General features: G+C 60.7%; 4 protein-coding genes across 15 annotated transcripts; 2 read left to right on the top strand and 2 right to left on the bottom strand.

Annotated features, from left to right (window-relative positions):
- The first annotated feature begins 10,860 nt into the window (after nucleotides 1-10,860).
- On the top strand, nucleotides 10,861-14,230 carry LOC112296737 (protein C19orf12 homolog). Its single transcript, XM_024551509.3, has 3 exons — nucleotides 10,861-11,014; nucleotides 11,704-11,884; nucleotides 13,808-14,230. The coding sequence occupies exons 2-3, from the start codon at nucleotides 11,725-11,727 to the stop codon at nucleotides 14,071-14,073; spliced, it is 426 nt and encodes a 141-aa protein (XP_024407277.2). The 5' UTR covers nucleotides 10,861-11,014; nucleotides 11,704-11,724; the 3' UTR covers nucleotides 14,074-14,230.
- Nucleotides 14,231-27,203: 12,973 nt separating this feature from the next.
- LOC112296784 (protein C19orf12 homolog) lies at nucleotides 27,204-30,857 on the top strand. 4 transcript variants are annotated; one of them, XM_053914804.1, is made up of 3 exons: nucleotides 27,204-27,309; nucleotides 28,342-28,522; nucleotides 29,246-30,857. In XM_053914804.1, exons 2-3 carry the CDS (start codon nucleotides 28,363-28,365, stop codon nucleotides 29,509-29,511), a joined length of 426 nt encoding a protein of 141 aa, XP_053770779.1. In that variant the 5' UTR covers nucleotides 27,204-27,309; nucleotides 28,342-28,362; the 3' UTR covers nucleotides 29,512-30,857. The 4 variants fall into 4 exon arrangements, with proteins under 4 accessions (XP_053770779.1, XP_053770780.1, XP_024407332.1 ...); XM_053914805.2 differs by lacking the exon at nucleotides 27,204-27,309 and adding an exon at nucleotides 27,367-27,457; XM_024551564.3 differs by lacking the exon at nucleotides 27,204-27,309 and adding an exon at nucleotides 27,467-27,621.
- Nucleotides 30,858-34,532: 3,675 nt separating this feature from the next.
- On the bottom strand, nucleotides 34,533-46,900 carry PLEKHF1 (pleckstrin homology and FYVE domain containing 1). 8 transcript variants are annotated; one of them, XM_071219979.1, is made up of 4 exons: nucleotides 43,668-44,892; nucleotides 37,514-39,301; nucleotides 35,351-36,766; nucleotides 34,533-35,095 (listed from the first exon to the last, which is right to left on the bottom strand). In XM_071219979.1, the coding sequence occupies exons 1-2, from the start codon at nucleotides 43,791-43,793 to the stop codon at nucleotides 38,453-38,455; spliced, it is 975 nt and encodes a 324-aa protein (XP_071076080.1). In that variant the 5' UTR covers nucleotides 43,794-44,892; the 3' UTR covers nucleotides 34,533-35,095; nucleotides 35,351-36,766; nucleotides 37,514-38,452. The 8 variants fall into 8 exon arrangements, with proteins under 8 accessions (XP_071076080.1, XP_053770776.1, XP_053770777.1 ...); XM_053914801.2 differs by lacking the exon at nucleotides 43,668-44,892 and adding exons at nucleotides 40,857-40,988; nucleotides 41,666-41,940 and having other exon boundaries at nucleotides 34,533-36,766; XM_053914802.1 differs by lacking the exon at nucleotides 43,668-44,892 and adding an exon at nucleotides 46,631-46,900 and having other exon boundaries at nucleotides 34,533-36,766.
- A 7,646-nt stretch (nucleotides 46,901-54,546) lies between these two features.
- POP4 (POP4 homolog, ribonuclease P/MRP subunit) lies at nucleotides 54,547-62,202 on the bottom strand. 2 transcript variants are annotated; one of them, XM_024551465.4, is made up of 7 exons: nucleotides 61,999-62,202; nucleotides 60,325-60,377; nucleotides 58,677-58,900; nucleotides 57,081-57,158; nucleotides 56,864-56,925; nucleotides 55,558-55,659; nucleotides 54,547-55,024 (listed from the first exon to the last, which is right to left on the bottom strand). In XM_024551465.4, the coding sequence occupies exons 1-7, from the start codon at nucleotides 62,003-62,005 to the stop codon at nucleotides 54,888-54,890; spliced, it is 663 nt and encodes a 220-aa protein (XP_024407233.2). In that variant the 5' UTR covers nucleotides 62,006-62,202; the 3' UTR covers nucleotides 54,547-54,887. The 2 variants fall into 2 exon arrangements, with proteins under 2 accessions (XP_024407233.2, XP_045044368.2); XM_045188433.2 differs by lacking the exon at nucleotides 61,999-62,202 and adding an exon at nucleotides 61,851-61,992.
- Nucleotides 62,203-67,264: the final 5,062 nt, after the last annotated feature.

The following is a 67,264-nucleotide window of genomic DNA, read 5'->3' on the forward strand; positions in this document are numbered from 1 at the left end:
CCCCTCAGAGCTGCTGCAAGGACCACCTGCTCCCCAGGTTCCTCCTGCTGAGCTTTGCGAGCTGCCCACCCTCTTTTTGGAACCCCTAACCTGCCCAAGCCCTCAGACACACACTCTTTGAGGGGATTGCTCCTCCCTCACCGCAGCCCAGGGTCTGACAGAGGCCTCCCACTGACCCCTGGGCACACGACTGACCCTAAGACTGAGTTCTGGGCTATTGAGACACAGCAGCTGCGCAGAGACACGGCCCTTAGATGGAAGTGAGGGTGTGAGGGCCCCAGGCCCTTGTGCAGCGGCCGACCTTTGGAGATTTAGGGACAGACTGGGCAGCCTGGCCCCAGAGGCTGGGCCCTGGCCCAGATATCACTCTGCTGCCGAGGTCCTGTCCCCCGACTCCGGCGGGGCTGACAGCCCTGACAGTGCCCCAGGAAAGGGGGGTGCAAAGAAGCAGAAGAGGGGGCCGCAGAGGCACAGCCCGCTGCAGCCCCAGCTCCCTCTGCTCCCCTTCCGACAGGCGCAGGACAGGAGCGAACCATGGGCAAATGCCTACAGAATCTTCTTGGGAAGTCGGGACTGGCTGCCACCTTTCTGGCCCCATCACCCAAGGCCCTGGCCACAGCCAGGCGTGCTGGCCTGGCCGAGCTGGGCTAGGCTGTGGCTGTGGGCCTGTGAGGCTGGCCCTGGGGAGGTGGGGCCGCCCCCTGCCAGCCTCCTGACGTGGTGCTCCGGGGGCCAGTGGGTCCTCAGCCTCTCTACTTCCCTATCTGCTTTTGGGGGGGGGGGGCACTGCAAGAGCAGCTGCCCTGGGTCCTGTGGACATGGTGAGGCCCGTGCTGGGCACCTGGGCAGGACGGAGAAGCAGGCGGTGCCGAGGCTCAGGCCCTCCAGAGCCGGGTCAGGGCGGTCTCCCCGATGCTCCTGCAAGTCACTCCCCTCTGCAGGCCTCAGGGTCCACTAACAACGGGCCAGCGAGGTTTCCTCCCGCTGAACTGCGAGTGGTGCCCACTCCTATCTGTCCTCTCCTTCGGGAGGCAGGGGCCCCTCTTACAGTTTCCTGCCTGTTCACATCTGATGACCCCTCCTCTCTACCAACCCAGCACCCCCAGGCAGACAGCTAGGGCCAGAGCTACTGGCCAGGAAGCCCCTCCAGAGGAGCGTTAGAGGCCCTGAAACTGGGCACCAGCTCTGGACCTGGGAGCCATTGGAGAACACGGTGACATCTCTTCCTGCCTCTGCTGCAGAAGCCGCCGGCCCCGCCCCTGCGGCCTGAATTAGATGGAGCCTTAGGAAATTACAGGCTGAGCAGTATGCGGAGAAGTGTCTGATTGTGTCTACAATGCGGCAGATGGCTCCATCGCCTCCCAGGGTGTCAGAACTCAGCTCTGGGTCCCGGGAGCCTGGAGGGGCCCTGCCTGCCTGTGTCTGAGAGGGCTGCCTAGGGAGGCTGGGACCACCGGGACTTCCCGGAAGACACCCTTGTCCTGTGCCCGCCTCCTGCCCCTGGAGTGCCACTCTCCAGCCAGGCGAACCTGCATCTGCCTCGCAGACGCAGCACACCTGGCTACCAGAGGGGCTCTGAGGAAGTGAGCCCCCTCCCGGGCATCCCGCTCGGGCCTGGAAGGCCCACGGGCAGTAATGGGCTGAAACCTGTGTGTGGGTGAATTAGGTCCCCTGCAGTGGGACAGAGGGTGGGCGGGGGGAGAGAGGGGATGCTGGTGCTGGTGTGACGCTCCTTCTAAGAACACCAGTTGCTGCTGGGGAGGGGCACCCTGACCCAGTATAATCTTGGCTTCGCTTGGGGACATTGGCAAAGACCCTGCTCCCGAATAAGGTCACAGTCATAGGTGTTGGGGTCAGGGCTTCGGCACATCTTTCTGGGGACACAATTCCATCCCCCACATCTCCAGTCCAGAAGCCTTCCCTGCGGTCTGGGGAGGAAGTGGGGTCGGCCTCGAGTTTACCAAGTCACACCATGACAGTATGGGCGTCTCAGCCTAATGGCGCCGGGACCACTGACACTGGAAATGCAGGCACCTGGGAGGCAGCGTGGAGGAGCCCTGTCCCTGCGGGCGAGGGCCCCGAGGACGGGCACGGTGCTGGGGCGCCCCTGAGCAGCAGCAGGGGAGGTGACACCCCAGCCTGGAGAGGTGACGACAGCAACATGCAGGACTCGGGGGACATTTCCTGCAGGCACACCCACATGTGTGGGGGCCAGGACAGATGTCCCCAGTCACCAGCCTTGGGATAAGGGCCTTCAGCCTCACCCAGGACTTCTTCATGTTGCAAGGTGGAGAACATCTCCATAAAAACTTCCCACCGGCACTGGCCCAGGCGACTCCCAGCTCGGGCTCCTTCCTCCTTTGTCCTCTGGACGGAGGTCCAGATACAGCCCTGGGGCCAGGCCCCCTCTGTGCAGTCCTGGCCACAGAGCACGGGGTGAACGAGAGTGGTGGGGGCTCTGGGGGCACCTGTTTTTCTCAGTGGCCCCGGTGCCTGCTGGGAGCAGAGGGGGAGCCCAGGTTGCGGGAGGCACCCCCAGTATCACTGCTTCTGCGTTAGCTGCCAGGGGTGGGGGGGCAGATGCCTGCGAAGATGGGGGTCTGTTACTGTGAACAGCGGGTGACCGGATCAAGTTGGCTTGGAAGCCGTCACAGATTTGCTGGTCTTGATGCTTTGGTGGAAGAGGCTGCTTTTAAACCGCCCAGCAAAGCTGCTAAACGCCCCCTTCATTGTGGGAAAGGGGAGCCTAGTCTGTTAGCTGTGTGGCGGTTGTCCCAGCACGTCCTGGACGGGACACCTCGGCAAACGGGGTCGAGGGGCTGGCTTCCCAACTGGACTGTGAGTCCCTGCAGATGGGGTGGTGGGCTGGGGCAGGGGGTGCCCAGGCCAGGCCCAGGCCGACTGCTCCACTCTCCAAACCGTGCCCTCCTGGGTTCGGGGGTGGCTTCCTGACACAGGTCTGCCTGCCTGGATCGCTGCCCGTCAGTCAAGGATGCCACCTCTTCCCAGAGGTGCCAGGAACCTCGTGCCGGGTTCCCTGGGGAGCAGCCCCCCCCCACGCACAGGTGGCCTGGCAGGGCTCCATCCATCACCCATCAGCATAAAACTGGACGCTGCCATCGCCCTCATCACTGACAAGTGCCGAGGGTCTCGGAGCCCAGGGCCACACACAGGGACATGTGCATTTCACATCACAGTGCAGTGCCCCCGGACCCGGGCCCAGACGACTGCCGGTGTCGCTCTGCGAGACGGTTGGTTATGAACAAACAGGAGAGCCACCTTGCGATGGGCGTGTCCTTCTCCACCTGCACCAGCCACCCCTCCCCCCACCCCCCCCCCCCCGTGGGTCAGCAGAGGGCTGTGGGGGTGGGGGGCTCCTCCCCAGCAGCACAGAGCACATATTTCCTCGCAAGTCCCTCACTGGTTCTGCGGCCACCCCGTGCTGCCATCTAGGTCACTGGGAACTCTTCACCGTGACCAGGGGGCAGCAGCGAAGGCCGGCCAGGGTGGCCCAGGTCTCTGAGGTTACTGCCAGGCCAAGCCCCTGGTTCCCAGGTGTAAATGTGCCACCAAGGACATCAAAGAGGCTCAGTTCACACTCCCGCCCCGTGGGCGTGTTCTCCCCCACCCTCTCCACTTTTACACCCTTTTTTCTCACCCAGTATTTGCACAATAATTTGTGTGCCCACCTCATGCCTCCTTGGGGCTCTCTGCTGGGTTCAGGGGCTGGCAGCTGCCTGAGGGGTCAGTGCAGAGGCCAGGCTGGGGTCAGGGCCACTCCCCGAGGAGAGGGCCTGTGGGCAGAAGACAACCTCTGGCCAAGGGAGCAGTCTGGCCTGTGCTATGCAGGGGTGGGCCAGGGTGGTGGTGGTGGGGGGGGGCTGGGACCTGCTGAGAAGTCAGGGCTGAGCGAGCAAGGGCGAAGGGAGGCCATGGCCCTATGGGGCCTTGCAGGCCGCGCTGAGGCCACAGGGCCCCCTAAAGAGCCTGGGCCAACAGGGTCAGTGCTCATACAGCCACTCGCCACCAAGTGCACTGCTGGTCGTGCCCCCACGCATTTTTTGAGGCTGCCTAACAAACTGGGGTCTCAGAACAACGGACCCGTGTTCTCCAGGGTCTGGAGGCTGGATGCTGGGGATCAGGGTCCCCGCAGGGCAGCGCTCCACTGAGGGCTCCAGGGGAGGGTCCAGCCCCGCCTCTGCCTCTGTCCTCAAGTGGTTGTCCCCTGCCTGCAGCCTGTCCTCTGCCTCTTAAGGGGACAGGTATCATTGGCTTTAGGGTCCACCAGGCTAATCCGGGAGCATTGCCCCCAGTCGAGAGCCTTCTCGACTTAGTCACATCTGCCCAGGCCCTTTGTACAGACAAGGTCACAGGGTCTGGAACAGGGTCCTGTCCTTAGTAGGGGCACCGCCATTCAGTCCCCTGCAGGGCCGATAGGCAGGGACACCACATGCTTGGGCCAAGCGGGGCCAGAGCACCGGGAAGCGGCAGGCCAGCCCTTGCCCCCGAGCACTCCCAGTCCAGGGGGCTCGTGGCCAGGTGGCCCTGGCTCCGGCATGCCATTGTCCAGACCAGGAGCACACCAGGTCTTTAGCTGTGACCTCCCATTCTCCACACGTGGTCTGAGAGCCTTTTTCAAGTTCTGCGTGGACCAGCTCTGCCTCCCGAGTGCCCGGGCTGCGCTTCTGTTCTGACGTCACAGTCCCCCCTCACACTGCTCGGGCTCAGCTCCCACGGAGCACCACCCTGGGGACCTCCAACCCTGCCAACCCTGCCAGAGGGTCTTGTCCTTTCCATTTCTCAGCCATCACAGTGGACGCTCAGAGGGGGTATCCCTTGTCCCAGGCCAGGTCAGGCGGAGCTGGCGTTTGAAATTCAGCCACTGGGGATTCCTTGGCCACTTTCTTCCTGGGTTAAGTGCTTGGTCTGCACCCTAATCCACCTCCTTTCAGCCCTGGGATCCGCAGCCTTCTGCTCACCCTGTCTGAGCCTCAGTTTGCCCATCTGCCGTGTGGGGCAAATGCACCTCACCCCACCTCCCCTTAGAGTGCTCCTTGGGGCCTGAGAAAGCACCCTGAAACTAGCCCTGCATGGTGCCCAGAGAGGGAGGCACCCTTGGCCCTCATTTAGGGTGAGTCCATTCCTGCTGTGCCTGTCACAAACCCAGGAGACCTGGCAGGGCCCCAGCGCTAGTTCCTCACCCTCCCTTCCTAAGTTTCTCGAGCATCCGGCACGCAGGGGACACGCTGCGTTTTCCAAAGGAAACTTTTCTCTGGGCCACGGAAGCTTTAAAACCACCAGACGAAGCAGAGAAGGTGTTGGACCGGTCCTCCGAGCGTCCCCGCGCCCCTGCGTCGGAGCATCACGTGTGAGGATGAGCGTGTGTTGGTTTCCTCATCCTGCCGCTAAGAGCAGCAGGTAGCAAAATGTTGACTTCGATGTGTCAGTAAAACATCATGCATTCGAATCCTGGCTTTTCCTGCCATCTGCAGCATTTGACACTGTTTTTCGTACCAGCTTATTACATGTCTTGTGCAAACATACTTCTGGGTGTCTCTGTTGATTTATGCTATAGTTGCTCTGGTATTTGTGTTAAAATAGCATTTTAAAACTCTAAAATATTGCTATTTATTCCATCCTTGATTCTTTGCCACTTGACAAGCTCGGGAGCAGCGTATGTCTCCCCAGGACCAAGTTTCTGAGTGTGGTTCTCTGGGGCTGGGGCCGGGATGGGAGCTGCAGGCTGGGACCAGGTGCCCCGGGGTGGCACGGGACAGGGTCTGGCTGGGCACTTCTAAGGCACCAGACTCACCAGCACCTTGGGAGGACCTGCAGATTGTTTGAGGTTATTATTAGCCCCCAGTGGAGGAAAACAAAGACAAAATGGTGAGTCTTCATACAGCTAGATTTGCTCAATGGAAAGACCTCTAATTCTGGCGTTCTTCCCTTTTTAATCTCAAACTTTGCGTTCTTGGGTGGCTGAAGGGGACCGTGGATGATAGGACTTTTTATTCTAGGTCAGCTTTCCTTGGAAACATAAGTTCTCCAGTTGGGTTTTGTGGGGGAGGGGTATTTTAACTGGCCTGCAAAATCCACAAATCTGGGGCACGCTTGTGCAAAGCTGGGGGTGCTGGGCTCCTCTGCTGATCCGAGCCCACCCCCTGCAGAGGCAGGGGCTGGGGTGAGACCTGGGACAAGGGTCCTCACCGTGGCGGGGGCAGGGAGTGGGGGGCAGGAGGTTGCTCTGTGGCAGTGCAGGGCGCCGGCAGCCGGCTGGCGTGCGGATGAGGCCTTCTGCCACTCCACAGAAATCTGTGTGCACCGCCGCAGATGGGAGAATGAGCCAATATTCAAATTGGAGGCTGTTTTGCTAACACGTTAAAGATTAACGTGCTTTTACTGGCTGCCGCATACTGTGGCAAGATGAGTTTTCTTTCTAAAAAAGAACAAGGAGAAAGAGAAGCCGCCTGTTCAGGGCCGGTGCGGGGGCGGGCGGGCGGAGGGTGCTGGGCAGCCCCTCCAGGCCTCCTCGCGTCCCTGCCAGGGCCTGAGGGGGCCCGGGGCTCTGCGACGCAGCCCCGGTTCCAACGCCCTTGCCCTTAGCTCGGAGAGACTCAGCCCACCTCCGCACCTCCGCACCTCCGCCCAGCCTGTGCCCCTTCCTGTTGGCTGGTCGGTTCTTGTCCCCTTTTTTAAAGACTCAGCCCACCTTGGCCCCGTGATTCAGTTGGTTGGAGCACCAACCGACACACCAAAAGGTTGCGGGTTCTGCCCCTGGTCAAGGCGCATACCTAAGTTGGGGGTTTGCCCCTTGCTCGGGGTGCATGCGGGAGGGAACCGATCAATGTGTCTGTCTGTCTGTCTGTCTCTCTCTCACATCAGTGCTTCTCTTTCTCTCTTATCTCTCTCTCTCTCTCTCTCTCTCTCTCCCCTTCTCCTGTCTCTAAAATTGATTAAGAACATGTCCTCTTCCAGTGAGGATTAAAAAAAAGACTCGGCCCACCCTGGCTGGGGAGCTTCAGAGCTTCGTCCCGATACACCAAGGCTGTGGCCGCAGTTTGATCCCGGGTCAGGGCACACACAGGAATCTACCGAGGAACGGAACGCATCAGTAAGTGGAGCTCCGCCCAAATGCAAATATGTATATATATATGCCCATGTATAATGAGGAGGAGGAGCTAAGATGTACCACGTGCTGACATCGGGCCCAGCACTTCCCTGGGCAGCCCTGCCAATGCCCCAGAGAGCCACTCCAATTGTCCCCATTTCACAGAAGGGTAAACTGAGGCACGGAGAGATTAAGTAACCCTCCTGAGATCACGCAGCTGGGAAGGGGGTTTGAGCGCAGGCAGAGGGGCTCCTACGACAAAGCTCGGCCCCTCCCCATCCCCGCTCTCCAGCCAACAAGCCCCTCCCTTCCCTGGGCTACAGCACGCACAGCTTGTACCCAGGAGCAGAGCAGGGGTTCTGTGGGGCTTTGTGGGTTGAAATGGGCTCTCTGAGGGGTCTAATTACACTTCCTGCAGAACGAGGCACCAGGTTGGGACGTGGTCAGGGAAGTTGAGCCCCTAACAGGACTGGCTGCAGAAAGCCTGATGAGCAGAACTCACAGCCCCCCCGCGCGGGGTGAAGGGGGACTGCCCCAGATCCCGGGTCCCGGTTTCTTCTTGAAGATGCTGCGGGCAGGTTCCCGAGCAGCCTCTGGGCCTGGCGCCCTCTGATGGTCGGTGGCAGTAGTGCAGCCAGCCTCAGCCTTGGGTGGAAGGGGCTGGGAGAGGGAAGACCTGGGACGGGCACCTGGTGAAGAAGAGCCTTCTGGAAGGGCTGGGCGGCGAGGTGGGCACGTGCCCTTAGTCATGGCTACCCAGGGCTGCCCACGGAAGACTGCCATCCCCGGCGAGCTCCCCCCCCCCCCGTGCCCCCTGAGGGCCAGTGGCGTCCCCCAACACAGGCCGGGCTGGGATGCGGACCCCGAGGGTGGCTTTCTAGTTTACTGACGCTGACCCAGGGCCATTCCCCGAGATTCCAGCGCCCGGTATCAGCGAAAGCCCTCCACACCCACGCCCTGGAGGCAGCCAGCAGGGGGAGGGCGCCAGGCTGGCGAGGGGAACTGGCCTATCTGGCCCAGCTGGGTCCCCCCCACGCCCTGCAGCACGCCTTATGCAAATGGAGCCTCGATTTCCTTATCTGTGAACTGGGCACAGTGATGACCTCAGAGGTTGGGGACACAGGTTCCAGGGGGCCCCTGTCCCCCGGGTGATCCTGACCACGTGCCAGGCTGGTCGGGAAAGGAGGGACTTCGCCTGTGGACACAGGGGCACAGAAGGGGCCCCACAAAGGAAGGACTCCTCTGGAGGCAGCCTGGGAGCCCACTGCGCCCCCTCTCCCTCACCCGCCCATGACGGCCAGCACGGGCGGGTCCAGCAAGTGCCTGCTGAGTGCACAGTGACTCTCAAGAATCACCCAGCCATGCACCTGCCCACAGGGCCCCTGTGGGCCACCCCCCACCCCCCCTCCAGGTCTCCGGCGGTCCCCTGGGGCAAGAGTGCAGCCAGCAGGGGTTGTGTCCTTGCTGCCTGAGAAAGTGTTTCCTCTGTGAGCCCAGCTCAAAACGCTTCCATGAAACGACAGCCGCCTTGGTGGGGGGGACCTGGATGCCAGGTTGTACTAGGCAAACCTCGGGCTCTGGAGTTCTGCCTGGCAGCCAGGGGCCGCTCCACCCTCCCCTCTCGCACTTCTGCAAGAGGACCCCCATGTGTGTCCAAGGCTGACCCTTGGCCCCACAGATACGGCCTCTGCTGTCCCCCGGCTTCTCTACCTGGGCACCACTGAGCCCAAGCACCTCATGTGCCCCTGCTGTGGGGCCACCCTGCACAGCAGGGTGCCAGCTCCCTGCACCTGCAGCCTCTACCCTCAAGTGCTGCTCCCCCAGCTGTGAAAACCAAACACGTCTCCAGGCAACACCAAGTGTGCCCCCAGGGGAAGAGTCACTCCCCCACCCCACTGAGGACCACTGACCTAGGGGTCCATGTCCTGAGACCTGCTCAGGTCCCAAAACGGGTCCTTGCACAGCCCCAGCCGCCCCAGCCACGTGGGCTGGCCCCTCCAGGCCCCTGTCAGTAGGAGGGACTGGGCCCTCTGCTCCTGTCAGGATTCAGAGCCCAGGGCAGCAGCACCCTGGACTCCGCCCTCACCCCACGCCCAGTTGGCCCCTGCACCTGTGGACGTTGATTCTTCATCTCGCTGGGACCCGTCCCAGGAGCCCGGCCAGCCCACCCTCTCTGCCTTCCGACTCTGGGCCCCTCAGGTCCCTCGGGGCTGCGGCTGCTCCTCCTCCGCCTGCCAGCCCTGAGCTCTGGTTCAGACCCTGGCCAGGGGGGCTCCTCTGGCCCCTGGGTCAGGGCCTGGGTGGGCAGGGACAGGTTTCAGACCCCCAGGAGCCGGGCCTGCAGGGCAGGTGTGAACCCAGGGACCAAGGCCGAGGCCCCCACTGGCGAACTGGGGAGCCACACACACAGTGCTGTGGGAAGCGGGTTTCGCTTCGATGTGACATTTGTTGGTTTTTCTTTTCAATGTTCAAGCTGTCAAAAAGCATGTTTGCCGAGCCGGGATGTTTGTTTTGGGTTGTTCTCTGGAACGAGATGGAAGGCGGCAGAAATAGCCGTTCTTCGCAGCCAGGATGGTGGGCGGCAAGTGGCGCGGTGGCCACAGCTCGCAGGGACAGCAAACACCAGGCTTGAGGGGCCCGGTGCCCAGAGCATGCCGCCCGTCACCCCACTCGGCCCTGAACCTGTCCTTGAACAGCGCCTCACGACCAGGACCCCTGCTGCTCCCTGCCATCCTCCCTGCCACTCTGTGCGGGGCAGCGACATGACTGGGGAGCAGGCCACCGACGGTGCTGGACATGGGGGAACAGACGCACGAGGCCAGGCTCCCTGTGACTAGGACGAGGCCATCTCAGCAGGCGCAGGGGCTGCGGGGGGGAGTGCTCGGAGCAGAGACAGCTGGTGGCCACGTCTGCTCATCAGGTCCCTGGCCACGGGCTGTGGGGCTCAGGATGCACTGCCTTGTGCCTGGCCTGGGGTCCCCAACTCCCGCTGGGAGTGTCACGACCCCCCTCCGAGGGGCAACAGGAGGCAGGTGTAGTCTGCCCTGCTCTTCAAGGACAGGCGGTGGAGGTGGGCAGACCAAGGACCCCTGACCCACAGGGACACAGCATCTGGGCCGGGACCCTGTGCTACAGGGGAGCCAAAACGCTGAGGGGTGGTTGGTGTGAGCCTCCTGGGGGGGTGACCCAACGCTGGATTCTTTGTCCCGGCCACTGGGACATTCCCGGGTGTGTGTGCCAACTTCCCACAGTGAGGTCCCCAAGCCCCTTCCTGCTTCACTGCTGGCTGAGTCCACAGGAGCTGCAGTGCCGCCTGTGCCCTCCTGCGGGGAGTGGCTGGTCCCAAGGTCGGCAGGGGGGCGGGGGGTGGCAGGCTCTGAGCCCGGGATCCCCCAGCTCTCCCAGCAGCACAGGGCATTCTGGAACCTGACTGTGCGGATGGGGAAGGTCCACAGAGCAGGTCCGAGAACTCACAGCTTGCTGCCGGGGCTCGGAGGGGCTGGTGTGGACAAAATACCCTCATCCAGCCAAGACACTGACCAGCAGGGTCAGATCGCAGCGTCCGCTTTGCTCCCCAAGGGACTGTTGGCAGGGGTCAGCCCTGAATGAAGGGGACAGGGGTGAGGGGGTAGCTTGGCTCCAGCTGAAGGGGGAAGAGGCTCCTCTGTGCCCTTACTTCCCAGCATGGCCAGGTGGGGGCACTCCACCCCATGACCCTAGGCAGAACCTGCCTGAGCCACCCGCCCTCCCCTCGCCTGTCATTTCCCTCCCCTGGCCTGTCATTTCCGGAGTTTCGCCTCGCATTTCCTGGGGTCAGGGGTAGCAGCAAATCGTCCCCCACCCCAGAGAGTTCCTCTAATTTCATCGTTCCAAAGGTCGATTCCTCCTCCTGCTGTCCACCCACAGGTATGCTAGACCTTGGAATTGTTTGGTGTCTTGCATTCTCTGTTTCATCTTTCCGCCTCATCCGTCCTGCGAGTACCAGTGGGTGGGTGGCTTTCGGAGGCCAGGGGTGGGGGTCAGTGGCAGGATGCTGACGGAGAGCCACCGTGTATGAGGGTCTGCAGGGTCCCCGCTCTCCAGGCACTTGGCACTGTTCCCCTCACCCCTCCAGAATCCAGCCTGCGGGGGGAATCCACCCCACAGGCCAGGATCTGCCACCCTGCTCCGGGTCCCAGTGCCAGCCAGGCGGGTGTGAGGCCTGCGTCGCGGTGGCCGAGTCCTGTGTCCCCCTCTCTGGCTTGTCCAGAGCCCAGATGTCCTGACACCCAAGAGGACACCGGCCGGGACACTCCGCACTCAGCCAGGCTTTGCCTCATTGTACTGCACGCAGGCACGTCCTCCTCTGTCCCCGGTCAGAAGTCATCCAAAAGCACAGAAGAGTTCCCATCCGCTCCGCTGCTTCTATTTGCTTATGAACTAACCGCAGCCCTGCTTTCTCGGTGACAGAGAACTTGTCACGTGAGCGGGTGCTGTCCCTCACACACACAGTGGAGCTACAGGGCTCTCCCCAAAATGCGGACCCGTCCCCATAACTCTAGGGAGAGTCACCTGTGGGTGGAAACACTAAAGCTCTTGAAACTCTCCCCGGCAAGGCTGTCTCCGAGGCCGCCAAGATGCCCGTCGCGGTGAAAGATGTCGTGAGATTGCTGTGCTCCATCTCTGACCAGAAGAAGATGCGGGTGCCTGTCCAGCCCTCTAACAAGAGCGCCCAGCTGCTTGTAACTGGGGCCGTGGTTGGCAGCTTCCTTGGTGGCTCGCCGGGACTAATCTTTGGTAAGTGCCAGTGCCTCGCAGGGGCAGCCAGCCTGGGGCTGTGGGACAAAGGCCTCAGGTCCACAGAGTCCTCACAGCAGTCCGCGTCCTGCGTGAGGGGAAGTGGTGTTGAGGTCGCCTCTGTGACATGATCTGTGTTACAAACCGCGTCCTGGGAAACACCGGCCTTGGGCACCGGTGTCCTGCAGGCTGAGACCTCAGGGTGGCCCTGGTGGCCCCTTCCCCCGTCATCATTACAGGTCACCTCAGGAGGCACCCACTAGGGGCACGGTTCACATGAGCTGTTCAGAGAGGGTGTCCCCGCTCCCATCCAACAGTCCAGGGCAGGAGAAGCAGCCAAACACCGCCCATGGTGCCTGTCACCTGTCCTCGTTTCACCACCTGCTCCCACCTGGGAACTGGGGTCGGGCAGCCTGGGCCAGTTGCAGGGCCTGACGGAGCTCAGTCCGGAGGGATCCTTTCCAGATGCTGGGGAGGTGACCCCTCTCAGACCAGGGGCTCCCCTTGCCGGGCTCGCCGGCCAGGCTTCCTGCACTGCTGTCCCTGCGGTGGCAGGATAGACATCCTGAGACATGCCATCGAGCTGAGGCCCCAGTGGGGGGAAAGCAGCGTGTGGCAGCCCCAGACCTCCCACCTGTGCATTTTCTTTCCTGTCTGAGTCAGCGAGTCCCGCCGACTGCAGCCACCAGGCGGTGGCAGGTGAGGGAGGCCACACGGCCACGCCTCCCGCCTCAGTGGTCGTGTCTGCGTCTGTCCCCCGCTCTGAGGTGCTCAGGGGAGGTCGGCTGGCTCCACCTGCCAGGTAGCCACGCCCTGACGTCCTTTGGGGCGCACCTCTGCCAGACTGAGTGGAGCTGGTGGAGAACCGGGTCCGCAGGAGAACCGGGCATTGGCAGCCCACTGCCCCAGTCCCGGGTGGGAGCCTCAGTTTCCCAGGAAACAGAGGAATTTCTCTCTGTAGAGAGTGGGTAGGTGGCTGGCCACTGTTCCTGGTGACTCTTTGCATTAAGTGCTGCCCTAGGTCACAGGCCGGTGTTCTCACACAGGCTTAGAGCAGAGGAGACAGCTCCTTTGTGCTCCGCCTGTGGCATGGGGAGACTCTGGTGACACGGCACTAATGGCTTTCCTCTGCAGGTGGCTCCTTTCCTTCCAGGCCGCGGGCAGCCTGTCCCCGGGCAGTGTGCCTCCTCCCGGGCGGGGGGCTGTCCCCCATGCCTCCTGAGAGGGTTCTCTCTGGCCTGGCCGCATTCCTTTAGAGAAACTTTTTATTCTTGAAGGGTGTCAGAGAAACAGGGAAATTATAAAGATGGAGGACGGAAATCCCGTACCCCCAGTTTCAGCCCCTCGACACTCCTGACTAGGTGACAGGCACATCTGTCACAGCTGGAAGCCAGCGCTGCCCCCTTACGAGTCGCTCCTCTCCAGACTCATTTTACTGTTTGACCAGCTTTCGCATCACTGATCCTTTCCTGCCCCGGCATCCCACTCATGCTACCACGTGGCATTTGACATCACGTGTCCTTGTTCCCCGGGTCAGGGACCGTCTCTCAGACCTCACTGGCATTCCCGGCCGTGAGAGGGTGGCGGGGTGGCGGTCGGGGGCTCTGTGGATGCCGCGCTACCCAGGGGGTGGCTGCTGCCTCCGTCCTGACAGCCGGGGCTACAGGCCTTTGGCAGCACCCTGCAGAGGTGAGCTCCCCGCCCACGGCTCTGCATCAGGGGCACAGACATCCCCAGCACCTCGCCATGACTTCACCTCGGTCACCTGCTTCAGGGCGTGTGTGCCAGGGGTCCCCAGCATGACGATGGTGCCACATCACCTGTACTCTGTCAAAGAGAGTCACTATGTCCAGCTGGGCCCCCACTCCCGAGGACATCGTTTATAAACAGGGCCCAACTCCCTGAGCCTTCCTTGTCTCCTAGGCGGCGTCCTCGGGGGGCTCTTAGGGGCTGGGATGAAGGATGAGCCCTTCAAGCCCGTCTACAAGATCCTGCTGGAGCTGTCGCATGCCCGGCAGCAGAAGCTGTTCGATAAAGTCAAGGCCGTCATCTGGAACCTGGACTGGATGGACAACGTGGAGCTGATGGACCTGGTCATGCGCAGTGAGAGACTTCAGCGGCAGCTGGAGGACGTTCTGGTGGATTTCATCAAGGCGGAGCTGAAGACCGACGTGCAGTTTGGCATCTAGACCCTCGGGACCGGGGGTCCCCAGGAGTTCTGGGGGCTGGGGTGCCCACAGCACCACATGTCACCTTAAACCCGCGCCCTCCACCCCTTTTCACCTCGTGGCGCACGCAAGCGCCTCACACCAGAAAATGAATTGTACTTCTTGCTGATGAACAAAATACGTGTGGTTTTGATTCGTTCACACCAGAGGCCACTGTGGTGCAGGCTGTTGTCATTTTTTTATTTCGCCATCTAAGGGCAAAGAGGTCGGTGCCCCTGACTAACAGGTCGGGGGTCACCATGTTTTGAAAATTCTCATGGCACAGCGGGTGAGACTCTGCCTTCCCGGGCCGGGAGCCTCCTGCAGGGGAGGCTGGGCTGTGCGGGATTCTGGTTGGACACTACCAATGGGGGCGTCCTGTGGCGTGGCCGCGTGGGGGCTGTTTTGTGAGCCCACCCTCCTGCCCTGGGGTCTGGAGGGAGGTCAAGGTGTCCAGCTGCTCATCCGTGAAGGTGACCTCTGACCCAGGCACGTGTGTAGCAGGGCTGGGTGCCCCTCCAGGCCTGGGGTGGTGGGACCTGGTAGCCAGCCCTGCTGGAACCACGGGGACCCCCTGAGTGAGCCCCTCCCCCAGTCCCTTCTGAGAGGCCTCCAGGAGGGAAACGCCGAGGGCACCCTGCCCTTCTCCGCCCGCCAGGGCCCTACTGTCCCATCCGGTTCTGCTTTTCCAGCTCACTGCTTGCAGTAGAAGGCGCCATTGCTCTTTCTAAAGGCGTGGGGTCACACACCATCTCCAGGAAGTGTGCACCCTAATGTTCCCACACGCTGGGTCCCCACACTTAGAACCCCGGGGGCACTGTCCCCAAATGAGACACACTTTGTGCACAGTCTGTCTCCCCGCAGTCTGTTCAGCGTCCCTAACACGGGGAGTTGGCCCCTCCCAAAGGTGGGGGCAACGGGCACTGAGGGGGTCGGCGACTTCCGTAAAGAAAGGTATTTATATTTAGAGAGGGCTAAGGGACGGAGGAAGAGGAAGGGAAACATCCATGTGAAGGACAGACATGGAGCTGCTGCCTCTCGTACGTGTCCCGAATGGAGACTGAACCCGCAACACGGGCACGTGCCCTGTCCAGGAACCGAACCCGTGACCTCTGGGTTCCGCACACAACTCTGAGCCCCTCCCTGCCCCCCCCCCCCCGACGAGGGCTCTGACACATGGTCTTTGGGGTCCATCCCTCAAACTGAAACAGCTGGGTACGAAGCGGCAGCATTTTTTAAGGCTGTAGTTTCATTTGGCCCAGGTTCCTTCCCGAGCAGCACGGCTGCCCCGTCGGTGTGCGGCACCCAGAAGCAGGCCATGGCCCTGCCTGACTCAGGGTGCGGGGAGGAGGGCGGAGCTTCTGTTCCACGCCACTGTCGGAGCTGAGCGTGGATGCGGCTCCTGGGTCCCAGCCACTCTCTGGACTCGGGGTTCTGCCTGGAGACGCTGGGACGAGTGGAACTGGAAACCGGGAGAGGGACGTCTGTGGGCCGCTGCTGACGTGGGCGCAGCACACCGCGGCACTCGCTAGAGGCTGGCACTGGGTGTCGGGGGGTGTGACGCCACGGCCCACGGCTGCATGTGGCCTCTGTGACAGCCCAGCACCTCCCAGGGTGTCTCTGCACCTGCTGGGCAGGGGGCGGGCTGGCGGGGTGGATGTGGGATTCCACAGCCAAGCCTCAGGAATGGTGGGCAGGGCTGGGGCCCCTCACCTGCCCAGGTAAACTCCGCCCACCTCCACTGGCCAGACTACTGGTGAATCTGGCCTCTTCCGCACTCTCAGCGGTCCCACACCACACGCGTAACTTGCAGAGTCGACAGAAAGGCATTAGATTTCCTCCCAAACGCCCATCTGCCTGGCCGTTTATCCACTTCGAAGTGAAATCCAGAACACGAGGGCGCCCGAGGCCAATCCAGTGTCCCCGTCTTCCGAAATGGGTCTGCGGACGCTTTATCTCATGCCATCACCACATCCTCTGTTCCCAACCTTTGAACCCGATGCCTTTCTTATGCATAACGACACACACCTAGGGGAGACCCGCGTGGGCCTGTAAACCCACACCTTTGCAGGGTTTGCCCTCGGACACTGGTGGCAGAAACAGGTGGAGAGGAAATTTATTTATTTCATAGGCTCATTCTTTCCACTGGTCTGATAATTCCTGTTCACACTGTAGTCTGGGTGGAGGAGGGGGTCTTACCAATTTACCTGGTTAATTTCTAAGGCAGATATTTGTGTAAAAGCTCCCTCCAGGAATGGGGTTGAATGTGACGTCTGGGCTCTGCGGGGTCCCTCCCGACTGTCCCTCAGGGGCTCCGCGTGGCGCTCACGGAAGCCAGCACGGCCTCTCAGGGGCAGCAGAGGGAGGACACCCCGGAAGACGCACAGGGACAAAACTTCCCTAAATGCCAAAGTAAAGGGGCACGAGCCACAGAACTGAAGGGAGTGGAAAAGGAAGGGAGGGAGGGGGGAAAAGAGAGGAAAGAGGAAGAAAGGAAGGAAGGAAAGAGGAGGGAGGAAGGGAGGGAGGGAGGAAGGGAGGAAGGGAGGGAAGGAGGGAGGGAGGAGGGAAGGGAGGAAAAGAACTTCAGTAATACCCGTGGACGTTCGGCAAGCTGAGGATGAGGGAGTCTGCCCCCCCCCCGCCCCCCGGGCCGGTGGAAACTCCCACTTTTGTGCATCTTTTCTGTGGCCCCTGATGGTGTTGGAGGGAAAGCAGACAGGCCCAGCTGGCGCAGGCGAGGGAGAGAAATGCTGAATTTTTAGCAGCTCAGGTTTATTTTTAGTTATTTAAGGGTATCTTTAGCTTCCCAGTAAATGAGTCCATCAGAAGGCCGTATATGAAATATTCAGAACGTAAAAATTTGGAACAGAAATCTGAGGCCCCCTGTCCCAGCTGGGCAGTGCAGTCCCCGCCCCCTGTCCAGGCCCCACGCACCCACCGGGGCAGATGGGGCCCTAGGCTTGCGGCTGGCGGAGCTCGGTCACCTGCCCTTTGTCTCTCTGTGCCTGAGGGGCAGTGACCAAGGCCCGGAGTCAGGAGAGCAGTGACCTTCCAGGAGCCAGGAGCCTTGGAGATAGCCCGAGTGCAGGAGTGTGAGGCTTGCAAGTGGGCGTGAACTTTGGTGTCAAAAGCACAGCAAGCAGCCGCTGGATGGGCGCCAGGGGCCCAGACGGGGCTCTCGACTCCCAGGCCTTTCCTGCCTGCTGGCTCGAGTCTTAGAAATCCGCCTCCAGGGCTGCACTAGGTTCTGGTGGAACCCCAGAGGTGGGGACTCTTCATTTTCCAAAGACAAGTCCCAATGTCTGTATCTCTATCTGTCCATCTATCCGTCCATCCATCCCGCATCCACATACCTACCCATCCATCCATCCATGATGCATTTTTCTATGTATCTGTCTGTCTGTCTGTCTATGCCATCTCTCTAATATCTACCAAACCACCGTATCTTATTCTCCTCCATTCCTGTACTGTTACCCGAATTACCGTCTGTATCTCGGCGGCCGCCTCTCTCAAGCAGGAAGCTTGCTCTGTGGCTCCTGCTGAGATCAGTGTGTGTGGGGGGGGCCGGCTGGTGCCTATGGCGGGAGCCCCACCGGCATGAGGGGAATGGAGACGAACGTTCAGGACTCACATAACGGTGTGGACCAGAAGGAAGAAAGAAACATCCAACCAGAACAGAATGAAGAAACAAGAATTCAAAAAAATGAGGAGAGGCTTAGGAACCTCCAGGACATCTTTAAACATTCCAACATCCGAATTATAGGGGTGCCAGAAGAAGAGGAAGAGCAAGAAATTGAAAAATTATTTGAAAAAATAATGAAGAACTTCCCTAATCTGGTAAAGGAAATAGACTTCCAGGAAGTCCAGGAAGCTCAGAGAGTCCCAAAGAAGCTGGACCCAAGGAGGAACACACCAAGGCACATCACAATTACATTAGCCAAGATTAAAAGAAGGAGAGAATCTTAGAAGCAGCAAGAGAAAAGAAGACAGTTACCTACAAAGGAGTTCCCATTAGACTATCAGCTGATTTCTCAAAAGAGACCTTACAGGCAAGAAGGGGCTGGAAAGAAGTATTCCAAGTCATGAAAGGCAAGGGCCTACATCCAAGATTGCTCTATCCAGCAAAGCTTTCATTTAGAATGGAAGGGCAGATAAAGTGCTTCCCAGATAAGGTCAAGTTAAAGGAGTTCATCATCACCAAGCCCTTATTATGTGAAATGTTAAAGGGATTTATCTAAGAAAAAGAAAAAAATATGAACAGCAAAATGACAGCAAACTCACAGTTATTAACAACCACACCTAAAACAAAAACAAAAGAAAACGAAGCAAACAACTAGAACAGGAACGGAACCACAGAAATGGAGCTCACATGGAGGGTTACCAAGAGGGGAGTGGGAGGGGGAGGGAGGGGAAGGTACAGAGAATAAGTAGCATAGATGGTAGGTAGAAAATAGGGGGAGGGTAAGAACAGTATAGGAAATGTAGAAGCCAAAGGACTTATATGTACGACCCATGGACAGGAACTAAATGGGGGAATGTGGGTGGGAGGGGAATAAAGGGGGGAAATGGGACAACTGTAATAGCATAACCAATAAAATATATTAAAAATTAAAATACTAATAATAAAATTTGTTTCCATCACAGTTGCCTAATTCTTTCATTTCCTGGGCCTCAGAGCTGCAGCTGTTCGGGCCCCCTCTGCCTTGATGGCTTCCCACACCTGCCTCTGCTCTCCCCTGTCCCCCCCAATGGAGCAGGGCTCCTGCCTAGCATCTACCCAGGGTCCTGGAAGAGCACCCAGCCTTCCTGGGGGAGGCCCCCTTTCTCCCCTCCCACCTCGCCCTTTGGGTGGGTCCACTGGTCATTCCACCGGGGGAGGGAAGGCCCCGGGACTAGAGCTGGTGCCATCCTGGGTGCTGGGGGCTTGAGCGGGGGCCAGAGTGCCATGAAGATGGCACCAGGGCATGACGCCCTGGACCGAGCGGGCACAAAGCAGGCCCAGGACAAGCGGGCCAGTCCTGACAGCCAGTGGACTTTGTCCTCAGCCCGCACTCCGGGAGCCAGCCCCGTGTTCTGTGCAGACGTCCTCAGCTGTGGACACAGAGCTCAGGGTGCCAGGCTGGCCATTCCTCAGGGAGGAGACACCCCTCCTCCACAGATGTGCGGTGACTTTCAGTGCCTGAGAACTCTGGTGGCCTTGGTCACATACCCATGGGGCCCTGCCAGACCCGGGACACGGCTGTGAGGTGTCCTGAGATCCACAGAGGTGCCAAGGTCCACAGTCCAGAGAGCCCGACGGTGGAAAGGGGGTGCGGGGCTGGCGTGAGGAGGTGCTGGGGAGGCTGGAAACTGGCTGAGCCTCCCCATCCGCACCACACTGATGTGCCGGCCAGGCCATCACAGGGGCCTGCGAGAGGCCAGGGGACAGAGAGGCCAACAATAGGGCGGCCGCTGCTGCGTCCCTCTGCCCCGAGAGCAGCGGGGATGCCTTTGTGTGGCACGAGCCTGTCCTCGAGCACTGCAGAGGGCAGAGGGCAAGCTCTCTAAGCTGCAAACCTGTCACTCATAAGAGGCTGGCAAACATTTTCGGATTAAGCGAGGTGCCCAGCTCCGGAACGCGTGTGAATCTGCCACATGCTGTGCCCCCTCCTCTGGCCTTGTTCTGCCGCAGGAGGCCCCCTTCGCCCCCTGGACTGGGTCGTGCACCCTATCCTTGCACCCTTGCAGCCTGGAGGGCCAGGAACACCCTGTGCCCGGGACTCTCAGCAACGAGGGGCAGGCGGGACTTTCCGAGGGGCTTCCATCTCCTGCCCAGAAGTCCCCACAGGCTTGAGCTGCCTGCGGTGGCCTTGTCAGTGACCCACCGGCCTTGACAGCGTGTCCTGGTGCTTTTTCTCTCCCCTGTCACTGTCTCTGGTTCCTGAGACCGCCTTGCAAATGAGCTGCCTCGGCCCCAGTTTCCCCCAGGCTCAGCGTAGGGGGAAGACCCAGGTTATGCTGGTGTCCCCAGACCCCGACCTCCCTGAAAAACAGGCGAGTGAGGTGTCTGCCCGTGTCAGCCCCAAAAGGGCACAAAGCATGTAAGACATATGGTGTCACTCCTGCAGACCTGGGTTCCGGAGCCTGCGGCCAGTCCCGGGACCCTATGCCATCACAGGGGACGGCCACAGAATAATGGTATCAGAGCAGGCCCAGCGAAGCCGTGGGTGATTCCCAAGGGGCAGCGCTGACCAGGTGGGACACTTAGATTGTTCCATGAAAAACGCAGAGCTCTGCCCCAGAACGGTCCGGGATTCCCTGACCTCTAGCACCCCCTAGTGTTAGCTTCCGTGCACGTCCGGAGCGCGCCGACAAGCCTGAAATTCCGCAGGGTGGGGAACACCAGGGTCAGAGCTACTCGGTCCCCGGAGCGCTCCAGGGAGACGTCTTCGTCAGGCGCTGGCAGGAGAAATCTGTGCCCCCTGTGAGCCTGGAATAGAGCCCCACGTTTGACGCCTCGCAGGGCCTCCATCGAGTGACTGCGGAGCGAGACACGAGCTGTCCGTCCACCTGGCTCCTAGATAAAAGGCTCCAGCCCACCCCCCCCCCGCCCCGCCCCGGCGGCGACACCCCATGATCCCTGCGTGGGAGAGGACGCGGTTTTGAGTGGAATTTTGAAAGGAACGCAGTGAGGGCAAAATTTGGATTCGAAGTGATGGGAATAATAATAAAAAAAAAAAAGGTGTGAATTGAGCACCAGACTGCAGAAGATGAAAGAATTTGTTCTGTTTCTGTCGGAGGCGTTGCAAATCACGCCAGAACGGCCTCTGCACGTCCCCTCGGCCGCCTGGCCCCAGCGCCCGCCTGTCGGAGAAGCCCTCTTTCGGAGCAGGCAGCCTCAGAGAGCCGCCCCTGACCGCCCCGCGGCGAGGACGACTGGCCGTCCTGTGACCCAGTGGTGCGTCCCACACCGACAGACCTGGAAAGAGACTCCTCCAGATCGGTGCGTTTCCTGCAGATGGCGTTCTCTCTGCCTTAGACACGCCTGTGTATCTCTGTGTGGCAAGAATGGAAAGCCCTGGCACGGCTCACCTCCGCGGGCGCTCTGGTGACGCCCCCAGCTGTGGGCGGCTACTGTCCCACGTTTCCCAGTCTGGAAACCTGTCTGGTGTGCAAAGGCCAACTGGGCCTCAGGCTGGACCTCCTGTCCGAGACTGGAGGCTCGCCCGCCCCCCGAGGGGTCCTCCCTAAACCATCGTGCTGGACGCACGACCTAGGATGTGACAGGCCGGGGCTCTGAGGCCAGTGCGTCAACCAAGAACAACTCCAGCCCCCACGTCCCCCTCCACCCCGCGGGGGCGCCATTGGAAACGGGATGCAACTTCGTCGGACTGAGCTTGGGGTTCAAGCTCTGCCCTCACTCTCTCTACTACTACTGACTGCTCCTTAAAATGAAGGTCATCAACGTCGGGGACTGCCAGGGCTCTGGGACTGTCTCCGGCAATGGTCATAAAAGTTACGCAGCGCTAGGGACCGCATCGTGTGCCCCCCAGATTCACGTGCGGAAGCCCTGACTTCGCTGCTCCCCGCACACACAGAAGGACGACGCAGCAGCACCTGCAGACCAGGAGAGGGGCCTCGGGATGGGGCCCAGGACTGCTGGCACCCCGATCTCGGACGCCCAGCCTCCAGAACTGCGAGGGATCAACGGCTGTCGTTGGAGCCCGCGGTCTGTGGTTTTTGTTATGGCTGCTGAGTAGGCTGATGCACTCGGGGACGGAGAGAACAATCCAGACTGACATTTTAAAAAGCTGTGTGCGCCACAAGCCGACAACAGGTGCACACACACCGGGGGGAGTGGCTCGGCCACAGGACGCACGGAGCAAGGGAAACAGTCTCGCCGGGCAAAATCTCACAGACCAAAGTTCAACAGTCCCGCCCCCCCAAAACCCTCACCAAAACCCCGAAACAGCATTAAACTAAAAACTACATGGGAGAAAGAATTTCCAGCCTACAAGCAATTTGAAGTGAAAACTTCAGAATCACAAAAGTGACTCTCCCCTAATTTTCTGTAATAAAACATCCATGATACCGACATGGCACTATAATAAAAATGCCATGGTTCCAGAAACAGTGTTACGGCGGAAACAGGATGACTATAGAAACACTTGCGTGAGAATTACACGTCCAACAGGGCCACTGGGAGCCGCTCTTCCCCGACTGGGAGTAAGTCCTGCGGGTACAGCGAGCTCTTCAGCACGACCTGGAACAGAAGACAAGGGTGTTTTTTTTTTAAGTGTTTTGTAGCAGCCAGCCTTGCGGAGCCCCTGGGGGCCGCCTGCCACCTGGCTCGGGGCACGCCCGGCTCTCTTCATTTGGAGTACTGGAGTCTAACCGTAGACTTCGAAGTAGGGCCTCACCACACTCTCCCAACAAGCGGATTTAGGGTGGATCTCAGTTCCATCCCGTTCCTTTTGTACATTCTAACTTAGAATGTCTGGCTTTTCGGCCCTGGCTGGTGTGGCTCAGGGGACTGAGTGCTGGCCTGCGAACCAAAGGGTCGCTGGTTCAATTCCCAGTCAGGGCACATGCCTGGGTTGCGGGAGTAGGGGGCGTGTAAGAGGCAACCACACACTGATGTTTCTCTCCCTCTCTTTCTCCCTCCCTTCCTCTTTCTCTAAAAATAGATAAATAATATTAAAGAGAAAGAATGTCTAGCTTTTTGCACCGCTGACCCGGCATCTCTGGCAGAAGTCTGGTCCTCGTCACCAGCACAGCTGGTGTGGACACCCCCCACCCAAGCGTCACACGGGCACTCCCTGCCCCTTCCTGCTGGGTCCTCGCCTCGGGCCAGGTTGTAGAGACCTGGGACCCACCCTCACGGTGCTGTTGAGGACACTGCGGCTGGCCTGCAGGGTGGCAGGGGCCAGGAGATTCTTCTGGAATCCCCAGTGAGAACACACGGTTTTCACTTGGCCTGTTTATTTGATGCGGCTTTGGGGAAACTGATGAAAATTACAGAACAGTTGGGGGCCCGAGGACCTGCAAGCCATCTCTTGTCCCACTGCTGACTTTGGGGACTGGGTGGAGACTCAGCAGCTCTGACAGTGGCTGGGAGGAAGCAAGGACAATAATGACAACAAGAAGGCTGGCACCCCCGCCGCACCCCCCCCCCCAACAGCACCACTGACCCTCAGCGCGGGGCTAAGTGACAACCGCAGGGACAGGAGAACCGTCTGCAGAAATGTGATGGGGGTAAACACCAAGGAAGAAGATGAATTAGTTATTCAGAAGGACCGTGATGGAGCCCAGGACTGGCTCATTGCCAGTCCCAAAGCCACTCTGTCCCTCAACACCTACTTCAGAATCAGTGCTCCACAGACAAAAGGCAGGTGGCAGTGGTGGGTCCCCTACACACAGCGCCCCGGTGAGGCTGCCCCTCCGTCACCTGTGTGGGCTCGGAGGATCCAGGATCCCTGTGTCACAGGTCAAACCGCATTGCCCCAAAAGCTACAATGGAGTCCTGACCCTAGCTGCTTGTGACTGTGACCTCACTTGGAAATAGGGTCTTTGCAGATGGGACCATGTGGAGGCCACATGGCCGTGTCCTTGGAAGGAGCGGGTCTTTGGGCACAGACACAGACCCTCAGGGAAGGCGCCATGGAATGACAGGGCTGACACACAGCTGCAAACTCAGGCGGACGGACGGACACCCCCAGGCGCTGGAGGCGGCAGGCGGGGGTTCTCCCTACGGGCCCTTTCGACACCTTGGACTTCTGGTCTCCAGAACCGTGAGACAGTCAAGCTCTGTTGTAAGCGCCCTGTCGGGGCCCCAGCAGACCAACGCACCTGGTACGCGCCCCCCGGTGTGCTGCACAAGCTGCAGATGGAAGACCTGGTACGTGTCTTGGGGGGCAGGGGGAGCGCTGCGACTGGGGACGAGGGCGACAGGGACTCAGAGGCCCTTCAGAGGGGCATCCTGGGCCCAGACGCGGGCTAGGAGCCTCTGCTGACCCAGCCAGCCCTGGCTCCGTGGCCACCTGGCTGCGAGCCTGGGTCAGGACTCTGGGAACCCCTAAGCGCCAGACTATGGTGCCTCCTTAGAGGTAACGTAAAGTAAAAAGAGCACGGCCATAAACCCCCAGTTTTCGGAACGTCATGGAGTTTGTCCGTGTGCTGTGAGGTTGCAGGCGTGCTGGTCCGCACCCGTGATCACGCAGCCCTGGGTCTCCGCGTTCTCCCCAACGGCCGCGTCAGGCGGGAGCCGGCTTGCTGCGCCTCTGGGGAGGCAGTGGGGGTCGGGTAGGGGGAGTTGCTGACCTCAGGGGTCCGCTGTGCACAGAACCCAGCACTGGTGGTGGTGGTGGGGGGGGTTGGTCCAGCGGGAATGCAGCTCACTGCGAGGGACGGAGGAAGGGGCACTGGGGTCCTGGCCCTGTGGGCGGGTGAGGCTCGCGCCTGGGGCTTCAGGGCTGCCAGTCGCTTTCGCCCCTGCCAAGTGCGCAGGGGTCCTTTAGATTGTGCTCCTCTCAGACACACCCAGCGCCTCAATCGTCCGTCCCCAGCAGCGGAGACTGAGGCACAGAGAGACCTAATGGAGTTCCGCAAGCCCCCCAGCCAGACCACCCTCAGGGCGGCGAGCACAAGGCGGCAGGGGCCCTGTGCTGGAGACCCCGCCGCCACTAGAGGACGTGGTGCCAGGTGCTACAGTGGGGGGCTTCGGTGCGTGCGTGGGCCTTGTGGGTTCAGACCTCACGGGTCGAAGGTTTGCGTGACTGCTTCCAGCCAACCTTCTCTAGAGGGCCTGGCCTTGACCCTTCTGTCCCTCCTGCCTCCTCCTGACTGCCCAGCTCCCCGCCCCCGCCTTCTGTCCTTGGGAGGGAGGGAGCCGGCCACTCTGTAATGTGCCACCAGGGGGAGCTGTCCAATGAGAATCAGAGCCTCGCCCTGCCGGAGCCTGGGAAACCCCTGGAGGTGGGTCAGCATACAGCCTGGACAGTCCCCCAAACTGCAGGAAAACGGGGGTGAGTGGGGCTGTCCCACCGCACGCAGCAGGGCCGCCAATGAAGGCCTAAGGCCCTTGTCACAGCGGGGGCAAGGGAACAAGGAACAAGTGACGGCCAAGACTGCAAAGTTTCAGGTACCAGTTTTGGGAATCGACACAGCATCCTGCCTGCGGCCGATGCCACCCTTTCGTGACCTGAACTCTACTGGGGGGCAGGTCTTACATTCCGTGGGCTCCCCCCACACACCCGACGATGTAATCAGTAGTAAAGGGGGCGGGAGGAAACGTCCAGAGGGAACAGATGTACCTGTGGCCCTGACGGCGGTGACGATTTCACGGGTGTAACGTACCCCAAGATCAATCAGGCGGCGTACGCTAAACACGCACAGCGTGCTGAGGGTCAGCCCTACCACAGGGCGGGGGCTAGAAATGCTCCCTGTGCGTCATCTTCCCCTTCCTCGTTGAGTTTTTAAGAAAACAGAGGACTGGCAACTTCTGCATTTTCTTTTTTCCTCCTACACCCGGGTTAAAGCTTGACTACTGCTCCGTTTTCGGGGTGCACATGAGATGTGTGGGCATCTGCTGTGGCGGATGGAAAGCAGCCTCGTTCCATGGGGGAGACGCCTGTCTTTGGATAGACGGACGGTGCCAGTAAATTAAAGTGTGGTTCAAAAAAAAAAAAAAGCAAGCCTGGCTGGTGTGGCTCAGTGGATTGAGCTTGGTCGTCTGTTCCATCCCCAATCAGGGCACATGCCTTGGTTGTGGGCCAGGTGCCCAGTAGGGGGCGCACGAGAGGCAACCACACATTGATGTTTCTCTCCCTCTCTTTCTCCCTCCCTTCCCCCTCTCTAAAAATAAATAAATAAAATAAAATAAATTTTAAAAATTCTCTGTGTGTACATGCGTGGTCACACACCCCTTGGCGATGGGGACACATCCCTAGAAGTGCGTTGTCCCACAGGTTGCTTCATGTGCAAACGTCACAAACTGTGTTGCCCCTGGACCACACACACCTGTCCAGCCGGGCAGTGTGCGGGCCACCGCAGGCAAACGCACCACCACGGGACATACCTGTGCATGTACGCACACCTGACCCCAGAAAGGCACAGGAAAAGCACGATAGAAAAGATTCGGACACGTGGGGGGCCGGTCACGGGCAAGGGCTTCGGAGCCAGCTGGGCCCGGGGTGGGGTCTGGACGCGGACACTGTCCACCTGGGGCCTGGGATGGAAGTGACACATGGGCCTGCCCCGCAGGGTCACTGCTGGGACTCATGGGACATCCGTGGAAAGCCCCAGAAGGCTTCCGCACACTCGAGATGGCCCCAGGCCAGCCCTTGCATGTGTGTTGAGGGGGTCCATGTGCCCCTCTGAAGTACATCAGACGCCCCCTCACCCACGGGTCCACCACCCAGAGATGGAAAGAGCCCTTTCAAGGGCTCTGTGGCTGCTGTCCGACCCGGGGGGCAGTGAGGACTAACTGGCCCTGAGCCGGACAGGTGCAGGCGGGCCCTCGTCCCCAAACAGGATGAGGGAACAGGGCTCGTGCAGCCCTCACAGTGGATTTGGATTATCGGTGACACATAACAGCAGGGATTTGGGTGTCTGCTGGGTCCCATTGCCCACACACCTCGGAACCCTTGCATCCTCCAGGCCCCCCACCCCAGCTGCGCCCCGGACAGCTGGGAGGAAGCCTCCCCTCGACTTTCTCACCCCACCTCCAAAGCCAGAGGCTGGGTGTGCACTGCGGGACAACTGCTCTTGGACGCTGGCCGGTCCTGTCACCAAACGCTAATTCAGCCCATTACTTCCCAAGGCCCTGCGCGCTCTCCGTGGAGCTGTGGGAGGGAGGGGGCCCGAGCCAAGGGTCCACGGGGCCAGAGGGATACAGGGGCTCCGAGTGGGCTCAGGAAGGGCAGGGGTGGCCTTGGGCGACCAGAATGATCCGAAAGCCGCAGCGGGGCCTGTGGGAGGGGGGGCACCCTGCCCGGGCTCCTCCAGCGGCCAGGGTCTGGAGCGCGGTGCCGGTGCCCCAAGGGCTCGGTCCCGATCGGTCCCGCTCGGTCCCGCTGTGTGTCAACCGGAAAGTCCCTGCGCCGCGCCGGAAGGTGGGAGGGCGGAGCCGGCGCTCTGGGCGCTGCCGGGACCGGGTCACCCTCCGGCGGAGAGGCGGGCGGCCCCAGTGACCCGGCACACCACCGGATACAGAGGGCGGTGGGCGGCCTGCGGCAGGTGGGAGCCGGCGCGGGCGGGGCCGGGAGGGGCGCGCTTCCGGGGCCGCGGAGCCTGACCAGCACTTGCGGGCGGACCGGAGGGCTCATTCATTTTCCGGACGAACACGTGGAGCACGGGGCGCGCCCGGAGGAAGCGGAAGCGCGAGGTGGGGTGGGACGCTGTCGCTGGACGGGCCCTGCCCCCAGCGCCCTGCACTCTCCAGGTGCACCTGCCCCCAGCGCCCCACACTCACCAGGTGCCATTGCTGTCACCTCCCGCACCAGCCTGGGGTGCTGGGTGCCTGTGTCCTCGTGTCCTTCACTGACCTCTGTACGTGTGCGGGGGAGGGGGCGGTGTCAGCTCCCTCAGCAACCCGGGTGCATGTGACCTCCCTCAGTAGCCTGTGCGTCCCTCCCGCTGTAATAGGCCTGTGCGTGGGGGGCCGGTGACATGTGAGCAAGGCGGGTCCTACCTAGCAGGGTCACGTGCGAGAGTCGGCACACCTGCCCACTCCGGGGGAGGACGCTGCAGGTGCTGCTGTAGAGATGGTCAGGAAGGGCTGTCAACCACAGGAAGGGAGATGAGTTTTTTTTGGGGGGGGGCAGTGCTGGAAGCTTCCTTAGCCTTTGAAAAGACCCTTTGAGAGGCGTGAGGTGACCTGCCAGTGGGGCCGGAGGCACGGAGCCCTGGTAGGGCCTGGGGCCCAGTGGACAGGCTGGCAGACAGGGCGGGGCCTTCAGATGTTTCCTAGAGTAGGAACCTGAGGTCCTTGTGCCATCCCCGGATTCTGAAATTCCAGCAACCGGGAGCCTCAAAAGCAAAGGCCTTTCACAGTGAGAACGTCTGAGGTCAGCCAGAAGAGCTCCTTCGGGAGGCTGGGTTCAGGCGGAACACAAAGAATGTTCCGGTTAGAGACAGAGACAACAGGTATTTGCCAGACAGGCAGGGGACAGTGCCACCCACAGAAGGCAGGCCTGTCTCTGGGTGCAGATGAGACGGAGTGACACCGATTCTAAACACTCTAACACTCCTGAAACTCTCCCCTGCAAGGCTTCCTCCCAGGCCACCGCGATGCCCGTGGCGACAAGAGACGTCATGCGGCTTCTCTGCTCCATTTCGGAGGAGAAGAAAATGAAAGCAGCCGTCAAACACTCAGGGAGGGGCGCCGTGGTCACCGGTGCCGTGGCCTTCGTGGGTGGCTTGCTTGGTGGCCCTCCAGGACTTGCCGTTGGTAAGAGCAAGTGCCTCGCCGGGGCAGCCGGCCTGGTCCCCCCCCCCCTCCCCAGGACGCTCACCACTAGGTGGCAGGCACAGCTGGCACAGCTGGAACCCAGCGCTGCCCCCTGCGGGTCACTCCTCTCTGGACTTCGTTTTACAGTGTGACCAGTATCACTGATCCTTTCCCGTCCCGGGATCCCGCTCATGCCACCACGTGGCATTTAGTACCACGTCTCTGGGCCACGCTGAGAGGAGAGGAGCTGTCTTGGGCCTCACATGAAATACCTGGTGACACGTAATCACACACAAAAATCTCATCGTGGTTTAAGTAAATTTATGATTTCGTGTTGGGCCACATTCACAGCCATCCTGGGCTGCATGCAGCCTGCGGTCCTCGGGTTGGATGCCCCTGGTACAGCGCCACCTGCCCTTGTGTTACCACTTACATCCGTGGGGACCAGTTTCTGGCACTGGATGGAGTTTGGAACATCTTCCCCTGGCCCCTTGGAGGGAGGGTGACGTTGCTGCCTCTGGACTAGGAACAGGGAGATTTCCCGGGGGTCCCAACCACGGGCTGTGACCGGAATCACAGGCTGTGACCAGCACTGTGTGGGGCTGAGCCGCTGTGACCGCTGGTGAATGTGCCCGCTCGTCATGACGGGGATGAGCTCTAAGCAAGCTCAAGGCCATCCTTTGTGAATAGGGCCGGACTCACTTAACCTTTCTTGTCTTCTAGGGGGCGCCGTCGGGGGGCTCTTGGGGGCCTGGATGACGAGCGGGCAGTTTCAGCCTGTCCCTCAGATCCTGATGGAGCTGCCGCCCACGGAGCAGCAGAGGCTGCTCAGCGAGTTCACGGCCATCGTCAGGGGCCTGGACGGGATGGACGCGGTGCAGCTGATTGCACTGGTCATGGGCAGCGAGGCCCTGAAGGAGCAGCTGCTCGCCATGCTGGTGGGCTACGTCACCAAGGAGCTTGGGGCCGAGGTGCAGTATGGCGATTAGCCCCTCGGGACACTGTGGGGTGTCGAAGGAGGTCCCTGGGGGCTGGGGTGCCCCACCCCACCCTGTGTTACCTTCAGCTCCCGCGGGGGAGGCTGGTTGGACATCACAGATGCGGGCATCCCGTGCATGGCCGCGTGGGGGTGGTTGTCTGAGCCCACCCTCCTGTGGTGCGGTCTGGAGGGAGGTCAAGGTGTCCAGCTGCTCATCTGTGAAGGTGACCTCTGACCCAGGCACGTGTGTAGCAGGGCTGGGCACCCCTCCAGGCCCGGGGTGGTGGGACCTGGTAGCCAGCCCTGCTGGAACCACTGAGTGAATCCCTCCCCCAGTCCCTTCTGAGAGGCCTCCAGGAAGAAAACGCTGAGGGCACCCTGCCCTTCTCCCACCCACCAGGGCCCTACTGTCCTATCTGGTTCTGCTTTTCCAGCTCACTGCTTGCAGTAGAAGGCGCCATTGCTCTTTCTAAAGGCGTGGGGTCACACGCCATCTCCAGGAAGTGTGCACCCTAACGTTCCCACACTCTGGGTCCCCACGTTTAGAACCCCGGCGGCACTGTCCCCAAATGCGACACACTTTCTGCACAGTCTGCCTCCCCCTCAGTCCTGTTCAGCTTCCCTTACACGGGGAGTTGGCCCCTCCCAAAGGTGGGCACGCAGTCTGTGGCTCCCGACCCCACCCGACCCCTGCCTTTGCCCCCGCGGCTTCCCTGTGGGTGGGCAAGCGGGTCGGATCCCGGCATCTCCATTTGCTGTGTGGAGAACACCAGAGGCTGAATTGAACCCATGGTGCCTGAAGAAGGGTGGGGTCGCATCTCAGAGAAGCTGCTTCCCAGGCGCCTCGCACAGCACCAGCCACACTCCCCAGGCTGAGGGCTGCCTCCATCATTTCTGTGCCGCTTGGGGGCTGGGCAGGGGGCCCTTTAGAGAACTCTGTGACTCAGAGGAGGTGAAGGGGAGTTTCTCATGTGCTGGGTCACACTGTGCCGGTCCCAGGGCTCTAGGGGCCCCAGCTCAGAGGTTCCACAGCTGAGACCACTGAAGCCCTTCTGGGACCGGCCTGCCTTCCCCGGGGAAAGCAGCCCTGCGAGGCAGTGACCCCACACCTGGCTGATCTGGGCTGTAGCTGGACTTGCTGAGTGAATCCCCCTTGACTGGCTGGGTCCTGGGGTCGCTCTCAGTGGGCTGTGGCCCCAAGAGCCGCCCAGACCTCCAGTCCCTGCTCCCTTGGGGGCTGAGGATACTTCCCTTGCTCTTCCCTCAGGCTCTCAGCCTTTAGTGTTTGTTTCAGCATTTCCTTGTGAGGTGTCTTTTTTTCCTTTTTTAAAAAAATTGTATTTATTGATTATGCTATTATAGTTGTGCTGATTTTTCCCCCTCTGCCCCTCTCCGCCCCCCTCCACCCAGCACCCCCACTCCCTCAGGCAACGCCCCCACCCTTGTTCATGTCCACGGGTCATGCCTGTAAGTTCTTTGGCTTCTCCATTTCCTGTGCTGTACTTTACATCCCTGTGGCTATTCTGAACTAGAATAGCTTCTCAGTCCCCTCGCCTCTCACCCATCCCCCCACACCCCCTCCCATCCCTCTATCTGTAACCTTTGGCGTTTTCATTACGATGTGACTTGGCGTGGGCCTCTTTGCATCCGTCTTGTTGGGGACTCTGTGCTTCCTGGACTTGTATTTTTCTTTAGGGCCGTTTTCTTTCCTTATTTTTTCAAATTTCCAATTTTCTTGCTCTTCCTCTTCTCCCTCTGGCGCCCCTGTGATGCGGATGCCGGACCCTGGAAGCCATATCGGAGGCTGCCGACACCGGCCTCATTTTTGTGGATTCTGTTTCCTTCTTGTTTTTCCAATTGCTGTTTTTTTCCTTCCTTATGCTTCAAATCATTGATTTGATTCTTGGCTTCATCCATTCTAGTGTTGTTTCCCTGTAAATTGTTCTTTATTTCAATTAGTGAACCCTTCATTTCTGACTGATGCTGATCTTTTTGACTCTGCTGAGGTCCTCACTAAGTTCCTTGAGCTTCCTGATCACCAGTGTTTTCAACTCTGCATCTGATAGGTTGCTTATCTCCCTTTCGTTTAGCTCATTTTCTGGAGTTTGAGCTGTCCTTTTATTGGGGTCCTCCTTCTTTGTCTCCTCGTTTTGGCTGCCTCCCTGTGTTTGCTTCTATGTATCAGGTAGAGCTGCTTTGACTCTGTGTCTTGGTCGTGTGACCTAACATAGTAGGTGTCCTGTAGGGTCCATTGGCACAGCCTCCCCTATCACCCAGACTGGGTCCTCAAGGTGCGCCCTTCATGTGGGCTGAGTACACCCTCCTCTTGTAGCTGAGTCCTGGTTGCTGTTGGCAGGTCGACGGGAGGGACTTACCGAGGTCAGTCAGCTGCAAGGACTGGCTGTGACCACGGACCACCCCCCTCCACCCTCCAGGGAGGATCAGCTGTGCAGGGGCAGGGCGGTGGTGCTCAGAAGTGGTCTGTAGCTGTCAACTGGGCGCTCTGTCTCTGGAATTTCCCAGGTGGTGCAGGCCAAGGTCAGTCCCCACCTGTTTTGCCTGCCCCCCCCCCCCCCCCCCCCCCGCCAGTTTCTTGGGGATTCCCAGGCAAAGCCAAGCTGTGAATCTAGGCTGCTAGTTCCTGGCCTGGGGCTCACTGAGACCAACTGTTGCCTGTTTGAGAGAATTTAGGAAGTTGTGAAGCATGACCCAAGACCAGCCATTCATATGGAAAGCAGCTTGGGTGGGCCCTTAGGTTGGGTGGGGTGGATTCTCTGGGGATTTCCAATGAAGGTCAAACAGTTTTCGCCAGGTTGATGGAGTCTCAGAAATGGCACCAGCTTGCCAGCTCTGTGGGGGAGGGTTTAGCAAAGGGACAATGGCCTCTGCTCGCCCTGATGCCAGACACTTCACTTCCTCCCTTTATGCCACTGGTGCCTTTCAAGCTGCCACCCGGTGCTGGAGCTCAGAGGGAGTGATTCTGAGTAATTGAGTCCATGTGTGGGTTCTTTAAGAGGAACTGCTTGGGGCTCCAGAAGTTTCTTCCAATGACTCAATCCCCGCTGGTTTTTGCAGCCAGAGTTTGTGGGGACTTATCTTCCTGGCACTGGAGCCCTAGACTGGGGGCCTGGTGTGGGTCTGGGACTCCTTGCTCCTGAAATATCCTTCCTGAATTTTTATCCACCACGCGTGGGTGAGGGACCAGCCCATTCCGTGTCTGCACCCCTCCTACCAGCCTGGAAGGATGTGGTTTCTTTAATTCCGTAGTTGTCAGACTTCCATTCAGCTCGATTTCTCTGGGTTCTGAGTCAGGGTTGTTCTGTGTTTTAGTTGTAATTTTGTTGCGGTTGTGTGAAGAAGTGGGCGTGTCTGCCTACCCCGCCATCTTGACTGGAAGTCCAAAAATCCTCATTTATTTATTTTTGATGAGTCCACACCAGCCTGTTAGCAAACCAGGTACAAATGTAAAAGGGCTTCCTCTCCCGCTGCCCCCTGCCCCCGCCCCTCCCTGGACGCAGCGCCTCTTAGCAATGTCTCCTGCAGACACTCTGTTTTCAAAAAGCTTCAGAAAGGGATTCATTTCCTTGTATTCGTCAGTGTTACTGCTGAAAACTTAGATAAATCCAGCAGAGTATAACAACATAAAAACTGCTACAAATTTCACCACCGAGATCGCCACAGTTACACTTGGCGTATTTCACATACATCGTTTAATGCCACACGTGTGTGTGTTGTCTGTGCATTCTTGCTGACCAAGCCTCTCCGGGGCCTGTCACGGATTCCCACTAGTGATGAAACAGCGTTCCTGTAGGCGGGACGGCTGCAACATCCTTGCGCTCGCCTTTGGAGGCCGTTACTATCCCAGCACACCTGCCATCGTTGGCCTTATGACAGATGGTCTTTGGGATCAATCCCTCAGGGAAAGTGAGAGTGCCGGGTTAAGAAGGGGCGGTATATATATAGCTTTAAAAGATTTTATTTATTTATTTTTAGAGAGGGGAAGGGAGGGAGAAAGGAGAGAGAATCATCAATGTGTGGTTGTCTCTCACACGCCCCCTACTGGGGACCTGGCCCGCAACCCAGGCACGTGCCCCAACTGGGTATTGAACCGGCAACCCTTTGGTTGGCTGGCTGGCACTCAATCCACTGAGCCACACCAGCCAGGGCAGAAGTTGCACATTTTTTTTAAGGCTGTAGGTTTATCGGGTCAAGATTCCTTCCGAGAGGCAGGGCTGTCCATTTGTCTCTCAGCGACAAGGTTTGGGGCCTCTCTGCGCAGCCTCACTCAGAAGTAGGACGAGAGGGTCTTAACCCTTTCTTAATGTGACGAGTGATTACCAGTGTCTTGGTTTGATTTGTTTTCCTTTGCATAGGAGTGGGGCTGGGTCAGGGGTGGACACAGCCAGGAGATGCAGTCCAGTCTCCTTCGTCCCATCCCCGTGTCCGGGGCACCAGCTGGGCTGGGACACGGCCCACAAGGGGCTGTTTGATGAGCTCCCCATGGGCAGCAGCTGGGCTCTCCTGAGGGGTAGGTCGGCCTTGAGCAGAGCACCCACCACGCCTCCTGCAAACTCTTGGCATAAAAAGCAGGATGCCCCTCGGTCCTGAGCAATCGGCGCAAGGCAGCTGAGAAGTGCCAGGCCCAGGGAGACCACGCAGGGACAGGACAGCCAAAAGCTTTCTCTTCAGGAGGAGGTGAGCCTTTGGTCAGCCTGTTCTTCCTCAGCTTAACGTGCCCCTCTCTGCCCACAGCAATCCCCTGTACCCAGTTTGCCAAAACACCTTTCTCTCCCAGCCGGCCTCCTGAGGTCCCCACCCCTGACCCAGGAAGGAGAGGAACAGTTGCTGGAATCAAGCCAGCACTTGCTAGAATCTCTTTCCCCGAGGCTCGGGCTGCAGCAGCCGAGGCGCTCAGTGACAGAGAACAGGGCAGGGCCGGGGGCAGCTTGTCATGCAGCACAGGCCCAGGCTCCCCACACCCCTGTTCTGCACCGATGCTGTGTCCTCACTAGGAGATGCTGGTTCGCTCTCTGCTGCCTGCTGCTGGGTTAAGTTGCAGAGGGGGGATGGCAGGCACCCGGGGCTCATGCATGCACGGTCACACCCTACTGTCCCCTGGTGCCAAACAACACGAAAATGCGTGTCGCCCTCTGCCCCTGGTTCCTGGCACAGAGCCCCTCAACCCTTGGAGTTCCCTGGGTGGCAGGAGCGTCTTTCGTCCCAACAAGGCCACACCTCGCACACACCAGGAGGACCAGGCCACGAGCAGGAGCACAAAGCTTTCTGTGGCACCCTGTCCTCAGAGACGGAGGGCGGCCGGCGCCTGGGTGGGTGGCCAGTCCAGATGAGTGAGGGAAAGCCCGCGATCGGGCAGAGACTCAGGCAGCCACCTGCACCCAGCCCCGAGGGGAACCAGGGCAGGCAGGCTCGTGAGGGGCAGCTCGGTCGGCGGGGCCCTCCGTGGCCCCCTATGGGGGTGGGGTGCCGGTGGTCAGATGGGTGGGCTCCTTGCAAGGTGCGGATGGCAGAGGGTCCCGTCACCACAAGGATGAGGAGGTCACCACACATCCACGTGTCTCATGGGTCCAGGGTGTCTGGTGAGGACAAAACCACACACTGGGTGTCACCCCCACCCCCACCTACTTAGGGCCACAGGGGTCGACAGCCACTCCCCCCACCTGCACAAGGATGGCGTGGTCCTGTGTCACCTGACAGGGCGCCGCTTAGCTCTCAGGAGGGTCCAGGCAAAGGGCCCCCCATGAAGGACTTGGGACCTGGACTCGCCCCCGCCCCAAGTGAGGCCGTCCCCATGGCGCTGCAGAGTCCCTCCCTGCCTTCCGTGTGCCCACCCTGCGGTCGCCGGGGCCCTGAGCCCAACACCGGAATCGCTTCCCATTTCCTGCCATCACGGGCGGCTGGGCTGGGCATGTGTTCACCTTCTTTCCATGTGGATTATTTGACGGTAATGTTTTCCCTGAAGTGAAATTTGCTGGCTGGAAAGAATATACAGTCTGACAGTTCCTGTGACTTTTTTCCTTTAAATCAACCTCCCAAGAGCCCATCTTCAGTCTGTGTGTGTGTGTGGGGGGGGTGTCTGCATGTGACTGTGCACAGATGTGTGTGTGTACAGAAGTGTGTGTGTGTGCACATCGTTTTCCCACAGCCCTGTTTGCGCTCATCTTTACGGATTCATCGCCGTGTGACAGGTCCCTCCCAGACGTCAGCCTCGCATTTGCTTCCCTGCCTGCCAGAACGGCCCGGCACTCCTGGCAGGGCGCTCCAGGGGTTGAAATTTCCCCTTGTTTTTGCCCAGAAGTGTCTGCCTCGGTCTGCCCCTCCTGCGCTCCCCCTCCCAGCTGGCCTGTCTGTGGTCAGTACTGGAACACCCCAGAACCGGCTGGGCTCCTCGAGGTGGTGGGCGGAGCCAGCAGGAGCCAGAGGCCACCTTGGGAGAGAAGCTCCCGTGGGGTGGTCAGTGGCACAGGGCCGGGGAGTGGGGGCGGAGCAGGACCGAAGCCGCCCCTCGCCTGAGCTGCTGCTGAGGTCTCTGCAGGACCACGAGGCTGGAAGGGGTCAGAGGGCTCTGCTGGGCAGCACCTCCCCTCCCTGGCCCCTGTCTCCCGTCCATTCGCTGCAGTCCTGGTTCCTTCCAGGGCACATGCCCAGTCCCAGGGCACATGTCCCGCTTCCTGGCGCAGCTCTGCTGTCACAGAGCGTTTCCCAGAACAGCCTGGGCAGCCCTGTGGGAGCAGCCGAGGACAGCTGAGGCTTGCAGTCCACTGCCCACTGCCTGGGGGTCTGGGGGGCTCCCCTCCTCAGCGCCGTGCACACAGCCTGGCAGGCCCTACAGGTGTTGTGCGGAAGGCTCCTGCTGGCCCCCTGTGCAGCTGTGCTGCCCCTGGACACACAGGCCCCTCCTGCAGAGCACTGAACCGCACCCCCCCTCCCCGTCACCATCAGTGCCCTCACCACAGCACACACTGGGACAAATGCCAGCTCTCCTTGCCCGCCTGCCCCCCACTAGGTGTCCACTCCTGCAGGGCTGGGACCCCGTATGTCTAGCTCACAGCTGTGTCCCCAGCTCCCGGCATGGGGCACTGGGCATTATCAGCTCCGTGGGCCCTTGGTCCTTCCCTGACACCTGAGGGCCCAGGGAAGCAGCAGCCTTGCTGGGTACAAGGGGCGCAGGTCTCAGGGTCCCCGGCGGGGGACAGAGCAGCATGCCTGCCCACTGGGTCCTGTGCCCGGTGCTCCCTGGCAGGTACCTGCAGAGAAGACCAGGACCAGCTGCGGGCAGTCCCCTCTGCTGCCCTTGGCCAGGCGAGGGAGGTCTGGGGAGTGGGCTGGGACCAGGAAGCCAGTGGCTGGACCTGGGCAGCCTTTGCCCCAGCTGCATCCCTGAGGCAAATGGAGGGACCGCCTGGCGTCGGTGTCTGAGAGGGTGCCCAGGCTCTCCTGAGGAAGCGGCCCCTCGCCCTGTGACCTGTCCTTCCCTGAGCCCTCTGCCCAGGCAGAACCAGCCTGGACCAGTCTGTGCGGCCCAGGGAGGCCAAGGCTGGTAAACAAGCTGGTCATTCCTAGACGCCTCTGCCCCTGCTCGGAAGGAAGGCCTCAGGCAGGCCTGGGAGCCGGCTCTTCCCCCCTCCTGCCCCCTCCCCCTCAGGGGCAGCTCCCTGTCAACAGCAGGCTGGAGCCTTGCTGGCCAGGGAACCAGACGCAGCCCAAAGTTGCTCCCGCTCGCTGGCAGTGACCCCTGCTCTGTCCGCCACAGTGGGCGCTGACCGAGGCCAGCTGGGCGCAGGGCAAGGACTGCAGAAGCAAACTCCAGAGATTGTCGTGAGGCACCCACGACCCTGGCGTTCCAGCTCCGGCCCCCACACACACTCCCGCACTGGGGGCTCCCCCAAGCCACAGCAGCAACCCCCCCCCCCCCCGCCCGGGGCGGCCGGGCACAGCCGGACACACGGCTCCGCACTTCCTGTAATCGCCGTCCACCCACTCAGGGAACTCACAGCGAGTTAGCAGGGGCCGGGGTCGTGGTCAACACGGGCTGCGCACGCCGGGGCCCATGGTGCGGCCCGTGTTCCCAGGAGCGTTGGCCTGGTGGGCGGCGGCTGACACTGGCCCCTAAGTGGTGTCAGCCTCGGCCATGTCTGACGGACACCTGGACTCTCCAGCCTCACAGTCAGCGGGCTTTCTTTTTATTATTGAGTCAGTCTGCGTAAGGTTTCTGTTACCTGGAATGAAAGTGTCCCAACAGAAAACGCTGCTCCCCCGGCCACAGGGCGAGGGGAGGCCTGAGAAAGGTACCAGCCCCTGGACACCTGGGAAGAGGTGAGGTGGGGCGAGAGGCCTTGGCAGGCTGCAGTCCTCAGCCCGTGGGTGCCCACCGTGTGGCAGACTCTGGCTGACTCTGGGTGAGCCCACCTGCACAGATGACCAGGCAAGGTGAGCATCAGCGAGGCGGGTGGAGGAGCCCAGGGCTCCTGGAGGCCTCCCACGAGCCACATGGTCCCCTGGGGGTGTCTTCATCTGAGGTCACCCGCTGTGGTTCAAGGCCTCAGGGACGAGAGGACCTCACTCTGGTCCTGTCCTCCCTCTGGTCCCTAAAGGTGCCTGGGTCGTGCTAACTCTGAGGAGCTACAGCTCACAGGGCTGAGAAAAGGCCTTTGTCCCCAAGAGGCCTCCGAGGTCTGGGCGTGCTGAGGGGAAAGACAGTTCCGGGAAGTGGACGTAGAAAGGTGCCCGTGTCCAGAAAAGAGCCACTGGGGGTTCCCAGAGGGTGAGAGGCACAACCTCTGCACCCGCCACCTGTGGGGTCAGGTCCTGGGGGGCGGGGCATGGGGGAGCTTGGGAAACTCCGCCCTCTAAGGAGCGGGGAGGCAGCGGAGTCTGTGATGGGGGAGCAAGCGGGGAGCAAGCAGGGAACCCCCCTCAGCGTGCGGCCCGGGTCAGCTGTGGAAGGCGGACCAGGAGACGCCCGAGTCGTAGAACCGCACGCGGCTGGGCCAGTCGCCGTCCGCGCTGCCCTCCCGGTCCTCGTCCGAGTCCTCGTCTCCACTGGATGCTCCGCAGCCGGCCCCGGCCGGGGACCCCGCGCTCTGGCCCTCCTCCTCCTCCTCCTCCTCCTCCCCCTCCTCCCTGCGCTTCTGGGCCGCCAGCTCGCGGTAGCAGAGGCTGCAGACGCGCAGGGGCTTGGGCGACAGGCGCGGCAGCAGGAAGCGCGCGCGGGAGCACTCGGCGCAGACCACGAAGCCGCACTGGCGGCAGTGGTGGCGCCGCGTGAGCGCCGAGAAGCGCGTCTGCGTGCAGCGCATGCAGATGTCGGTGGCCTTGTCGGGGATCCAGGGCGCCGCGTGCTCCGTGCTGGGCGCGCGGCCGGTGGCGAGCAGCTGCCGCCGCACGCACTCCTCGATGTGGCTGATCCACTCCTGGCGCTCCGTGGCGGAGGCGGCCGACACCACGAAGGACTTCTTGGCCGTCCGGATCATCCAGCGGTTCTTGGCCTGCAGGGTCTCGGGCAGCGGCTCCAGCGTCACCTCCTCCAGCGGGATGATGTGCTGGCTGCGGTACTTGCGCTTGCTGAGCACGATGCTGCCGTAGACCAGGATGTCGCTGAACAGGAAGAAGATGCGCGGCTTGGCCTTCTTGCGGCACTCCTTGGTCAGCACGCCCTCGCCCAGCAGCACGCGGCCCGGCAGCGCCAGCGGCTGCCCCGACGCCCCGAAGCAGCTCTCCACCTCGGCGATGCGCTGGCTATTGATCTCGGTGTTGGCCAGGTACTCCACCATCTTCTCCCGCTGCGGAGGGGCGCACACAGGTGTGGGCGTGGCGCTGGGGCCGGACCACTACACCTGCCCCCGGTCACCACGCCCCCACTGCTCACCCAGCAGCTGACCCTCAGACAAGGAGTTGCTGGGTGGTGGAGGTGCCCCAGGGACAGGAAGGCAGCGGTAAGGACACGTGACCACACAATACCCCTGTGGGTGGCGGGAACAACCCTGGGGAGCCTTGAAAGATGGGGTAGAACTCACCCCCTCGCTGTCCACCCAAGGGACAAGGACGCCGAGCCCCAAGTCCCATCAGGGGGCTCCCAGAGCATTAACTCCCCAGCATGGTGGCCTGTCCCAGGTGGACGCGCTGGGCAACAGGGAGTCTGCACCGTGCTCCAAGCCAAACCGTCCCTGCAGCCCTCGCTCAGCCCGTGCGTCCAGGGGCCACTGCTGTCACCTCAGGTGCCGTGTGCCGGCTGCTTCCTCCATGTCACGCACAGCACACCTCACGGAGGTGCCGCTGCAGGCCTAGCAGGGAAGATCCCCTGGACGGGAGGGACACTCGGCCTCCGCTTGTAAGTCGGGGGCCCGGAGCTTGCACCCCGGGAGACAGGGCTACACCATCCCTTCGCCCACGAGGGTGAGGCCCACACTGTCCTCCTTGGCCAAGCACTAGGTGTTGGTGGCCCAGACCTCATCCGGGCCTTCCTGCTCCGTCCACACACACTCCTCCCGACCCAGGTCTGAAGGCAAGCCGCCGTCCTGGTGTCCCCACTGAGCTGCAGGCGCGGGCCTTACCTGCCGCCGAGACGCCCCTCAGACCCAGCAGGTCTGGCGGCTCTTTTCTGTGGACGGAACCACCATCCACCTGGTTGTTCAAGCCGCAGGTCTAGGACTCACCCTTGACTCTCCTCTTTCCTGGGCCCCCAGTGTCCCCCCAGAGCAAGCGCCAGTCTCTGTCTCACATGCAGCCCGAGTCTGCCCACGTCCCCCCACAGCCTCCCTGTGAGGCCCATGGCCAGGCGCCACTGTGCCCGAATCAGGGTGGCCTCTGTCCCCTGACCAGGCTCAGAGTTCATGTCCCTCTTGGAAAGCGTTAGACAGCCCTGCTCAGGCAGCCTGCCCCCCACCAAGGGCCGGTCAGCAAACGATGGCCAGAGGGGCGGATCTGGCCCATGGCCTGCCTCTGTAAGTGACACTTTATTGGGACGCAGCCGCGGGGGCTCACGTGTGACAGTCTGTGGCCACTCCCGTGCTGCAGTGCAGAGCTGGGTGGGGGGCAGCAGAGACCACACGGCCGCTGAGCCCAAGGCATATCCTGTCTGGCCCTTTACAGAAGGGTTTGCCGACCCCTTCTCTGGGACGTCACCCCGTCTCGTTTTGCCTGCACAGGTGTTTCCTTGTCTGCCCACTGTCTCTTTGCCCATGTGGTCTCCCCACCAGATCTAAACTCCCAGTGAGGAGGGGTTTCCACTGCTGTAGTCCCAGTCCCTGGAACAGGGCAGAGCGCACAGTAGGTGCTTCGGAAGTGGTGACCTTCCCAAAGCTCCCGAGGGCGCACCATGCACAACTCAGCTGTTACCTGTCAGAGGAAGTGGGTGAGAGCCGCCGCCACCACAGGTGCACCACACAGGCACGCAGCAGGCCCCAGCTGAGCCGGCCCCACACTGGGTGTTTCTGGGTCAGCGCTCCGCGGTTCAGTCAGCCAGGCCGCCTGTGGGGAGCTGGGCGGCTCAGGGGCTGGGGGCATTGCCCAAGCGGGGGCTCAGCCCTGGCATGCGCCCCTGGCCTCTCGCAGACCACAAGGCCTCCTGAGAAGCACCGCCCACACCGCCCGATGTAACAACTGCTATTTTTAGGTTGATGGTGCTGGCTGCGTGCTGCCAGGAAGGACCCAGCACTGTCCCTGCCTAGGGCAGTGTGGCAACATTCCAGCAGCCTCCCCAGGACCCTGGGCTGAGTGCTGGGGCCCTGGGCTGGGCGAGGGCGAGGCAGCCAGGCCCACTTGCAGGGTAGGGTCACGCCCGCCATTACCACTGTGCCCAGCCTGCGTGGGCGAGCGCGGACTGGCAGGGCACCGAATGCCGAGAGAAGCAACCCACAGAACAGCGCGTGGCGCGCCACGTATGTACAAATGGCAACGGTTAAGCAGTGTTGGACAACTCTGCCTATAAATAAGGATGGCGAGGCTGGACGCTCGCACCTGTGAGGGCAGCTAGTACCCACAGCAAGACATGACACGCGATGGCAGGGGCGTGGGGAGGTGCCCTGTTGGTGGAAATTAACTTGGTGCACTCACTGTGGAAAACCGTGCGGAGGTTCCTCAAAAAAATAAATAAAAAATAAAAAAAAAGAGGAAAGGAAAGAAAAGAAAAATAAAAGTACAACTACCATACAATCTGGCCGTCCCACTTCCAAAGGACTAAAAGCAGCGTCTCCTGGTGGTCTATTCGCCCACCTGCCGGCAGCCTTATTCACAACAGCCCACAGGTGCAGGGACCCCAAGGGTCCATCAGCGGATGGATACGGGAAACGTGGTCCCTCTGCACAACGGGAGATTGCTCAGCCCCTGAAAGGAAGGAAACCCTGACTGAGGCTGCAGTGTGGGTGGACCTTGAAAATACTAAGCTCCGTGAAATAAGCCACCCGGAGAAGAGAAGTACTGTATGGCCGCGCCAATGTGAGGCCTCCGAAGTGGTGGAACTCCCAATGCAGAGGATAGGGGGCGGTTATCCAGGGCTGGGGCGGGGCGGGGTGGGGAGGGTGGCCAGCTCCCAATGCAGGGGCGCGGACTTTCGGATTCGCGGGAGGGAAAGAATTCCGCAGCTCTGCGTCCCAACAATGGGAGAGCGGCACTACTGAGCTGCATGCTTCAGAATGGTTCAGACCGTTAAAAAAAAAAAAAGGTGACTCAGACCAAAGTCAGGAGAAAGTGGCCTGGGGAGGTGACTGCATGGGACAGACGGGGCTTTATCTGCAGCGTTTTGTTTAGAAAAGGCGGCAGCCTTCCCGCTCTTTCTGTCTTCTCAATGGAAGAGCCTCAAACGGACACACCTCCCCGGGCAAGGCCTGGGTCAGGAGCTCAGAGCTCTGCTGGGCGGGGCACCTGGCGGGCCTGGCCCGGTCACCAGTGGGGCCTGGGCCACCCCATGTGCCAGGCGCCCTGAGGGAGAACGGCCACCTGGGTTCCCCAGCACACCTGGGGGTCAGGCACCTGGCAGACCGGGAAGGGAATCCCAGGTTGCAGCCACAGGCTGGGGCCTAACTCTGCAGCTGTGGTGGATGGACTCCTGGCTAAGGAAGGGCAAGAGCAGGTGGCCCCTGAGTCCCACAGGGCCGGGGAGCTCTGGAGGCCAGCTTGCCTCTGAGTGGAGGACTGGGTCAGTGTGGGCACGGGGAGGTGAGGCGCAGGCCTGGGGACAACAGCCTTCAACAACGTCCCATCCCCACAGGGGGCAGCAGGCCGCCCCACACAAGACCCCCACTCTACTCTTCCCCACTCAGTGATTTACAGACTCTCTCCAGGCCTTGGTGGCCCCTGTCCAGCTACCAGTGGCAAAACGTGGCCCAGCAAGGGTGGGGGGTACCCGTTGGTGATGGAAGAAGTCTTGGCTTCCAGCTGACCCACGCACTGCCTGGGGGTCCAGAGGCGCTGCACCCCCTGCTCCATGGGCCCACAGCGGGTCCCAGCCTGGGTGGCTGGGCAGACAGCATCCTCTCGGTGGCTCACCTGACATCCGCCCCCACCCTCCACCCCCCTGCCTCATGACCAAAACCTCACACCCTAGTCTGACTTGGCCTGGAGGTTTTTCTTGGTAAACACAGCTCTCCCCCGTCCCCACAGCAGATGGGAAGCCTCCTTTTTTACTGTTCTCACCAGAGAAGTGCACCTCCCTCCCTTAGCTCAGGGGGACAGAGCTGAGCTGTCCCCACAACTCTTGGGGCCGGTCTGGGGTCGCAGTGTGGTCCCCAGGAGCCGACTGAGGGTGGTCACTCCTGCCCGTCAGCATCTGGGAACAGGGAAGTGAAGAGACTTGCTCTTCCAGGCAGATTCGGAAGGGTGGCAGGCCGCCGGGCTGGCCCCCCCGAACCGCGTGATGCCGCCCTTTGAGCTGGGCTGAAGGAGCTCCGGATGAGCGCTGGGCTCGGGAGCCACGGCCCGAGTGCCGCTGGGTTCTGTGCGTGGCAGCTGAGGGGGCACACGTGACCCACAGCCAGTCTGACCCACTGTGGGCTTCTCTCGGTCCTGTTTGTGGGGACACGGCCGCGTGCGGCAGGGACTGGCTGGCAAAGCCTACGGTGCTTACTGTTTGGCCCTCGGCAGGGAAAGTGTGCTGACAGCTGTCTACAGCACCACGAGCTGCCAGGGGACGCGCCTGCTCCAGAGACTCACCTGACACTGCGCTGCCGGGGCCGCCCTCCCCTCTCCCCCACGCACACAGGGATTCCAGACGTGTGTGGGGCCCCCTCCTGGGAACCTGGGAAGTAGGGGCTGAAGGCGGCCCAGGCCCATCCACATGTCAGTTACAGCTGGAGACACTGGCTACCCGCCCAGGTCACGGAGGGAGGGGCTCAGGACTGGCTCCCCCCAGGGGTGGGCTGATTCATCACCTGCCCCTCCAGCCCCAGCCAGGCCCACATGGCCTCCATGCCTGCCTGATTCCACCATTCAAAGAGCTCCTGGAGTCCTGTGCCGGGCGCTGCCCCACTGTGCGCTACCCCAAGTCACGGCAGGGACCGAGGGAGAGGTCCGTCAGTAACAGAGTTCCTGGCGGGAGCAGTTGACCAGAAAGTGCATTGAGCAGGTCACTTCTGATGGCGAGGGCTAAGCGCCAAGAAGAAGGGTGATGTGCCGGGCAAGGCGGGGTGGTGGTTAGGCAAGACCTGGCGGCAGAGTGACCTGGCACCAACCTGGACGCTGTGCAGGAGCCAGCCAAGTAAAGGCCACAGGAAGGATGTGCTGGGCCTAGGGCGCAGCTCAGAGGCCACAAAGGAAGGAGGGAAAGAGGTTGGGCAGACAGGCTGGCTGTGGCCGGCCCATAACCAGGGCCAGGATTTGAGTTTTTTCCCAAGTGCCCGTGGGCCGGGGGACACCATCCAAGGGCTCCCTGCTTGCAGAGAAGCTGCCTCTTGGCCATGTCCAGCCCTGGGCTTCCCGGAAGGCCCTCCTCCGCGAAAAGAGCAGGAATAAGGAAAACAAACCAGAGACGCGGGCAGCTGAGAGCTCACAGCTCACCAGGCAGGCCCATCACAAGTATTATCTCACTTAATCCTCACCAAAGCCCCATCGGGGAGGGTGCCCTTCCATCCTCACAGTCACCCCCAAAGCCCCAGTTGAGTGACCGGGCGGCCGTGAGCTGCTGAAGGCTGCCCTAGACCAAAGGCAGGGCCAGAAACCCACAAGGCAGGCCACCTCTGCAAACGTCAGATCCCTGCTCCACTGCCCTCCCCTTGGGGCAGCCTGGGCAGGCCCCTTAGCTCAGCTGGGCTGCCTCCCTGCCTTGGCAGCCCCGAGGGCTGACGTGTGTGGGAGGACTCAGGCCCAAGTCAGTCATCTCTTGGCCTGCAAAGACCCAGGGTGGAAGTTATGTACCGGGAACACTTCAGCTCTAAGTGGAAATTATGGGCAAGAAGGAGCCCCCCCCCCCCGCCCCCGCCCCCGCCCCCTTCCTGTGCTGACTACAGCTTGTACAGATCAAGTTTTCCAGACAGGCACCTCCATTTCCAACCTGCGAGGGACCGCTGGCCCCTCTCCGCTGCACAGCCAGCTATTGCGGGGTTTGGGGACAGCGAAAGCGAAGGGTTTTCCAGGGATTCCAGGCTGGGCAGGAACAGCCATTCTGGGCCTACGTCGGTTACTAGTTCTGCGCCAGGGGAGCCCAGCCCTGCTTCCTCTGACAACTCGCACCCAAAGTCTCCAGCTCAGCTGCTCAGGGACCAGGCGGCTCCCACCAGAGAGGCCAGGGAGGCTGAGGCCACCAGCAAAGCGCCGCCACCCCTCCTCTCCTCCTCCCTCCCTGGGGCGGCTGTCCCAGCCCACTTCTCCAGACCCCACAGATGGGATCAAGGAGTGAGGCCCTGACGGCGGGGGAGGCCAGGAATCCCCAAACCGTCCCTGCACGACGGGCGCGCTGACATCCGTGCAGCCACTGGCGCCTCCGGACGCGGGTCCGCTGACACATCGTGTATCCCCGGAACCCTGCATAGGCCCGGGGCCCGCTCACCTGTTCTCACCCGCTTTCTCCGGAGCCCCATCTCCCGCCCCCCCATCTCCACCCCCCTGCTCCCCCCACGCTCCAGCCCCGCCAGCCAGCAATGAGCGCCCTGCTCCGCCCCTCCGTTCCGGGCCAGAGTCCTACCCGCCCTGGCTGCGTGCCTGTCCCACCTGAACCTGGAGTCGCGGGAAGTGGGGACGGCCAGCGGAAAGCCCGCCTGCCCCGCGCGTCCAGCCCTTACCTCCTCCACCAGGCGCCCCGTGCTCCCGACCCCCGTGAGACGTCGTCCTGCTCACCAGCCGCGCACCGCCCCCGCCGCGCGTTCCAAACTCTCCTGGACACGCCCCTCTCCGCGGCTCCGCCAATCCGGGCTCTGGCGCGTGGGCGTGGGCGGGGCCTGGACTCGTGCTCTGGAGTCCGATCCCGAGAAATGCGCGCGGGCGGAGTGGTCCGAGTCTGAGTGGGTGGGCCGTGCGCGCAAGGAGGGCGGGTTCCCAGGAGGCTCCTCAGGCCGAACGACCTTGGCCAGCTTCCCTCGGCACCGCCACCCTCGGCTCCCTGGACGCTTTCAGCGTGCCCGCAGATGGTTCGGAACCCCGCGGGGCTGGGGGGCGGCTGTAGGATTGCCGGACCTCGCTGCCTGTGGCGGGCCCCTTGCTCCTCTCAGCGATCCAGAAGTTAATAATCATAATAAAAATCAGCAGCGTTTTATCTATTTTCAACTTTTTATAGTGGCAGCTGTCCAACATACATAGGAGGGACCAGTTTAATGGACTCCGCGCGTCCATCGCCGGGTGCCCAAACAGCAGCAGGTGGTGCCCCCAGCCCTCCTGTACGCCTGGGGCGCTGGAAGGAAGCTCCAAGCCTCACCACTCCGCAAGGCATGCCCAGCCTCCTGCCGGCCTCCCCCTACACATCACCCCGCCCTGGCGTCTTCCTGTTCCTCCAAACCCAGACGTTGTTCCCATCTCTGGGACAGCCCTGCCGGTCCCCAGACCTTTCCGTGGCTGCATTTTTGGCAGCTGGGGTTCAGCTCAAACTGTCACCTCCTCAGAGAGTTCCCTGCCTCCACCCATCACCTCACCCTGTTTCATTATTTTGCGACGCAGTTCTGCCACCCTGAAGTCACTTTATTACTCACTTGTTACACGCTCTCGGCTTGCGTCGCCCACCCAGGCTGGGAGCCCACCGGCTGGACTGTAGTCATCCCGTCCTCGTCTCCGGAGCTGAGACCTGCGTCCGGCACTCAGGCCCGGTCTGTCGAGCAGGTGTGGTTTGTTCGGCCAAGCAGGGCAGACCCTGGGCGCTTTGAGGAGGGGCTGGCTCAGGCACTTCGGAGCCGCCGGGCCAGCAGCGAGGCGGGAGACGGCGCAGGAAGAGGAGCCGACGGGCCGGTGCTGGTGCTAGCAGGCACGAGCTGGGCCCTGCTGCGCGGAATGGTGTGGGCAGAGGCTGCGAGGCGGGGCCCAGTGGAGTGGGGCCAGGGCATGGGCTGAGAAGAGCAGGGGCGGGGGCGGGGAGGCGGTGACCACAGGGAAAGGCGCAGAGGGAAGCCCAGCGGTGGAGGTGATGGCCAGGCCCCGCCCCGCGCTGTGGTCTTGGAGGCGCACACCCCAGCAGTCACACCTCCCCGCCTCTACCACCGTCACTGCTGTCACCTCCGTAGTCCAGGACAGACAGCGTGTACGAAGCAGCCAACAGACGTCGCAGCCTCACAACGGCATTTAAACCTGTCTTTATAAAGTGCGCTGCCAACATTTCGCAGTGAGGGAGCTTGCGTAGAAATCGAGACTTCCGGCTTCTTTAAATCTCCAGGCGCAGCGATGCCCTGTACACGGGGCGCGCGCTCTCCCATTCGCTGTGGTCCCCGCCACTCTCTGTGGCGAACCTCTCGCTCAGTTTCCCCACTACGCCCTTGCCGGTGAAGAAGCACGAGAATTTACGAGTCCTGATGGGAGCCAGGCCTCTACACCATAGGGAGGAGGGACCAGGCCCAGCGAGCCCAGAGGCTGAGCCGTAACCTGGAGGTCAGTTGGGACATCGAGGCTCTTGGAAATGCTTCCCCAGGTAGACACACTTTTTGTTACTTGGGAGGTTGGAGGGGACTGTGAGCTGAGCCTTCAGGACCATGTTCCATGACGGCCTCAGTGCCAGAGCCCCCACCCCCCTACAAGAGGGGGCTCCTCGGGGAAGGTAGGTCCTGCCTTGGGTGAGGGGCCCTGGTCGGGGAGCTGGAAAGGCCTGTGGTCCTCACTGCACCCTGGCAGCTGCCACAGTGCCTGGTGCAGAGCAGATGTCCAGGAAAGGGAGGCCTTTTCACGATTCTGAAAAACTGGAGAGAGGCTGTTGGCCCTGACAGACCCCTGCTAGCCTTGCCTCACTGCTGACCTGGGGCCCACTCGGGCCTCAGGCTCTTCTTCTGTCCTTCCTTCCAGCTCTGCCATTCTGGATGGAGCTCCAGAAAGGCCCTGGAGGCCGCCAAGCTCAATCAGGCAGCTGCTCAGCATCCCCACAGGGACCTGCGTGGTTGGAGGAGACCTGGGCAGAGGGCCACACTCCTCCAGGAAGAGGAAAAACTCGTGACTCAGGGACAGGCACAAGTTGGGTCAGCCAAGCCACAAGCTGTGGAAAAAGTGAGGTCTCCCTGTGGCTTTTTCTGCTCCTTGGGTAAGAAGCCCTTTAGAGGAAAAGCTGCCTCCCAGGCGGTGTGAATCAGGGCTCAGGATTTGGAAAACAAAAAGAAAGTTGGGAAAAACAAATGAAGGAAAGGAAACCGAGTCACTCTGTTTATAAGGAGCAGATCTTGAACTTGACTCTGGATTGGCTCCCTTCCAATGGTTCCCTGTGCTGCTTCTTTATCCGGAGACTCGGAGTCTCCCGGCCCCCGAAATGGGGGGCCCTTGGGAAGGGTTCTAGCCCAGCAGTTACAAAGACTGTTTTAAAGGAGGAAACCAGAGGTGTTTGGGTACCGTGATTTCAGAAGATCTCTGGAGCGTTTTGGGTTTTGGAGTGCTGAGTGCTGGGTTTGCCAGGGACCTCATCCAGTCTCTGCCCCCAGGCCCCGCCTCCGTGTGTCAATATTTATTCCTGTCCGAGTGTGTGGCTGCCCGTGTTTGTCATTCCAAGTCTGTGTGTCCTTTGCATGTTTTTGGCCCCCGTGGTGCCTGCTTCCTGTCCCACGTTTCCCCACGGGCTCTGACCAGGCCAAAGGGGAAACAGAGAACAATGGAGACAGAAGCCTTTGAAAACCCTCCGAGGGGTGGAATCGGCATCCTCACGTCCCATCTGCTGTCCCCGCGGGCTCGGCCTCTGCCGCCCTGTGCCTGGACAGTCCTCTTCGAGGTACCATGCAAGAGCTGTGACGGCACACAGCCACCACAATAAATGCGCATGACCGTTGGTAGCTCACCCAAACGTCAATTGTCGGCGTAGCGGGTAAGAAACAGACACGCATCCACACGACGGGACACCCCTCGGGGACAAGCCCGTGTCACTGCACAAAGAACATGGGTCTCATTGGGTTGAGCGCCAGGGACCGAGCAACATGGAAGAGGTGACTGTGTTAGCCGAGTCCGAAAATGAGGAGACGAACCGGCAGCGGTGGAGATCGGAACCGGGCTTTCCTGGGCAGGGGAGTCGGTCGGAGTGGCGGGTGGGCAGGGGCCCTGAGACGGGCCGTGGAGTCTTCCGAGGTCGTACGTGTCTGATTTCAGCGATGGTGCCGTGTGTGTGCGTGTGAACATCTACAGAGCTGTCCACATAGGGGCCATGCACCATGGTGTACGCATGCTGTGCCTCCGTAAACGGCAATAAAGGTAAAAAAAATCAGAGCTTGAATGGTTTTAGAGGGCACCACGCCCCAGTCCCCACAGACTCGCTCCCTGCCAGCAGCCAGTGCTTAGGGGCTGGGGTTGGGCGGCCACCTGGGAGCTAAAGAAAACCACACCGAGTCAACCTATTGTGTGATGGTGGCGGGGGTGGGGGGGAGCCAGCATGGTCCACATTGTCCAGAATGCTCCCCCAACCCCTCCCGCGGACATCTCCCTGGGGACTCCTTAGCAATTCTGACTTCGGGTCCTGGAGGCCAGGGGTCAACCGTCCCTGCCCTTTCTCAAAGCCACAGGAGGAAATTTCACAGGTAAGCTGGACTTCCCCTCCCCCAAACCTCAAGAAGCAGAACACTGAGAAGTAAAGATAAATCTGCACAAAGATATACAATAACAACAACAACAGGCAAAAACTTCTCAGGCCAAAGGAAACGAAACTATGAAAAACGAACCCAACAAAACAGGCATCGGAATGGCCTCAGAGAGGTCAGGGCGGAAGGGGCAACGGAGTGAAGAGATGAGAGATTCCAGAAGTGAATCTAGTTCTCACAGCTGCCATGACCCCTGGCCTTTACCCCAAAGCCGTGAGGGAGGAGGAGCTGTCCTGTGACCAAACCCTGGTGGCACAGCTCGGGGATACCTTCCGATTGGAGACACACCGGCCAGAGATGCAGATGTGGGTACTGCCTTCCACACCCCGGCATCTCCAGAGGCTTGTGCGGGCAGATGGGCCACCCGCCCCCCTTGCTCCATTTTTCCTGTCTGGGGACCCCACTGGGGAGGGGACAGAGGAATCATATCCCCTGGCTCGAATTTCCTGCGGCCACAGAGGCTGAGGGGTCCAGCCAACAGCTGATCGCTGCTGCGTCTGAAACCGTGGCAGCGTCCCCCCACGATACTTTGATTCCTCACGACCGCGGTGGAAGCCAATCTTGGCCCCAGAGCCAACACTGTTCCTATTCCCTGTTAAAGTCGGTACCATGCTGCCCCCAGAACCGGTGCCACTCTCTGCCCGCCCGTGAGTGGGAGCCCCTCATCGCACTGGCTGCTCTGCCACCCGAGGGGGCCAGGTCTAGGTGGAGACTGGGGAGTGTACCCGGGAGCTGCCTAGGGCCATAGCCAGGGCCCCGGAGGAGCCATGGACCGAGCATCCGCCTCTTTCTTTTCTTCCTCACTGTCCCCAGCTGGGCTTGGTACCATGTAGGCCCACTCCACCTCTCTGGGGACTTGCTTCCTTTGTCTACCATGCAGACCCAGCTCAGCCCAGAGCGGGTCAGCACACCGCCACCCAGAAAGCAAGAATCCCCCCCATTGCCCCACCGTAAGCTAGAACGCGGATCACTCCCAAATGAAGACTTTTGTCACTGTAGCATTTGCCTACGGAGGTGCTGAGCTGCCCCGGGGGTGGGGATCCCCTTGCATCCTCCCCCCTCAGCTCTGCGTTGAAACATACTGTTCCTGTGTTCAGAGGCCCGGTTAGTTTTGAAGATGTTAGCATCCACCCAGCTGAGTGGGCCACCTGTGGGCTCCCCTGTCTGAGCAGGGAAGACGCGGGAGGGGAGGGGTGGGCAGCTTGGGCCCGGGGTCTCCCTGGCAGCTGGAATCGGCATTTTCATCTTCTCCAAGCAGCAAAGTGCTCTGCCTCCCTGCCCCCCACCCCCGCACCCAGCCTGTGGACTTAATAACGGTGGGTGAGGCAGCTCTGGGACAGCGGGCCCATGTGGTCACCTGGGAGCGGTCCTTGGACACACTCCAGCCAATCCAGGCCACTCAGCTGAGCCCAATGCCCCCCACACCTAGGAGTGGCAGCAAATCTCACTGCTTAATTCAAAACGAATTCCCAAGTGATTTATCTTTTTGTTTATTATTATTGCTTTTTTTATACTTTGTCTTCCCATGCAAGCTCCAGCCACACCAAGGGTGAGGGAGAAGGCTGGGAGGTGGGAGAGGAAGCTGAGGTTTCCGGCACTGGCTGCTGCGTGGGGCCATCCGGTGGCTCCTAGAGGCGCCAGAGCAAGGGGGCAGCAGGCAGGCACCTGGGCGGTGTCGCCCCTCAGCTCCTGACCTGAGTGTGCATGTGACTGCTCTTGGCTGCCATGGACCCTCCAAAATGTCACCACCCTAATTGGGGCCTTAACCTACCAGCCTAGGGCTGCTGGGGAGGCGCTTCGATCCGCCCGGTCCCAGTCCACCCTGCAAAGGTGCCGAGTGTGCCCTGGAGGAACCTGGCTGGGGACAGAGCCTGGGCGCCCACAGCCCTGCCCTGCCCACCCCTCCCAGGATGACTCTGGTCACTTGCATTTTCTCCTTGGGCTGGGCCGTCCCTCCTGCCTCCAGCTGGAGGCCCCTCTGCCTGCCGGACCCCAGCTCGGGCTGCAGCCTCACGTTAAGGTCTGGGGACCCTGCCCCACCTCCAGACCTGCCAGGAGCTGGCCTGCCCTGTTTCCCTCCAGGCCCCACCCTGCGGCCCTTGTGATTCCAGTCCCCACTAGACAGGGAGCTCATAGGGTGGGGACCAGAGGGTCTGTGGCAACCACGCCCTAGTGGCCGTATTGCTGGCCTCTTGTCCCTGGAGATCCAGGGCGGAGAAAGCCAAGACTTTGAGAGGGGGAGGGGATGTGAAGATGACGAATTTAGTGGCACACCCATTTCTTAGGAATTTGGGTTTCTTTGCTTTAAATCCACGATTCTTGGGCAGCAGGCACTTGCCACTTGGCACTGCTGTTATGAACCCGGATTGCAGGGCTCGCCCCCAACATCCCGGCCCCCGGGCTGCAGGCCCTCCACCCCGGGATGGGCCCACACGCAGAACACGTGAGCTGTCGGCCAGCCCCCGGGGTCCTCGGAGCCCGTCCCCTGTGACGCCACCTCCCTCTGCGGAGACCACCCTCCTCTCTGACACACGTCTGGGCCTCTCCCACGAACAGTGCAGGTGCCCAGGGTCGAGGAGCGGGCGCCGGCCGACTGTGAGCAGCTCTGCCCTGCAGCACGGTGGTGGGGCCGCGCGTGGACACGGGAGGCCGGTGAGGGATGGTGGCCAAAGTGACAGGGAGGGTGGATGAGAGCTGGAGCCAGGGAGACAGCGAGATGGGTGGAAAGGGGTGCCGCCAGGACTCAGGGGAAGACCGGCCTTTTGCAAGAGACTGCCTCCGGGTGGGTCTCTGGCTGCGGCAAGTGGACACACAGAGGCCGCTCCCAGGGGTGGGGGGAGACGTGTGGGACAGTTGACAGCTCTGGGTGCGATGCCGTCGGATGTCCAGGTGGGCAGCGGTTTTCACCCCTCCACACACACTCAGAGCAGCCTGTGGTTCTGGACTGGGGTGGGTGGTGGGGAGGACAGGGCAGCCAGGTGCAGGGGCAGGGCCGGGGGCAGGCCAAGGAGAGGCAGCTGCTGAGGCCCTGGAGGAGCCCACCCCAGGACAAGTGGGGCGGCGTCTGGGGCACGACCAACAGTTCAAAGTTTGGAAGACAAGAGCTCTCAGGGAGGCACCCAGAGAAGGGGTGGCCGGGGAGGCAGGAGGGCACAGGGCAGCGTGGGGCAGGGAGGGAGCCTCACCCGTGCCCTGAGCCCACGAGGCCAAATGAGACAAAGGGAGCTGAGCACTGACCTCGGAAGGGCCAGCGCATTCCAGCGAGCGCTGGTCAGTGGGGTGTGGGGCCCAAGGCCAGCTTCCCATTGAATCCCGTTGCAGCTCCTCCTGGCCCATCGCACCCAGCCCTGGCCCGGTCTCACCTGGTTGGCGCTTCCACGGGGATCTAGTGGGCGTCCCTGGTGAGGACCTACTCCCTCCTCCACCTTCCTCCTCACTGCCCCTCGCCTTACCCAGGAGCTCAGCCTAAGGTGCCAGGTGCGAGGAGCGGTGGGCGCTCCTAGGCTGGGCTGCAGCACCGTCTCTGGGCAAAGCTGGCCGGCTGGCAGAGTGGCTGAACCCGCCGGGGAGCAGCTCCCATACTCCGGCCCGGCCCTGCATGTCTCCTTAGTGATGTTCGCCCTTCACAGCTCAGGAAAAACGACCGAGAATGTTACTGACTCTAATTTTAATTTGTCTGCCCCTCTTGTTAATGACATCTATTTAAGACATCCATTAAAGGCCCATGAGGTTAATTAAATGGACAATTCCCATACAGTTCTATTAGAGCCCCCTTGATTAAATTAATATTATAGACATTTAACAGATGTCTTAATTAGGCATTATAGCTAAGAAATGCAAACTAAATTAGAACGAAAGCCGTTGTCCAGAAAGGGAGCTCTTTACGGCGAATTTATGGCATTTGAGGGACATTCTTGTTTACTCTTCAGAAGCTGAGAGACAAGCCGTGTGACAACTGCCCCACACCCGCCACCGTGGCCCCGGGAGGCCGCCGTCTGAAGCCACTGTGCAGACGACGAGCGGGAAGACTTCAAACGCCATCTGGAGCCCACGGTGCCCAAACGTCAGTGACCAGAGGAGCCCGCCGGGGAGCACGGAGAGATCTGGGCACCCCCTGCCCTCGGGCCCGATGGCAGCGGAGGACCTGGTGGTGGTCACGTGGCCCCCGCTGGCTCCTCTCCAGGAAACCCTGGTCCCAGTCCCGCTGGTCAGAGGTGACACGGAGGCCCGCGGGCTTCAGGACAAGGTGAGTGTCCCCCAGAACTCCACATCCTGGCCCGTGGATTAGAGCTTTCCCAGCTCTCCCTGCCCCCTACGGTGGGTTTGAGACTAGCAGCCATAGCTCCCCCCGCCCCTCCCTGGGTCCTCATGGGCTCTGTGGCCGGCCCTGAGCCTTGCTGTGACCACTGTGTGAAGTCCCACAGCTGCTTGGATGCAGAGCCCCCTCCTCCAGGGAGCCTCCCCTGCCCACCTGAGGGAGCATTTCCCCCCCCCCAACCAGGCTGTCCCTGGCCCCAGAGGGAGGAGTTCAGACGGCTACGGAAATGAAGGGGAACCCGGCAACCCCAGAATTCCTGGGACTAGAGGGAGCAGCCGGGCCTAAGCTCCGGCCTGAGCTAGTCACGGAGCCCGTGGTGACAGGCCTCAGGGCCCAGCAGCTGGGCTAGGGGAGCTGGCAGAGGGCCCAGGCACCCCGTATGGGGTGTGGGAGGGCCGGGCCATGTCTGAGAGTGGGGGCCAGAGTGGGGCAGACACGCCTCGCCGCGGAGCCAGGACCTGGACCTGCTGAAGGCTGGACCTGCACAGGCTCACCCAGCCCCCCGCAGGCACACAGTGGAGCCACAGCTCAGACCCCGAGCCCAAGTCTGCAGGTGCATTTTATTGTCACACACACGGCCCAGCCAGCACAGAACGCCGGGACATGGGAAGGAAAGAAAACCCCACGCCCCCCACTCGAGCAGCACTGACTGGTGTCTTCTGTGGGCTCTCCTCTCCTGGGAAGCAGTAAAAACTCAGGCCCCTGCTCCCCGACTTCGCTCAGCACAGGGTGTTTTTTCCCAGATGATTGGCCATTTGGGGCCTGGCTCCCACCGGCGGCAGTGTCCCCAGCAGGCCTGGCCGGCCATTGTTCATTCTTGGAGAGCTAGGTGTCCGGAGTCTGCGCGTCCTGTCCTCAGTGGCCGCCTTGGGCAGCCGACGCTCACAGGTCGATGGTTCCCTTTGCTTTGAACTTCTTCGCAGACCGCTCGCTGGACCGAAACTGGAACTTGCTCCCATAAATGTAGGAGAGGAAGCCGTCGGTTTCCACGGAGAACACGCAGTCTCGTTTGGGGATGACTGAGCACAAGCAGGAGAGAAAGGGTGAGGAGACAGCTGGACAGCAAGTTCGCCCTCCTGCAGATGTCCTTCCTACGCTGTGGGCCAGGAACAGGCTGACCGGAGACCAGGGCCACCGCACCGGTCTCCAGGGGGCGCTCTGCCCACCCTCCACATCTCAGCAGCAACTCAACCCCTAAGGTCCAGGCTCCTCCAACCAGGACCTCCCAGGGAGGTGCCAGAGTCAGGCCTTCCCAGGCCCTTTCAGAGGGGCCCACGGCTTTAGCTCAGCAGGATTTCTGAGGTTAAAACAATCTACAAGGAAATGGATGCAAGTGGCAGGAAGAACCAGCTCGAAAATTAAAGGACCAGACCTCCCAGCCGGCTGTGGGCCCCGTGGGTCTGTGCCGCTCGCGCCCACCGGCTAGAGCACAGCCTGGGTGGGGCGAGGGCAGGCTCTACCAGGTGCCTGGGGCCCCGCACACACGGGGCAGGGCTGATGCCACGGTGGCTGGGAGGTGGCACCCACAGCACCGGCAGACAGGGTTACCCACCTTTCAGGCGGTCCTCTTTGGTGACGATTTTGAAAACGTGCTTCGTTTCCTGGAGAAGGATGCCGGTGACGCCCACGTAGGAGGGGCATTTGGATTTGGTGACTGCAGAGGAAAGGGTGGCCCCGCTCAGGCCCCTGTGGTGCCTCTGGGGGGCAGGGGCCAAGCTGCAGGGGAGCCCCAGCCTCCCAGCCCAGGACTCTGGGGCCCCCGCAGTGGCCTGACAGGAGTCTGGGGTTCCGGCAGGATCCGGGAGCCAAGAGGTCACGTGTGTGTCCAGAACCAAGGGCGACGGGGAGGTTGTGTGGATGGGCCGTGTCCTGTCCAGGATCTGAACGGAACACTGTCCTTCGTGACCTCCCCCGATGGCCCAGCTCGGGCGAGAACAGGCTCCTGCCACAGGCTGCCTGGCGGTGGCTGAGGTGAGCTGCCACCACCGGCGGCCCCCCACCTGACCCGTGGCCCGGCACAGTGACAGACACTCCCCGGCACCTGCCCGTGCCTGGCTCTGCCCCAGGCCAGTGTGGACTCGGCAGGGACGAGGTAATCCTGGTGCTGCTCTCACACAGCAGGTGTCCTCGTGGGGTGGGGGCGGGGGAGGCAAGGGGGCAACGTCCACCCCACCAGTTAACTGCATTTCCCGATCGAGAAAGTGGCACGGAGAAAATAAGGTCAGGGAAATGGGGCGCCCCTCTGGCGATGGCAGACCCTTAGGGGAAGGGACCTGAGTGGGGACCTGGACGGGAGGGCGATGATCTGCGAACACAGACTCACTGGGCAGGGCACACAGCCCACACCCGGCAAGTGGGAAGCTGCGAGCAGGCTGCCGTGTTTAGACCTGGGCTGAGGTGGGAGGGACCGTCACAGCACAGCGGGGTGCCAGCAGACAGGCCAGCAGCTTCTGCATGGTCCAGGGGGACGGCGGTGGCTCAGACTCAGGGGCGGGCACCTGTGGGAGGGCTGGAGGCGGGGTGGGCAGAGAGGACATGGGGACACTCCCAGGCTTTTGGCCTGAACAGCCAGCGTGGACGTCCGCTCAGAGAGAACACTGAAAGCCACGAGCCTGGACGAGCAGGCTCTCTGCTCAAGGAGCCAGGCTGTGGGCGTGCAGTGGCCGTCGGGGCTGCGCGGAGAAGGCACACAGACAGTCGCGAGTGCGCGACCAGACTGGCCAGGATGGCTACGTTGCCCCGCCCGAGCGCTGATCTGGGGACACCCGTAAGGCGAGGGACATTCTGACCACAGGACACTGCTACACTGCCCGAGAGACGGCCGGGCCCTGACGGCCATGTGCTCCCACACCGGCTACCTGAAACGATGGCGCCATGAAGGTCCGCCTTTAAGAGCTTGGCCTGGATCATCTGCGGCTGCCTGCGAGGCAAACAGAGCACCCACTGCTGACGTGACTCGGAGCCCTGCCGAGGGCGCGGCCAGCAGCACAGGGAGCTGGCTACTCAGGCCACCCGACAGTGACCACGAGGCGGGGCTTCCGCCCTGAAGGGCAGGGCTGCAGAGACGCAACTCACGTGTCTGGCTTGAGGCCGTTGCACAGGTCCCGAATGTACTGTTTCCAGAGTTCGTGCAGGGGGAGGAAAAGGTTGTATCTGTGGCAAAGCGAGGAAAAGGTAACAAGTCAGGCGGGAGCTGAAGACTACAGCGTCCAAAGTGTGGAGCCTGGCTGCATGCCTAGGGTGACCCAGGGTCACTGGGGGCTGGACAACCTGTCTCAAGGCAGGTGCTTTCGCCTCTCAAACCTGTTCTCTCACTGTGCAGCCCCCTTGAGGCTGTGTTTCTGCTAACCAGAGGAGAAAGACAAACCTTCCTTTGCCCCTCATCCTCCCTGCTGGCTGGATGCAGCTGTGACAGCTGGAGCTCAGGCAGCCATCTGAGACTACGAGGCATATCCAAAGATGCTGGTGCAGCAAGGCCACACCAGCCCAGCACCATGCTCAGCTGGACTCCTCCTCCTGAGAGAGAAACAAGCGTCCCTCTTGTCTGAGCCACTGTGCTGCAGGCAGCTGACCTGGGTAGGCCCCATCAAACAGGAGACCCTGGCTGTCGTGCAGGCCCCGTGGGAGGGAACGGGTCTTCCTGGACGGTGACTGAGCGAGTGGTGGGACCGAGGGGAGGGAGCAGACGAGAGGGCCCTCAGGCTCTCCTCTGTGGACACCATCACCACATACGTGGGGAAGCCACGCACATACCACTGCGGGACTGCGGGGCGGAGAAATGAGAACCTCGAGCTCCAACCCGAAGGGGGCCCTGCCGGCGGCGGCACCACCAGGCACACCCAGGCCTGCAGCAGCCCCTCCTGCACCCACAGCCCAGCCAATGTCCCGAGGCACCACGGACGAAGCGACAGACTTTGTCCAGTGGACATGGGAGGCTCTTTGGTGCAGACCACGGGCACAAGTCTACAGGTGGTGCTAAGGGGCGCCCATCGTGGCCGAGGAGGGTGGCATGTCTGTAGGAGGCAGGGACAGGACCTCCCACAGAGAGCCACTTGTCCCTTTCAGAAGCTTCCAAAACATGTGGGCAGCACGTCTGTGGCAATAAAACCCCAGTGGGTCATTCTGCCTAGCACTATTAAAAGCTATAAAGAGACACATCCTAAGAAATCCCAGTTCCTCTTTCCCTAGAAGAGCTGAAAGACAAACAGCCTGTTGCCACAGGCAACAGGACAGAAGCCAGCCAGTCTCACCAGCCTCCGAATTAAAAGCCAAACCCAGCCCCGGCTGGTGCGGCTTAGTCGGCTCAGTGGGCTAGAGCATAGGTAAATGGAAAGGTCACGGGTTCAGGTCCCGGTCAGGGCACAGGCCTAGGTTGCAGATTTATTCAGGTCAGGGAGTGTGAGAAGCACCCAAATGATGTTCATCTCCCTTTCTTCCTCCCTTCCCCTCTCTCTAAAATCAAAACCAGTATGTCCTGGGTGAGGATTTAAAAAGAGGAGGGGGAAAAAAAAAAAAAAAAACCAAACCCAGTCAGGATTGGTAAAGAAAGGCTGCCCCCTGGTGGCGGCAGCGGGACACACTCCCTTAGCACAGGTGGGGCAGGGGCTTCCCATGTTCCCACCCAGACCTGGAGCACCAGGTGCCAGGAAGGAAGGCAGGGAGGTGGGCTACCTCTGCTGCTCTGGTTTAATGTCAAAGAGCCGCAGCTCCCTCCTCTGCCTGGCAGAGAGGCCCCTGGATTTCTTCTTCGTCTCCTTTCGCTTCCGGCGAGGGAAGTACTCCAGCACCACGGCCTTGCGCTGCAGCTGGTCCTCGCGGGCGCGCTGGCTCATGCGGGGCGTGCTGCGCTTCAGGAAGGCCCTCACGAAGGCCTCGGCCCGCTGGGCCCCCGGGTGCTGTGTGGGGACAAGGCGGGGCGGGGCTCACTGCTCTGCCAGGCACACCCCGGGCCCTTTGCAGACCGGGGCTCACACAGCCTCATGCAGGCTGCGTGTCCCCCACCCACAGCTGTCCAGATGCAGAAGTCACACTCACATGCCAGCCTGTGGCTGTCACAGAGGCAGCCAGGCCCAATGCCGGCTGCCTACCCTGCTCCTCTAAGACCATTCTGATGAAAAGGGAGGAAAACCACCTCTGTACTTGGAAGAAAAGACTTCCCTGACCTTTGGCAGGGAAGGGAGGCTGGGAAATGAGTGACGATGACATTTAATCTGGAACGACAGAGAGAGGCAAGCTGAGTGGCCCTGAGCCCCAGCCTCAGAGGAGACGGTCTGAATACTCGGGAAAATGGCACGGATGGGGCTCCAGGGTGGCCGGCCCCAGGGTTTGGAGCTCCTGGCCTCGATCCTCTTCATTTGGGTCTCCAGCTCTGGCTACTCTCTGAATCTGCTGCCCCCTTGCTTGGGGAAGGAACTGTCAGCACATCCCAGCCCCCCGCCCCAACCCCCACTCTCTCAGACACACAGCAGAGCGTCATGTGACCGTGACTGAGTACAGGCTCCCAGAGAGGGCATCTGGGTAGAGTGACTGTCACAGCTGTGACTCTGCAAAGGGCCCCAAACACCCCTGCCTGTCTGGCTGCAGTCGCCCCGTCTGCCCTCCCCTGGGGCCTCTGCCCCAGCCCGCCCCAGCCCGGGAGCACTGTCTCCTGAGGTCCTGCCTCTTGGCCAAGCCACATCCTGGACCCCTGTTGCTCTAAGCAGGCTGTGAACACCCTGAGAGTGACGTGTCCGCGGTGAAGATGAGACACGCATGGTGTTCAAGCAGCGCACAGGTGAGCCCACAATCCACCCTCGTCACTAGTGTCACCATAAGAGAACAACGACTGTGCCGTCGCAGCCCCTATGTGGCTGAGACGCCAAACAAAGGCCTAGCAGTCTTTCGAAATCTTGACGTCAGGGCGTCTCCCTCCTCACAGGTCAGTGACCAGCACTGCTTCTGTCGCAGCCACATCCAGACACACCCCATGCATCTCATGCAATGTGACTTGCCCGCCCTTTTGGGGGGTAAAGGGAGCACAGGGACCAGGTCAAATGACAGTGTCCACCAGGGCAGGCTCCATTTGGACATAGCCTGGCATCCCCTACACAGTGGGCGATGACACGGGTCAGGAAGCCCCAGCTCACCAAGCCCGGCTTTGGCACGTCGGCCCATGTACGGAGACAGGTCGCCAGAACGACAGACCCTGATGAGCCTAACACACCCACTGGGACGAGGGGGAGGAAGACATGGGAAAGGCACCAAGGCAGCACTAGAGTGAGGCCGCCGAGGGTGTCTGTCATCACCCCCAGTGCTCCAGACTCCCTGCTAAGCATCTTACCTGAACATCAAGCTCTTTGGCCTCCTTCTGAGAGAGGGCGTGGTAGATTACACCTGGGGATTGAAAACAGACCCGAAGTGACTCCTGTGGGGTATAGGCCCCAAGACTTCTTAAACTGTGGAAATAACAATGCTTATCCAGAGACAGGCGAAGGCGGGGTAGGGGTACAAAGGATAGTTTTGAAGTTTTCTTAGAAGCCTCTTATCCTGCTCTCTGGTCACATCCATCACAGGAATCCCAGAGGCTGGGCTTCAAAACAGTGCTTCTCAAACATCAACGCGCGTGGGAACCTCTGGGGCTCATTGCACTGCAGATGCTGGGGCCCCAAGCCCGCATCCTGCAGGTCTAGGAAGTTCTCAGATGGAACCGCAGAGCGGCAGACCACACTTGAAGCTGCACTAGTTTAGAATACCACAGGTTAGGAGCCCGAGGAGTTGCTCAGTTTGCAGTGAAGTAACTCATTTAAAAGTTATGTGATGCAGACGGTTGGGATTATTACATTTTGTGAACTGTAAGATGCTTAGAGTTTTTTTCAGTTTAATATCTACGAAATTGGAATGTGTGATATAATCAATGTCGTCCTAAACTGATAAAATACAGTAAGCAGGTCACTCTTCAAGCTCAAAAAATACACATATTGACCAACAGTTTCACCCTCTAAAAAATTCCACACTCCTGTTTCTCACTTAATCTGTCTGAAGAAGAGAACTGTGACACTGGGGACACAGTATGGATGTGACCAAAACAAGAATAAGACAAGGGCCTGGTTTAAGGGCCGGAAGGTGAGAAAATCTGGTTCACACAACACGCTATAAATCTCACCCCGGCTCCCTACACACACCTGATGAAGCAAACCAAAGTGGTTTCAAGTCTCTCACATACGGGGTCCCGGTCTCCCTCAAATGTAAGACGGGGATTCCAACCTGTTTGTGAGAGCCACTTGCCCGGCCCAGAACCCCAGGAATGACTGCGTCACCTGTCACAGGTGCCCAGGACGGGAAGTCTTTTCTGTAACAACGGACATCTACCGGCTACTGAGCACTCATTACTTGCCATGGGCCTCCTCAAAAGCTTCACATATTTCATCTGATTATACCTTCTAAACAATCCTTTAACGTAGTTATTATTCCTAGTATGCACGTGAGAAAATGGAAGCTCAGGTACGCTGAGATGCTTAACTTGATCACACAGGCAGGGACCGGCAAGAGGGGGACTCAGAACCCCACGCAAAGCCCGGCGTCAGCGGTGTCTAAGAGCCCTGCCTACAACTGCCCCCGGGGCTTGCTCCCCTCCAGGCGCCTCTGCCTCCGCTCAACTCCAAAGCCTTGGGTGAGCGGTGTCACTGCCCAGGAAGCTCCCAGAGCGCCGCACCGGACTGGGGCTGTTCACGGAGCAGCAGGCTGGGCGGCCGCTGACTACGCCCAACCAGGGAGGTCGCGGTCAAGCCGGACGAAGGCCTCGAGCCGTCCTCTCCCGCCCACACCGCGGAGCAGCCGGAGGGAGCCAGCCTCCAGCTTGGCACCCACCCCTGGCTCACAGACGGGGCCAAGCCAGCCGGGCCACTGGACCTCAGTTTCCCCGATGTAAGGTGGGACAATTCCCAAAGCAGCTCCCTTCGCACTGCGCTGCGACCCTTCTCCCCAACCAGGACCCAAGGCCCCCAACCCCACTCACGCTCCATTCTGGGACCGCTTCCGGCGCGCTCTGATGACGTCTCGCAGGCACCGCCCACGCTGCACCTCTCTCCAGCTTCTTCAGCAGCCCTGGACCACCGCAGCCTCTGTCCCCAAAACCGGTGATGGGAAGGCTCCTCCTCGTCCCCGGGCTCTAGCTGCACGCGAAGGCCACAGAGTGACACTCCCGAGCTTGCGGGTAGGGTCTCAGATCCTCGGAGCCCGCGGGCGGCGCCGCCCGTGACGTCACCGAGAGCGCCGACTGGGGGGGCGCATGCGCCTGGGAGCGGGCGCCGCTGCGGAAGAGGCCGTGCCGCCCCTGCGCGTGTTTGCGCGACGGACTTCTTCCGCCGCGTGTTTCGGGGGCGGGGGCGGCTGGAAGCTGCAGGACTGTGGTCAGGACAGGTGGAGTGCGTCATTTGTTTTATTTTTCATGGCTGTGAATGATAAACATTCAAACACGGACACAGCTAATGATTCCCGCAAACACTTCCCGCTAATGATTTTGTGCAAGTTCCACGGGAAGTCGATGGTATGGGCGGTGACCTCCCCCAACCACGAGTTTATCATAGAAATCCTCACGTATCCAGGAAAATGGAAGAATTCTACAGTGCACACCCGTATGCTCTTAGGTCCAACGATGAGCGCTTTGCCCTGTTTGGGGGGCGGGGGGTTCTCATTGCTGCTTGAAGAAGGTGAGGCTGTACAGTGGCTACTCAAGTCTCAGACAAGCTCAGGAGGATGAAGCCTCAACCATTAAAGTGCATTTCGGTGAAAATTAGGGCCCGTCTAGGAGACTTCCTGCCGTTCCTGTAAGTCTAAGGGAAGGTCAGGACCCAGAAGGAATGCCAGCAAACCCGCCTTGGGGACAGGGAAAAGCTTTGTCTTTGGGGAAAGTTGTGAACCTCTGGGTTACAAAAGTCAGTATGTGATTTTATACATTTCACGTGTACGTGTGTGCATATACACGTGCATGGGCACACACATATACACACCTGTGTGTACACATAGGTCTGAATGCGTACCTGTAGGAATTTTTCTTCCGGGTTTCTTTTAAGTGACTAAATCCCGTGTGTTTGGGGAGGAGGAGGCCTGTTCTGCTTTCCACAACAGGGCCAGCCGTCTGCACCGCGGAAGTGACAACAGCACCCTGGGGTGCCTTGGAGCGCTCTGTGAGACGACCTCGACCTTGACCTCGAGCACCACCTCTGTCTGCGTCCTCACAAAGCTGAGGCAGCCCCTGAAGCCCAAGATGATGAATTTCCCTGGCCCTGCTTTGCCTTTGACCTGTATGCTGGCCCAGACATGGTGTATTGGCAAGGAGAGCTGGGGGTGGTGCTGGTGGGGGGTGTGGGGACACAGTGGCCCCAGGAGTCACTCCTCAGGCTCAGCGATGCTGCTGCCATTTTGACAGGAGACTGGGCTGTAAGGTGCCAGTGCTGACATGCGACGTCCCTGCCAGGCACACCCTGTCCTGCCGGGTGACTGGACACTCCGGCTACAAGAATCAAAGGACTGAAGCTTCCAGGGGGGCAGCCTTGCCATCCTGCCCCAGAGGCAGCGCCGGGCTCCGAGCCGGCTGGAGACCGGCCATGTGGAGTTCGGACCGGCAGGGGCTACACCTGACACGTATGGCCAAATGCCAGTTTCTGAAACCCAGGTTTCTCCATTGCTCAGCCCCCACTAGCCTCTCACGGAGGCTTCCCGCCCCCTCGTGTCTGGGACACAACTGTAATGCCCCTGCAGCGCCCCGATGTTTTGCTCTGAGCTGAGCCCGCTGCAGAAAGCTTGGTCTTGCTTTCGTGACCGAGTGTCTGAACGATCCGGTCTCTCAGTGGGGTCCTGAGAAGGTTCCTTCCCGGGGCGTTTGGGGTCGTTCCCGAGGACCTGGCAGGGGTGGCGGGGAAGTCGCCGCAGGCTGTGTGGGGCATGCGTGCACGCAGCCCACACGTTCCCTCCCCTCTTCCGACCTGAGCGAAGCTTTGGGGAAGCAGCCACTGGTGCCTGGCCAAGTGCCGTGTGCTCACGTGCGTGTGGGTCCGCTCAGGTCCACAACGTGGGGAAGAGGGAGGGAGAAGGGAGCGGACACAGTCACCCCGCCCTGGCACTGGGGCAGGGTGGGGACGCAGAGAGACCTGGCTTTGTGGTGTGTGACTCCCATCGCCCAGCCGGGGCTTGGGGACAGATATCTGAAGACAGAGGGGGGACTTGGAACTATGGAAAAACCTGCTTCAGTGAGGAGGTCGGGCCTCAGCCCAGCGGCCTGACAGGGAAAGCCGCACCCTTCGGGGAGGTGGAGACCCCTCTCAGTCTCCCCAGGCTCTCCTTGCATGTTCTGCAGCCAGCTTCATGCTGTAAAAATCACTGTCTGTGAAGCACCGGAAGAGAGAGGGACGCTGGCCCATCGGCAACAGAAAAGAGGTGACTACCTGACCGTTGGTGACCCAGATGTTTGAACAGGAAGATAGGCCTTTAAAATACTGTTATGACCACATCAGCAACCTCAGAGGGAAAGACGGACAAAAACGGGCGGCAGGACAAGGCATCTCGGCAGAGACGCGGAGATGCTACAGCTAGTGGTTCCTGAGAAGGTGGATGCCTCTGTTCAGACCTGGCATTTTCATGCCTCCTGAGGACTTGTCCCCGACCACACACACCTTGTCCTCACCTGACAAACAAATATGAGTCTCCTCCAAGCCCCAGGCCTCTCTGGGCCCCTGCGTCTTGCTTATGAGATGAAGGCAGCCGTGGGGACTGCTTCCGGCCTGCAGCCCCGTGCCTGGGGCCCGAGGGCTGCTCCCTGCAGCTGGGAGCCCTTGGAGGGGCTTCAGGTGGCTGACAGCCAGGCCTTGAAGGTTGCAGGTCAGAGAACAGCACCACGCCCAGGCTGGCTCTGGAATGTTTTCCACCTCGGACCCATGAGTGCCCTCATTTGGGGGGCTCCCTCCCCACCCATCAGTGCGGTCACAGGACTGGCCCCTGTTTGTTGGACGCTGGTCTGCAGAGCAGCCAGGGCCTGGGGTGGGCCGCGCCCCCTCTGTGAGCTCGGTGTGGCTCCTCTTTGTCTCTAGGGTCTTTGGACTCAGTGGGGGCCTCCAGGAGCCAACTGGAGAGGGGGGGGGACTGGACAGAGCATGCATCTCTAACACACGCCTGGGGCCTGTGATCTCTGCCTTCCGAGCAGCGCTGGCAGGGAGGGTCACCTGGCTGCCCTCCCCACGAGAGCGGAGAGGAGGGCAGCAGCCCACTGACACCGGGTCAGCGGGGGTGGCGGCGGTGGTGGGAGAATGGGAGGGAGGAGGTGGCCGGGGGTGCCAACTACGGGGCACACTGGGAGTTCTGATGAAGGTTGAGTCTGCTGCGAAAACTTTTTTCCCATAATGAGGTTCCTTGACGCCCGAAGAGGACCTGGCTCCAGTATTAATTGGGACGTTCGGACTGTGGCAGGTCCCACAGGCATTTATTATTTATTGGCTTGCTCTCATCCCCAGGGAGGGCTTGGCGCGGCAGACGTGAAAGCCGCTGGCCGTCCACAGCAGGACACCCAAGGCAGGCGGGAGGTGGCGCCCCAACACAAGGGCTGAACCTGCACTGCGACTCCTCCCAAGCCCAGGAGCCCTTCCCCACCAGGGCTGTAAAATCTGCCACTTCCCGGAATTGCAGCCCCTGACACTAAACACCAGACCCTCTGGGGGTCGAGGTGGTTCGCTGTCGTGTGCCTGGCTTTTGATGAACACCTTCCCTGCCAGAAGGAACAGTTAGAGTCGAGTGGTTTGAATAAGACAGAGGAAGAGGGAGGCTAAAAGGAGAGCGACTGTGAGAGTCTGGGGAAGAGGCGTGAGTGTCCGTGACATTCAGAAATTGACGGCGGGGCACCGAGGGGGAGGAGAGAGGGGTTGGCAGGTGGCCTGTGGCCTGTGGCGGGCGGGGCGCTCCCCAGAAGGTGAGGGGTGGGTCCCACTGCTGGCAGTTTGTTTGCTTTTTGAGGCGCCTTTTCCCTTTTACTGTGAAATGATTTTCTGCCCGGTGACCTTGTTCTATTGCCAGGGAAAGAGACAGTCGTACCGGCCGAGTAAATAACTCAGCGCTGGGCAGCAATGTATTGACAGGAGCTTATGAATTCCGTGTGACGGGCGTCCTTTCCTGTGTTTGCAGAGGCAGGGACTGAGGCACCGGCAGCTGAAGTTACTTAGCGAGATTGCTCCCAATTAAGCTCTATTTATTTTTTGACATTAGAGGGTATCTGGTGACATTTATTTGTGACATCGGGGTCAGGAGCCACTTGATTGCTATTCTCCCTGCTCCTTATCAAGGGACAGCAGTGCTTGCAGTGGAGAGGCTGCGGCGGCCAGGACAGGGGGACGGCAAGTGCCCACCGTCATCACAGTGCTGCCTGTCAGGCTCTGCACACACAGCGCCTGGACGCGCAAGCCTGTGGGGACGAACGTCTGAAGCCCCTGCAAGCCACAGGGGGGCTGCCTTGTGCTGGGGCAGGAGAGGTGGCCCCCAAGCCGTGCCACTGCAGAGCCACCACAACAGCCCCTGTGGCTTGTCCCCAACCTGCAGCCACAGACCAGCTCCCGCCCAGGGGACCAGGGCTCCTGGGATTCCAAGGAAGGAGAATTATTCTCCAGTGTCATTTTCAAATGCAACTACCCCTACTGAGGGTCACAAAGAAGTCCTGCCAGGTGGCACCTGGCAGGCAGCCCTGACCCAGGAGTCCTGGGGTGGAGGCCGGGGTGGGGGAGGGATGGGGGGACACAAAGCGGGAGACGGACCGAGCACACACAGGCCGGATTTCATCCTCTCACCCTCCCAGGGAAACCTGGACTTAGAGCTGCGCCCAATGAGGAGAGTCCTGGGTGTACCTGGGCAGGAGGAAGCTGTTTTCCCTTTTTCTTACTCCCTGGGCTCCTCTCAGCTGGGAGAACAATTTCCTACTCAGGCTCCAAAAGGGTTGGGGGGACCCCTGCTTCGTCCCCCTGTGGTAGTGCAAAGTCCCAAGCAGGGGACCAGGTCTGAGAGACACAGGGGCCCATGGGAACCACATAAACCCATTCTGGGGCCCGGAGGCCCTTCCTTTACTTATTTATTTCTTTAATTAGGTAATTAATCAGCAACATTGATCAGAAAAAAATGATGCCTGGTTGGCCATGTCCTCGGAGGAAGATCAATGATGTTAATTTTCAAACATCCAACATGACTAAGAATCCTTAGTCAACCAGAGATAGAAAGATTTTTCTCCGCTTGATACAAAGTTTCTATTC

Source organism: Desmodus rotundus, chromosome 12 (genome assembly GCF_022682495.2).
Source record: "Desmodus rotundus isolate HL8 chromosome 12, HLdesRot8A.1, whole genome shotgun sequence".
NCBI lineage: Eukaryota > Metazoa > Chordata > Mammalia > Chiroptera > Phyllostomidae > Desmodus > Desmodus rotundus.

Bases quoted from the DNA above. Each gene is read 5' to 3' on its own strand.
- LOC112296737 (XM_024551509.3), top strand. From the start codon at position 11,725: ATGCCCGTCGCGGTGAAAGATGTCGTGAGATTGCTGTGCTCCATCTCT. The intron at 11,885-13,807 runs GTAAGTGCCAGT...CTTGTCTCCTAG, and splicing joins CTCGCCGGGACTAATCTTTG to GCGGCGTCCTCGGGGGGCTC.
- LOC112296784 (XM_053914804.1), top strand. From the start codon at position 28,363: ATGCCCGTGGCGACAAGAGACGTCATGCGGCTTCTCTGCTCCATTTCG. The intron at 28,523-29,245 runs GTAAGAGCAAGT...CTTGTCTTCTAG, and splicing joins CCCTCCAGGACTTGCCGTTG to GGGGCGCCGTCGGGGGGCTC.
- PLEKHF1 (XM_071219979.1), bottom strand. From the start codon at position 43,793: ATGTGGATGGGCCTGGGCCGCCTTCAGCCCCTACTTCCCAGGTTCCCA. The intron at 39,302-43,667 runs GTGAGTCTCTGG...GCCCCTCCGCAG, and splicing joins CCCCGGCAGCGCAGTGTCAG to CGGGAGAAGATGGTGGAGTA.
- POP4 (XM_024551465.4), bottom strand. The intron at 58,901-60,324 runs GTAAGATGCTTA...GTCCCCACACAG, and splicing joins CCAAAGAGCTTGATGTTCAG to CACCCGGGGGCCCAGCGGGC. The intron at 55,660-56,863 runs GTAGCCGGTGTG...TTTCCTCTGCAG, and splicing joins TCATGGCGCCATCGTTTCAG to TCACCAAATCCAAATGCCCC.